Source organism: Eschscholzia californica, unplaced genomic scaffold (assembly GCF_041429995.1).
Source record: "Eschscholzia californica isolate CP2 unplaced genomic scaffold, dmEscCali1.0.p SCAF_5, whole genome shotgun sequence".
NCBI classification, from domain to species: Eukaryota; Viridiplantae; Streptophyta; class Magnoliopsida; order Ranunculales; family Papaveraceae; genus Eschscholzia; species Eschscholzia californica.
The window spans coordinates 5,641,617-5,693,759 of record NW_028238472.1 but is presented as its reverse complement, the minus strand read 5'-3'; the positions used below and the strand labels follow the sequence as shown (position 1 = coordinate 5,693,759).

The window sequence follows — 52,143 nt, the reverse complement described above, 5'->3', positions numbered from 1 at the left end:
CGCAGAGCAACATTATGTATAATTTATTATAAATCAGATTTCGTTTCCTTAACATAAATTATTCACAAAATTGTTATGCATTATGATTGATTTATAATACATTATATATACTTTATTTCAATGTACAATTAATTTATCGTTCTTCATTATAATTTATGCTAAATTTATTTGTATTGAAATTATTTTCACATGTTATCACAGATGAATTCCCAGACAGAATCAACAAATCAAATTAAGCAAATCAAATTGAAATCAGATGGTTGGGACAAGATATTTACAGAAGTAGGACAGCTCTTTCCCGGTGGTGCCAAAGCATTTCGTTATGCTCTTAGGCAATATAGTATTAACACAGGACATGATTTCAAATTCTTGAAAAATGATACAAAGCGTGTTACTGCTGTGTGTCCTGTGGAAGATTGCAAATGGAGAGTGCATGGTTCGGCACCATTAAAATGCGAATCGATGTTCATTTTGAAAGATCTGGAAATGAAACACGACTGTGCTGATTTCATTAAGAAGATCAAAAAACCCAAAATCAACAGTTCTTTTGTTGGTAAACTTATTCTTGATGATGTAACGAGAAGTCCAGATCGTTCCACTAAAAGTTTGAAGAATGATTTCTTGAAAAACTACGGCGTTCAACTTCCATATTACTACACTTATGAGGGGAAGAAATTTGCAATGAACGAAGCATTTGGCCAGGAAGGAGATTCATATGCAAAACTTAAATGGTATGCTGATGCCTTTTCCCGGACTAATCCAAACAGCATAGTCCAATTAGAAATCGACGAAGTTAGTCGTCGATTTCAAAGAATTTTTATAGCACCACATGCTTGTATGGCTGGCTTCAAATATTGTAGACCTGTTATATACGTTGATGGAACCTTTTGCAAGACTCGTTTCAACGGTTGCATTTTAGCTGCTGTTGCCAAGGATGGAAACAATGGTTGGTCCCCAAACTTTGTTCAATTTATAATAATGTATGTCTGCAGTTTGTATACTTTAATGTCATTATTCATAATTTTAATATTCCCTCCATAATTCAGAACAAAATTTATAAAACCAATATACATTACTTATACTGTAGGTATATTTTTTGTAATTTTGATTACAGTATTTAGGATTTATCTAACATATTTTGTTCATTGCAGGTCTGTTTCCCTTTGCTTATGCTGTTGTTGATGCAGAGAACGATATTAATTGGGAATGGTTTTTAGGTCATTTACGCAATGCTGTGGATATGGAGAAGACTTATACTTTTATTTCAGACCGTCACAACGATATTATCAACGGTGTTAAGAAAATTTTCCCTACAGCCAACCATTCTTTTTGTGTTTGGCATCTCAGGAACAACCTCAATTTAAGACTCGCTAATGGAGCTCGAAAATCTAAGTTCTTTCAATCTTTGATATTCAAGGCAGCCAGAGCTATTCCCGAGACTGAGTATAACAACACCATTAACCAGATGATACAGATGGGTGGTTCCAAAGTTGCTGCATTTTTTCAATCCTTAGACCCTGCATCATGGGCAGATTCGTTCTTTCCCGGTCCAAGGTTTGATCAATATAACTTTTCAAAAAGAATGGTTTGCTGCAAATCACAAATTTTTCTTATTAAAGTTGTCATACTTGAGGGTTTTGAAATCATACCGTATCTGACATTATGCATAATGTCAGTTACAACATCTAATTTTTACATTACATTGCTGTGTAATGTAAACACTTTATTCCATTCTTTAGATCATGATATAACTATATTGTGTTGTTTTTTGTTCAAACAGGTACACAGCAATAACTTCTCAACTATCGGAGTCCTTTAATAATCAAATCAGATATGCTCGAGTACTACCAATTACAGCAATGTTGGATGCAATACGTACCCATATAATGAACAAGATGAACGTAGCACGTGATTTGTCCAAGAAGTGGACAACGTTCTTGTGTCCAACCATCACTGATCTTTTGAAATCTAAACATGATAGTGCAGCTACTTGGAATTATGCACAGGCTGCACCACTCATATTTGAGGTTTATTCTGATCCATCACATTGTGTTGATCTTCTAAATCTTACTTGTACATGTAGAAGGTGGCAGGTAGATTGGGTTCCTTGTGAGCACGCTATGTTGTGCATAAAAACTTTGGCTGACGATCAACAAGATTGTTTCTATGATCCTATATGGACAACCGAGTCTTATGTTAAGACTTACCAAGAACATATAATGCCAATCCCAAATTATGATGAGCCTCATTCATTTGATGAAGAAACAAAAACACTTCCTCCGTTGATTCGTCGTAGACCGGGTAGGCCAAGAACAGTACGGATCGAGAGCTCAGGGAACAATCCCAGGAAATTGAGGATATGTGGTAGGTGTAAGCAACCTTCCTACCACAATCGCTCCACATGTAGGGTTAATATTTGATGTTATTTTTGAATCAAAACAGTACAAACAATGTATCCCGGTTCTTATTAATGACAGACAAATTGGAAAACTTTCATTTTTTATGATAAATGTGTAATTTTGATTCCAACTGTCTGCAAAATTTACTTTACAGTATTCATAATTTATTAGAGAGTGGTCCTGATTTACCATACACACTATAATTTTGTTATTAAATTATAATGGTTTATGATACATGATGAATTCTTCCGATGTAATCATACTGGATTTTTATCAGTACACTATATAAATTGATTTATCGTTATTATCTCTAACATAAATTACTATAATTTAAATAGCAAACAAAACATTTATAAAATATAACCATAGAGAGAATCTGACATTAATTTGTTTTTGTGTTCAAATACTGTTTGATATTACCTTTGATAAAAAATTCTAGACCTTCCAAAACAATTAAAAACTACTTAGTTATAAATTCTTTCTCCACTGATCTTTCGTTTCATTCAGAAGCTCGTACGTAACTTGCGCCCTCTTCCGTTGTGCTAATTCTGTCCAATCATCACTAAGAAATTCTTGTTGTACTCTCCATTTGAAATGTTTCATGAATAACATCTCCATATGTAGCATTATAAAGGGACCACAATCCGCACTGTACATAATTGGAAAATTAATGAAAAATTGTCCACCATGAAGTATGTATCATTGTTATTCTAGCTGTGTAATAGTAATATGTAAAAAAATATAACAAGGTTGTTACTTACTTCTCTCCTTGTTGATGATCATACGGCGTCTTCAATTCCTTACATTTCTTTTTAAATTCAGGACTAACATATTGTATTTCATGAAGCACATCAAGTATCTCCTGCGCATACTTCTTAGCATTTTCTTCGCATACTTTACGTAGTTTGGTGTCGAAGAACAACGAGTCGTAGTGTGTCCATGTTTGATCATAATAATCAAAAACAAGCAACGTCCAATGGATACCCCTGCTAACATCTGTAATCATAGCATGACACATGGGTGCAACTAAATACGACAGCAGCCCTCTATCAACCTCATTTAAAATCCGATCTTTGAATAATGCGTTTATGTTTGCTTTGGTTGCCTTGCATTTTATCATTGTCTGTACAAAGTCCATTAAAGAGTTAGGATAAATTTTGCATTATATCATATAAAGTTTAAAGTAACCATTAAACATTATGATATATTTTATGTAAATCTTACATAATTTACAGTCTATAATCTAATATTTATGGTCTGAACCAGGGCCGTGTTTTTGAAGGATATGGTGCCTGAAGTCTGAAGGAATGGTATCCTTCCGAAGGAGTGTCCTTCGACCAAGGATGCAATGCGTGCAATTTGGCTATTAGGATCTTAATGACCTTATTCGGAAGATCATTAGTCCGGTCCAATTAGGGGTCGTAATGCTTAGCTAGAAGCCAACTACGATCGTCGAATCAAGAGTTGATTCGCGGCTAACATAGACCGGATCCTACAAGGGTTACACAACAGAATAATGATTTGAACGGAGAGAATTGACTAGATGGATAATGGCAAATAAGTGGATTGGATCCGTTATTGGTAAGTCCAGAAAGATTCGGAGAAGTCCGAAAGGGATAAACATGTCCGGGCCCAAAAGGGAGGCCCGGAGTGGCTTTAGGGAAGCCGGCCATGTGATGGCCGGCCAAGGCAATAGGGCCGGCCATGTGATGGCCGGCTAGGCCCTAAGTGGGCCGGCCAAGGAAGCCCATAAAGGGCTATGTTGGCCGGCCACACTAAAGTGACCCAATGGAGGGTATTTTGGGTGTTGCCTGTTAATTAGGTTTATGGAATTCTAGTTTGAGTCTAATACCTCTTCTAGGGAATTCTATATATACCTAATTATACAACCTAAAGGAAGAGATTGAATTCTCAACAACTGAGAGGGTTAACTGAAAGAGTTTCAGAATATACATCTCAGAGAGAGAGAGAGAAAAGGAGTTTTCTCAAGTATCTAGTCAAGAAGAAGGAGTTCTTCATCTCAACCTTCAAGAAGGTCCTAGCTGACTGAAAGGAGGGAGTTCAAGTCATTATTCGGTGTCTCAAGTAGAGGAGCTACACTTGGAGCTCTTATCTTCCGAATACTGATCGGAATTTAGTTCGTGGGAAAGCGATTAAGAGGTAATCTTCTTTCCAATCTAGTTCATTGGTATGTTCATGTATAGATCCTGGATTAGTGTTAAACATATGATGTTTGAGATTCCGCTACCAACACTAATAGACAATTAGGTGTATGAGATACACTAGGTTATTCCCCTACAGTTTTGCCCAGTGCGGGCGGGGCGCCCGCACTGGGCCCCCCAATCAATGGGGCCCACGGATTTCAAAGTCTGTATAAACTTCTGAGTTCTGACGGAATGACGTAGGTAGGGTGATAGGAAAATCTACCGGTAGGATTAAAAGAGATGTTTCTCTCTCTTACTTTTTAGAAATACAAATTGAAGGTAGTGATGTTGGGGCCCACGAATTTAATTCTTGTTGTACTAATCTCTGACCAATTACAAACTTGAAAAGACAAAAGGTAATTTCAAAATTTATTTCTCTCTCTCACCTTTAGAAGTACCTATTAAATATAGATGTAGAGATTTGTTTCTTTTTTAGTTTAATGGGGAGATTTGTTTCTTTTTTTAATTTAAAGAGCACTGTAGAGACCTTTATCAAAATCCTCCTTCTTTTATGTTTTTTTTTTTTTGTGCAGATTCCTTCTTTTATGTTAGGCGTTTTTTTATGTTTCCATACTATTTTAAATTTATTGTGTTTCTAAATTCTTGTAACTTAAATCCCTAATTTATTCTTCCTATATTTGAAAAAAAATATTAAGTTTATACTACTATATAACAATAGCTATTGTTCATCTTGAAATTCAATAGTCTTCTCCAATCTACAAATTCCTACATAGCCATTACAAAAGAGAAGAAACAACATCATTAGAATTTTAGTTCGGTGAATTTGAATTTGGGTGTGGCTTTAGATTTCTTTTTCTCTTTTTCAATTTAATGGCACCAAAAAAATACAAATCTGGTAATTTGAAGAGGCAGGAGAAGAAAAAAGAAGAAAAATTTATTCAATCACAAAGAGGAGCTCTCGATAAATTCATTATTAAAGAACAACCAATTCCGACTGAAGAGTTAGTAGTTGAGAGAAATAATGAACCATCAACTGAAGTCCGTGTGGAGAACGAAAGTAATGATGATTATGATATGGTTCATGGGGAGAGTTCTGAAAATACCATTGTTCACGAAGAAAGTGATGGTGATATCCCAATTGAAGAGTTAGTAACTGAGAACAATAATGAAGAATCAACTGAAATCCGTGCAGAAAACGAAAGTAATGATGATCATGATACAGTTCATGGGGGGATTGCTGAAAATGTGGTTGATTGTGGTATTCCTAATAATGATTTCAATGACTTCGTTGATGAACCAACTACTGAAATTCCAGATAATATCTATGATCCAAGAATTTGGGATACTCTTGATGGAAAATTAAGAGATCTTTTGGCTGAAAAAGGTCCAATTAGAGACCTATCAATAAAAAAGGGTCCCAAAGATAAGGCAAATAGACGATTTTCGTCAGAATTTTACACTAGACAATTATCCAATGGAGAGAAACATGATAGAGTTTGGCTTGTGTACTCAAAAGATATTGATAGAGTGTTTTGCTTTTGCTGCAAATTGTTTAAGAAAAAACTATCAAAAAACCAGTTAGCAAATGATGGTTATGGAGACTGGAGACATCTTACTGAGAGGCTTAGAGAACATGAAGTTAGCAGTGACCATGTAGCTAATATGGCCACTTGGATTGGATTGCAGCTTCGATTTCAAAAGAATCGTACTATTGATCAAGTTGTACAAGTTTTCATTCAGAAAGAAAAAGAACATTGGAGACTACTGTTGCAAAGGTTGATTTCAATAGTAAAATACCTTTCAAAGTTTAATCTTGCATTTCGTGGAACCAACCACAAAATTGGTCAAGAGAACAATGGAAATTTTGTGGGACTTGTTGAGATGTTGGCAGAACATGATCCATTGATGAAAGAACATCTCCGTCGAATTCAAAACAGTGAGATTCGATATCATTATCTTAGTAATGTTATTCAAAATGAGTTGATACAACTATTATCTTCTAAAGTTAGAGATGCGATCCTTAAAAAGGTTAGAGAAGCTAAGTATTTTTCTGTTTTACTTGATTGCACTCCTGATAGCAATCACCAAGAACAAATGACTTTGATTTTGAGGTGTGTTGATATGTCTGCTAGCCCAGTCAAAATAGAAGAATATTTTGTGCAATTTTTAATTGTTAATGATACATCTGGATCTAGACTCTTTCAAGAATTACAATCAGCGTTAAAGAGTTTTGATCTTGAGATTGATGATGTACGAGGTCAAGGATATGACAACGGATCGAATATGAAAGGGTGCAAACAAGGAGTACAAAAAAGACTTTTAGATATAAATCCGCGAGCATTCTACACTGCATGCGGTTGTCATAGTCTGAACTTAACTTTGTGTGATATAGCTAGTTGTCATGGTAAAGCTAAAGATTTATTTGGAGTAGTGCAACGAATTTATTCTTTGTTCGCAAATTCCACAAAACGTTGGCAGATTTTAAAAGATAATCTGAAAGGATTTACGCTGAAATCATTGTCGACTACACGGTGGGAGAGCCGTGTTGATAGTATTAAAGCGATTATAACGCAACCTCTACAAATAAGAGAAGCTTTATTTCAACTGGCAGAGAGTGACAATGAACTAAAAATAAAAAGTGAAGCAAGATCAATAGCAAGATTTGAACTTGGTAATTTCGAATTTTTACTAAGTCTTACTATTTGGTACAAGATATTAGTGGCAGTTAACAAGGTTAGCAAACGTTTGCAGACAAAGGACATACACATTGATGTTGCTATAGAATTGATAAACGGTTTGATTGTTTATTTAAAGATGCATAGAGAAACTGGATTTCAAGAGGCCATGGTTGAAGCTAAGAGAATGGCTACTGAACTGCAAATTGACCCGGTTTTTTCCGAGAAGCGTGAAATTCGTCGAAAAAGACAATTTGATGAGACTGGTGATGGCTCATCACAATTGGTTTCACGATCAGGTGAGGAAAATTTTAGAGTTCATTATTTTATTTTATTAATAGATCAAGCTATTGGTTCATTGGAGAAGAGATTTGAGCAATATCAAGAATATGAGAATAATTTTGGATTTTTGATGAGACCAAAAAATTATCCAGGTATAATGTAGATGACTTAAAAGCTTGTTGTCATAATCTTTCAAGTAGGTTGAAGAAAGGGGACCATTCTGATGTGGAAGCAGATGATTTATTTGTGGAACTAAAACTCTTACAAGCAATTTTGCCAGTAGAAATTACAAAAGCCAATGAGGTATTAGATTTTTTGAAGAAGATGAATTGTTTTCCAGCTAGTACCATTGCTTATAGAATATTATTAACTTTACCAGTTACAGTTGCATCAGCAGAAAGGAGTTTCTCAAAGTTAAAGCTTTTAAAATCATACTTGAGATCAAGCATGTTGCAAGACAGACTAAATGGATTAGCCTTGCTTAGCATTGAAAGTGGGTTCTTAGACAAAATTGATTACGAAGGTTTAATCGATGATTTCGCTTCAAAAAATGCAAGGAGAAAAGTTTTCAAGTTAAAACAAATACTTTCAAAAATACATTGTTACTTGATAAATAAATAATTGATTATCTCTTTATGGTTAAATTATTTTGAATTTGTTTGTTACTTTCAAATATATTATTTTACATTTGATATGTAAGGGGCCCAAAAAAAATTTTTGCACTGGGCCTCCGAATTCTCAGCCACGGCCCTGGTCTGAACATAAACGTATACATAAATCTGCACTTATATGTTTACTGTTTCAGTGCAGCAATGATGTTGTTGGTTAAATCATGAATACTTTATCACACATTATACCTCTCAGAATAGATACTCACCTATAATTTTTGTTAAATTATGCATCCTTTATATAGTATTATGCAATAATATATTATAAATTATCTGAACACTTACCCATAACTCTGCTCCAAGAATGAACACTTGTCCTGCTCCAACCATTACTTCAGAAAATTAATGTTTTGCCCACCAATTTATAATCTGAGCATCTGTCTCGCAATTCATCATTAGTAGGTCCAACTGTCTCCCTCTGATCTCACTCATGATTTGATTTGTCCAAACAAGTGTTCTGCATGAGTGTTATTGTTAGTCAATATAGAAATATTTCCTGAAACTCATAAATATGATATTTGATAAAGCTCACAAAATGTCAGTTACAAACACAATACTAATACTTCAACAACATAAACATTGTTCACAAAATATAACATATCATAATATCTATTAAGCCAATTACGTGTTTTTTCCTTCTTTGCTAAACTCTTCCAGCAGCCCCTTTTCATCATCTTTAACTTGTTTCCATACTTTGCTCTTCTTCCAGTTGCACAGTTTCTCGTCCTCATCTAATGCTGGTTTCTTCCCCTTAGTATCTTCCACAGTTTCGACATTCACAACCTCCTTTTTCGACATTGCAGCATGCTTCTTAGTAACCTTACCTTCCATTAATTTTGGATCTGCCTTTTCAGTATGCTTTCTTGTCCTAGGGGCTTCCTTCACCCTCTTGATAAGAGAATTTTGCTTAGGTGTTTTAACAGCCTCACCTTGTTTCGATCCTACTCCTTTTGATGCTTTAGACTTTGTCCTTGGCCTCTTTACTGACTTTGGTGAAGGCTCTACAAAATCATCATCTTCATCATTTTGTACATCTTTTCCTTTGTAAGATTTTGCAATTTCTGCTATACCAGCAAAGTCACTTGGCTCATTATCATCAATACCAAGGTCAAATGTTGGTGTGCTACTATAAATTCTGTCTTCCACCGCTTGATACTTGACTATTGCCGTGCATGGTACATTTTCATCAACTTCTGTACAAAATAAAAACATAATTTCAGATAAATTATGCATATTTATATAACTGAAAAGAAACAAATTAAATAAATAATTCATACTGTATGTTAAAGTACCCATAATTTACAATATAGTGGGAATGACAGTTGTAAATTATGCATACTTTATGTAATGTAACACCAAAATTGCTAGTAAATTCAAAAGTGAAATTGTCTCACCAAAGTTGTGGCCACCATCATTGTTATTCTCACTATCCTGTTGATTATCACCATCATCAACAACATCTTGCTCAACATCTTTATCTTCTTCTTTTTCACTATTTTCATACCCACCTTCCATTCCATCTTCTTTACCTACCTCTTTATCTTCCACATTACTTTCAAGACCAAAATTACTTTCATCATTTTCCGCATTACCTTGATCTTCAGATTCATCCACATTAACTTTTTCCTTCAACTTCAGTTGATCCTTCAACTGAGCTATTTCTTTTCTCAACATCTCTATTTCAACATCTTTAGACTTCATTCCACTCTTTAGAGATTCAATCATCTCTAACATATCAATTTTCTGATCATAGGTTAATTCAATATCAACATTTTCAGTAAATTTGAGCAAACCATGCTCTTCTTCATTATCTTCTTCTTCAACACTAACAATTACCTGCATTTTAACATTAATCATCATCCCAAAATTTCATGGCAATATCAGTAAAGTACTTAAAATTTTCTGTAAAGAAAGTATATTTCATGATTAATTCCGAATCAGATAGTATTCATTTAGCAGTGTTGAGTATAAATTATTTATACTTTATGCCAAATTACAGATTATTGTTATAGAAATTATACCTGATCTTCTTCAAGTCCGGCAATATCGCTCTCCATTCCATTACTAAAAGCATCAACTGACCACCTCAAGAACCTTGGATATTTTTTTGCATTCAAAGGATTCTTAGGATAAAGTGATGTGTGCATGCATATCCAGAACTATAAAACAAAATGTAAAATATCCACGTTACAAAACTATCATAAACATACTTTTATGTAAAGTATAATTTTTCTAAATAAATTAAAACAGAGAACATGTAAAGTATGCATACTTACAGGTAAAAGTAACAGACAACCAGATGCTTTGGTTGGTTCTTCAGCATGTTTGTCGATGGTTTCCATCATGTAAGAGTGTATGGCTCTTGGCCATGACACCCTATTGATAGCCCTTCTCGACATTATGTTCTTATAAATGCTTGGAAGAACAGTGAAACCAGCCAAAGTTGCAAACAGGAAGTTGGCTGCTAACAACATGATTAAAAGACTCACAAATTCGATTGCTGGTTCATGGTTTCTAATGCATCTCTGTAGTGCCATTGCAACATAAGCACTTGAAATCCCCTTGTTTTTGTTACTTGACTTTTTTATAGGTTCTTCAAAATATTTCATTAGAAAGGAACACTTGAAGGGATCTTGTTCATGAAATTTTGGGAAAGCATCGTATTCTGCACCCTCCATTGGCATACCAAGCAATAGGGATACATCTTCTGGTTTAAACTCTAACTCAACCCCACCAATAACGAATTTCTTGGTCGATTTTTTGTATCGACATAGAATATCTAGAATTGCACTTATTGGACGAGTATTATAGTTTTCCCTAAGGATGAAACCCTCTGCCATGGAATCAAAAAGCTTGGAGAAAGGTGTATTGCCAATCTCTTCCTTCATCTCTTCCGTCATGTACTAACGGTGGCTTGTAATCAATTCGATTGGTTTACTCAAGCTGTATCTGAAAGGATTGACAGTCTTCCCCTCTGGTATTATCTTCTTTTCACCCACTATGTCAACAGTACGGCAATTGTTCTCTTTTTCCTTCCCTTTCTTTGTATTTGAGCTTGCTCCAACCTTTTACAGAAATTTGTTACATTTACATGTAAAATTAACAATCTTTCAGTAAATTACATATACTTTACAATAAATTAGCATACTGGATTGAAATTATTAAAACTTTCTCATAAATCATACCTCTTTGACAGAAAGTGTTTTATTTTTCGTCTTTTTAACAGCTTCACCTTCTAAATTGGATGAGATTTCTTTGTTTTTGAATTTCTTTGCAGGAACTACTTCTTCCTCTGCTGCTTTCCTTTTTAATGGACTTCTTCTGAGAGGTGTAGAATCCTTGGTAGCTTTAGGTGTCACTTTTGTCTTCGGTGCCATTGAATTATCCTGCAACCGAAATTAAAATGTTTCATGATTATGGAACCCCAGAATATCAATTTACAGTAAATTTCAATGATTATGGAACCCTAGAATATCATTTTACAGTAAATTTCATGAAATTTATACATGATAAAATGAAGATTAGTAACATCATGAAAGCAAACAACTTGAAATCAAACCAAAAACCCTTAAAAACTCACCAAAATTGGGCAAAACACATAACTAACCCTAGGCCCCAAAAATCAAATAATCAAAAAATTAATGGCAGATTTGAAAACGATTCTTCATTATGACATAACAGTATGTGTAATTTATAACACTCATCACAGATTTTAAGTTGTATTACTAAGCTTACAACTTCAAAAATAGGATCAGAACGTAAAAAAACCCTAACAATCGAACCAAAAATCTTACCATAACGATGCAACTAACTTCTTTATGATGAAAATCTAACATGCAAAACCGGATTTATAATGGTTTTCACCTGACAGTAACGATGGTTCAAAAAACAAAAATCGGAACTAAACGACGATGGATTTCATCAATACCTTTTCGCCTGAACCGGAAATCTCAACCGAAATGTTTAAAGATTAAGAAGGTTGATGAAACAGCAAGCTTCTTGGATTTCGATGATGGCGATTCAGTGGTTGATTTAGGGTTTTTCACCGTTTCGTTTTAGGTAAAAACCCTGATTTACCTAAAATGTTAAAAGAAGAGAGAGAAAGTTGGGTAGGTAAAAACGAAAATCCCTATTAATAACCCATAAATTACGGATTCTTTCCGTTACAAAATCGCGTGGTTTTGGCAACAATAAGATTTCCGTCTTTACCTGATTAGGGGACACAAAAGTAAATCCTATAGGATTTATAAGGTCTTTTTGTCCATAGAGTAAAAGGACTAAATATCCATGTTTCACCAAGATTGGACCCTAAACCTTTTTTGATTTTTTTTTTGGTCTATATCCCCACGGACCCTAAATTTAATGAACAACATAAGTTTTAGCTTACAAGCGCAAAAGAAAATGTACATTCGTTTACGTTAGTTAGTTCATTGACCACATGTGTATCTCTCCACAGGAGAAACCAAAGTTCGGATCTTACTATTTCTAAATAAAAATTTATCTGTGAGTATTTCCTATATTTGCGATTGTATTCTTGTAGCCATGGTCGTGCGGTGCCCAGTGCGGGCAGGGCGCCTGCACTGGGCACTTAATGATGCACATCTTCGTTACTATACTTATTGATGCAATATCCACACCAGAACAAGAAGAAATTCCCAAATTGCCACGAAGAGGTGGCAAGGGGTACAAAAACAAAAGATAAAGAACACGATGGCTTAATAAGGAAACATGACCCGGTCACTAGAGGTAGGGAAGAAACCCCAATCATATGTCTGGAGCAGGAGTGAGTTGAGTTTTGTGATTTAGAGTATCTCCAATGCAAAACTCAAAAAAATCTCAATTCGTCCTATTTGTCAAGTTCCAATTGAGATTCTCACTCCTATGTGTCGAAAATAGAGATCCTCAATTCTTGTATGTCTCCAATGCAACACTCTAAACTCTTTTATTTTGCTTACGTGTCATGGTTATTTTTGTAACAAAATAATTAGTTATTTTGGAAATATACGAAGACTTGATTTCTGTTGGTTGAAATTTAAATATTGATGAGTTGGACAATTAGAGATATCTCAAGAGGACACTCTGAAAATAGAGTGTCCTCTTGAGATATCTCTATTCCACTCTCGACACATCATCTTTGAGATCTTAGTTGAGTTTTGCATTGGAGATGATTTTTTAAGAAAAACTCAGAAAATCCTATGTGGCACTCCGAGTTTCTAAGATTGAGTTTTGCATTGGAGATGCTCTTAGTGAGGAAACTTCTTAGTTTTAAACTCTTTTACGCTGTTTTGTTTTTTGTCTTTAATGTCAACAATTCAAGTATGTAATCGATCTAAATCCTCTCTACAAAGATCAGTTGCGCGCCAGAAAATACTTTCAGGGGGTCTAAAAATTACTATGTCCAAAATGTACAACCATACAAACTTGAACAAATAATAAAAGTTTATTGATAAAAGTATTTGCTACCAATAATTAATGCTAAGAGATTCAAAGCCTCAATATTTTAAATTGGTTTCTTACCTTTGTAATTCATACATTCATAATAGATCACTACGAGTTTCCAATGGTTGGAAATTGTTCATAATTATCTCATTATCGATCTCCTTAGTATATCACTTTCGTTGCTCGGAGTATATACCGTGACCTCATCCCAACACCACGATCCATTGAGCCACCAACAACGATTGATTAGAAAGGCAGAGCAAATTTAGTTATTCTATTTTAATGTTATTATTTTTTTAATTAAATATTATATATTCGTTTATAAAAGTTGAGGGGGGGTTATAAACCCCCTAGTCCCAACTTAGATCCACCACTGACAAAGATATGATAGATCATCAGTTTGGATGTGAATTGAATTCTCAAATATTTGTTAGAGCTTTCGTGAGAACATTAATTAGGTGGTATTTGTGTCTCTGATTTTTATCGATTGAATCAAATCTATGTCAAAACCAACAATTCAGATGAGTCATATACACTAAGAGAAAAATAATCAGCAAGAAGTTTGACCTGGGGAAATCGGAACTTGACTCAGAGTTTAAGTCTCACTCCGAGAAAAACAAATACTTCACTAACTATTATCCCCATTAGTTGTTGAACCATTCCATCGGTCACTCGGATTATTACTATTGTGTCCAACTTCTTTTCTATGATGCTTGATTGATTCGTGAACGAACAAGTTATAATGAATGATGTATGAGAGATTACCGTGATGGATTGAGAGACAAAAGATCTGACAATAAACAAGAGTCCAAGATACTTGAAGATACTTGAAGATACTCGAGAGACAAAAGATCTGACGATCAAAAGATAGGCACCCGATACAGATAGGCACCGACTTTTCTTCAAATAGAGAAAAGGCGACGACGACAACAACAACAACACCTACTACAAACAAGAAACAACAACAACAAAATACAAATACACGAACAACCTCACAATGATTTCTCCATATCAATAACAAGTCAAGCTCTACAAATTTTTAGCAAACTCATGAATTTTTCACTAGCAAAAGTCGTTCGTTTAAGGGGGAATGTTAGAATAGTTATGTTGTCCCACACAGTGCAATAGTAAAAACTTGTCTCTTGCAAAAATCTTATAAAGATCTTATGTAATGGCTAGGGATATCAAGTCAATTTAATACAATTCTCTTTCTTTCATAACCCTTCATCCACCCCCTTCGTTTTTGTGCATCAAATGTTCCTTCGTAGTAACCCCGCCATAGTCCCAAGAGGAATTATCGTCTTCTGTTTGAAGTGGAGTGCCATATTTGCTCTGCACAAAAGCCTCTCCGGTTCTTCTATCATCAAGATATCAGAAATTCTGGAAGCCCTTCCTTCAGATTTCATTCAGCCTAAGGTTCTCTACTTTAAGATCACGTATCTGTAAATGCACGTAATTTTCGACAAGAAAGTAAAAATATACTATATTGATAAACATATAGTGATTTCCCCAAACTCATGGATAAGATGAGAACTTGTTTTACCTTTACATTATTTATATACCTTTTGATTAGATGTACAACCAACTGGTTGAGTTGTTGACACTTGGTAAAAATATTGATCTGATTGACTCATGAAAATCGTTGTCATGCAAAAAGATAATTTAATTAAAAGAGATTATAAAAAGAATAAGAATGAGATCAAGAACTGACCTGGGGGTGGAGTATATATAGTGGCAAAAGAAATTGAAGAAAACTCGATGCAGTATCGGATTCATTTGATGCAAGCCGGGAACACCTCTCACCAACCGATCATAAGATAATCTTAACACAGTGTGAAGTGATACCGACCTGCACCAAGCGAACTCGATACGACAACAATCATATGAATCACCCTTCCCAGTGGTTTCTCAATGGTTGAGAATATGATATTCAAAACCTAAACGTAAACCCTATTCACCTCTCCACACAAGAGAAATACTAAGGAAGGAAAAAGAGGATGAGGAGTGAGTATGTTGATGTCTGTGAAGTTATATATAGAGGTGACAGGGAGAGAAAAGGGGTACAGACTTTTTTGTGGAGTATGTGATAAGTTAAAAATAGAAAGAAGTTGTCCTATTCTTGTAGGATATATATATTAAGTTGTTAATACTTTCTAATTACATAACAAAAAATCCAATCTTTCAGATGTGTGAAATCTCTAATATTTCTTAGTGATAAATATATTACAACACATATTGTAATATCTGTAGTAAATCAAGGAAAAGAAATCTGCATATGAGTAGTAGATTATTTACATTAACATTGAAAGTGATAAAATAAAAACAATATTGCAAACTGAGTTAGAAGCCGAAAGAACTAATTATTTAACTTAAACCTAGTACATACTATATAACACAACGATACCTTTATATATATATATATATATATATATATATATATATATATATATATACTGAAGGCTCTTCTTCGAGTTTATTCCAGAATTATTTAGTGATTTATAATTGATCGACTTTTGCCACATTGAATTTAGATTTTATTTTCGTTTATTCAATTTGTAATTTAGAAATATTTCACCAACATGCTCCTTGTGCCGGAAGTTAGTATTAATCATAATGTAGATCATGTAATAGACTTTTATTTATTTCTTTAGTACGACAAAATTTTCGTAAAATTTACACTGCTATCTAAATTGAGATCTTTTTACGTAGAACGTGTTTTAATTACATGCAGAAATTTCCCCTCCACATATCTCATTTAAGAAAAGGAAAACATCAAAACCAAATACAACACGTATTATGGATAGTAGATTATTTATATTAATATTGAAAGTGATAAAATAAAAATAATATTGCAAACTGAGTTCGAAGCTGAAAGTGTTATAATATTTAACCTTATACATGCATATAACCATATACAAATACCATTGAATATGACATGTATAATCTAAACTACACATACCTCCACAAGATTGAAAGAGATTAAACTTAATCACGGAAGCGTACCTTGATCCATAGCTAAAAGATGGTTGGGTAGGGTTGATCTTCCACTTGGTTCTTCTTCTCCTTAGAATCTCTCTTGTGATGAAGGGATTTCACACTTAACAAAAAATGTTGAGATTAGGGAAGAAGCCCAAATGGGGACCATAACCCCTATTTATAGACTTTTATTTCTAATTTGGCCCCTCATCAAATTAGAAATCACTTAATGGCCTCTACACGTTTATTCCATGACACTTTGATACCTACTAGTCAAGTCAATCCATATTAGACCACTTTACGACTTGACAATTTACTGAGATAGCCATACACATGTCTATGCATATGTGAGCCCACATATATTGGAATTTCTTCCAACAATCTCCCACTTGGGCCACATATGCTATCTAGAAATGTGTACATCCTTATGAGCTCAAAATGTGCTATCAAATATTAGGTATCCCAAACAATCTGGTCCATCAGTTGTGCTAGTATGGGATTAAAGGGACTTTCGTAACATTCAATCGTCACTAAATATATCAGTAGTCACACATACCAACATAACCAAATGACATAGATCAATCATGGACGCGTAGCATGGAAATTACATGCAATGTGATCTTACCATGTCTATTTCCAACTGGTCCTACCGAAACTTTATTGAGATCGACCTTAACATAATATCACAGAGTGTAAAATAATTGAATACCTTATTTCTGCAGAAAATATCCAAAACATAGAGCAATGTCTAAATGACACCAAACCATATGTGTACAAACTCCACTAAACCTTATTATCATATAGTGATATAACACCAATGAGAACAATGTTCTCATTAAACACCTTCGGTGTTCATCCCTCAGTTAGCGGATCCGCAATAATGGAGTTTGTCTTAATATGCTCTATAAGAAACCCACTCATGTTCTTTTATTCACAACCGAGAACTTTATATTTTAGTTCTCATCGTTGTTAATATGAAACAGATGCAAAATAATTGTCACAACATGACTTCAATGGTATTTTAATACCCTTAGAATGACATTTTTAGTGACAAAATACTGCAATCCTAATCCAAAATTGGATGTCTTAAAACTGCTACAAGTTTTATTACATGATCCAAAAGAAGCTATGAGTGTTTAATTAACACTCTTCCTAACATAGCTCTTTCAGTAAATAGACGAATGTAGCCTTATACTGATTTTGTAATTATTTGCATCCACTATAGTCGGAATCAAATGCTTTATGATCTCCCAGAGGATCCGACTTCTTTTATGTGTGAATATAATCTTTATTTCTCTGTTAGTATCTGAAAACCCTTTTGGCTGCTTTCCAGTGATCCATTCCAGGATTACTTACATATTTGCCTAACGTAACGACAATGAATGCCAAATATGGACGTCTACATACTTGAGCATACATCAGACTCCCAATTGCTGAAGCATAAGGAATCTGTTGCATTTCTTTAATTTCCAGGTTGGTTTGAGGGCACTGGTTTAGACTAAACTTGTCTCCTTTAGCGACCGGGGTGTCTCCTGGTTTACATTCTTGCATACCATATGTTTTAAGAACTTTTTCAATATAGCTCTTCTGTGATAATCCAAGAATACCTCGTGCGCGATCGCGGTGTATCTGGATTCCTAATACAAATGAAGCTTCGCCAAGATCTTTCATATCAAATTTCTTTGATAGAAATTTCTTAGTTTCATGCAACATTTCCTTATCATTGGTAGCAAGTAGTATGTCGTCGACATATAAAACCAGGAATACAAAGCTACTCCCACTGAACTTGTGATACACACAATCCTCAACAATATTTGTCTCAAAACCAAATGAGACTACAACTTGTTGAAATTTGTAGTACCACTGACGGGAAGCCAGCTTGAGCCCATGGATGGATTTCTTTAATTTGCAAACCATATATATTGTTTCATCAATGTCTCCATTGAGAAACGCCGTTTTGACATCCATTTGATGTAGCTCAAGATCAAAATGTGCTGCAAGTGCCATAATTATCCTAAAAGATTCTTTCAAAGAAACCGAAGAGAAAGTCTCTTTATAATCTACGCCTTCCTTTTGAGTGAAGCCTTTAGCCACAAGACGAGTCTTATATCTCTCCACATTACCTTTCGAATCCCTTTTGATTTTAAAAATCCATTTGCAACCAATGGGTTTCTTACCTTCAGGTAATGGGACAAGATCCCAAACTTGATTGTCTTGCATTGATTTGTATTCTTCATTCATGGCGTTGATCCATTTTTCAGAGTTAGAATCCTGGATGGCTTGACGAAAGTTGATTGGATCATCTTCTGTCAATCCACCAGTGTCCTCATGTTCTTAGAGATATACTACGTAATCATCCGAAATAGCACTTCTCCTCTCTCTGTTGGATCTCCTTAATGGCACTTCCTCTTGAGGTTGTTGAGTTTGTCCTTCAGGAACAACTTCCTGAACTGGAGTGGGGAGTTGTTCAACATTGTCTTCTGAGGGTTCCAAACCTCCTTCTTCGACAATCGTACACAGGAAATTAGTACATTGTCAGAAGTAGTAGTAGGAATCATAACTGATTCCTCCTCAAAGACAATGTCCCTAACCTTATTTCTCCCCCCAAACTCAACATCCTCAAAAAAATACTGCAGTTCCCGTCTCCAAAATAGACTTTCTTGTGGGATCATAAAATTTGTAGCCCCTAGATCGCTCCGAGTATCAAATAAAGTAGCTGCTTATTGTTTTGGAGTCCAACTTCTTTTCATTCGGCCTATAAAGCCTTGCCTCAGATGGACATCCCCAAATATGTAAATGCTTTAGACTTGGCTTTCGCCCAGTCCAAAGTTCATAAGGTGTATTAGCAACTGCTTTAGATGGTACTCTATTAAGGATGTAAGCTGTTGTCTTTAAGGATGTATAGCTTATCATAAGCACTTAGGGAACCAGTACCACACTTATTTGAATTTAAAGAAAGACTAAACTGATTGTTTCCAAATGAACAATGATAACCAAATTTGTCCAAAACAGAAACTGAAACCAAATTTCGTCTGAATGACGGTACAACAAAAGTGTCTTTCAAATCCAAATGAAAAACCAGTTCCTAATAATATCCTGAAATGACCCGTTGCCTCGACCTCTACCGCCTGCCTGTCTCCCACATAGATGTATCTTTCACCATCAATTGGCTTTCGATAGCTCAGACAACCCTGCATAGAAACACTAATGTGAGTAGATGCACCTGAATCTAACCACCACGTGTTTCTAGGTACTGAAGATAAATTAACTTCAGAACAGACCAAAGTAAAGAACATACCCTTCTTGGCACGCCAAGTAGCATACTCGGTACATTCTTTCTTCATATGCCCAGGTTTTCCACAAAAGAAACAACCATTTTCTTCCTTAGGTTTCTTTTGTTCTGGACCCTTAGGAGCTTCATTATCCTTATTCCTTTTCTTGCCCTTACCTTTTGAGGTACTGGCCAAATGAGCACTTTCAGAGTTCTCATGCTTCACTCTTTCCTCTTCTTGCACACAATTTGAAATGAGCTCATTAAGAGTCCACTTCTCCTTCTGGCAGTTGTAACTGACCTTAAATTGACCAAATTGTGCAGGAAGATAATTCATTACCAAATGCACGAGTAAGTCCTCAGACAGCTCGAGCTTCAGTGCCTTAAGTTTGGAAGCAATATGAGACATCTTCATGATGTACTCCCTTATGTTTCCCTTGCCTTTATACCTCATAGAAGTCAGGTTCGCCAAAAGCGTTCCTGTTTCTGCCTTATCGTTCTTTTCATACCTTTTTTCGATTTCGGCAAGGAAATCAATGGCCTTATTCACCTCAGCAGAGATTGCGCCTCGAAAAGCTTCTGGAATGCCGCGCTTAATGATCATGAGACTCATGCGATTGGAGCGATCCCACCTCTCATAGTGTCTCCTTTCATCAGGAGAACTATCATCCGTAAGAGGGGTGGGTTGCTCCACCCTAAGTGCAAGATCCAGATCCATGCAGCCCAGAACGATCAGTACGCTCTCTTTCCAGTCCTTAAAGTTATTCCCATTGAGAATGGGAATGTAATTAGCATTCATTGGTATATTTGCAGCGACTACACAGAGAATAGACATAATAAATTTACATGTTCACATCATAACTAAAGTGAGATTTAAAATTTAAACAATAACTAGATACATAGCAGAATACCGAGCACAACATTAGCATCAAGTCTTTGGACAGTAATACTAATTTGTAAGTGGTATCTCTATTGCAGTAATCAAATATAGACGATAAATCCTGTCAAACAATAAGTCTATCTTTGGACCAACTCATTATTCACATGGACACCTTACAATCATCTCACATTTATCACCGCAGGTGTATATGTAGTTCGGCCAAATATTAAACTACCTTTGGGTCGACTTAATACGCGCATGAATTTACATACACACGACCTGCTCTAACATTGTCATTGAACTAATCTACATAAAAGAGGTCACTTTGGCGACATTTTACTTCAATTAGTTCTATCAAGTGTCGGATATTAGTTGAGGGATGTATCAGTTATTAGTTGTTTAAATTTTACAAAATAAATGTTCAAAAAAGAACCTTTAATTTGGTCTGTAATTGACCCAGTCAGATCTGTCTGACTCAATAAGTCAGACCGGTCTAACACACTAAATGATCTGTCTGACTGAGATCAATCAAACATGTCCGACTCAACCGAGTCAGACCATTCAGAACTGTTTGACTCAGTCAAGTCAGATCTGTCTGACTCAGACCGGTCTAACACACTGACATGACACCTAACTCGGCCCGAGTCAGATCTGAGTCAGATCTGTCTGACTCGGCCCGAGTCAGATCTGAGTCAGATCTGTCTGACTACAAATACCATTGAATATGACATGTATAATCTAAACTACACATACCTCCACAAGATTCAAAGAGATTAAACTTAATCACGGAAGCGTACCTTGATCCATAGCTAAAAGATGGTTGGGTAGGGTTGATCTTCCACTTGGTTCTTCTTCTCCTTAGAATCTCTCTTGTGATGAAGGGATTTCACACTTAACCAAAAATGTTGAGATTAGGGAAGAAGCCCAAATGGGGACCATAACCCCTATTTATAGACTTTTATTTCTAATTTGGCCCCTCATCAAATTAGAAATCACTTAATGGTCTCTACACGTTTATTCCATGACACTTTGATACCTACTAGTCAAGTCAATCCATATTAGACCACTTTACGACTTGACAATTTACTGAGATAGCCATACACATGTCTATGCATATGTGAGCCCACATATATTGGAATTTCTTCCAACAGAAAGAACTAATTATTTAACTTAAACCTAGTACATACTATATAACACAAGTTACACAACGATAGTTTTCTTTTATATACATACTGATCTGTTTTTATATAATAGATAATGAAGGCTCTTCTCCGAGTTTATACTAGAAACATTTAGTGATTTATAATTGATCGACTTTTGCCACATTGAATTTAGATATTATTTGGTTTATACAATTTGTAATTTAGAGATATTTCATTAACAAGCTCCTTGTGCCGGCAGTTAGTGTTAATCATAATATACGTCATGTAATAGACTTTTATTTATTTCTTTAGTACGTGCGACAAAATTTTCATAAAATTTACATTGCTATCTAAATTGAGATCTTTTTACGTAGAAAGTGTTTTAATTACATGCGGAAGTTTCCCCTCCACATATCTCATTTAACAAAAGGAAAACATGAAAACAAAACCAAATACAACTCATATTATGTTGCAAATAAAAAGGAAAAGAGAATTAATTAAAGACCCACAAACATAATATACATCACCTAATCATAGAAACATGAATAAGATTTGTCAATTAATTGTTGCCGATAACAAAAAAATTTAATGCATAACATAAGTTTTAGCTTACAAGCGCAAAAGAAAATGTACATTGGTTTACGTTGGTTAGTTCATTGATCACATGTATATCTCTCCACAGGAGAAACCAAGGTTCGGATCTTACTATTTCTGAAAAAAAACTTATCTGTGAGTATTTCCTATTTTGGGATTGTATTCTTGTAGCTATCTCTAGAGTTAACTTTTGTTTGATGATTAATACGTTACGTCAGGGGCATTTAATGGCCATGATGAAGAACAACCAAAATGTGCATAAATTCCTTTTGTTCTTGTTTGATATAAATTTCTTTTGTGCTTGTTTGATAAATTTGATTATGTAAAGGATAGATGGATAATAGAATTAGAACTATGAACCACCTGCTATCAGTGGCGGACCCAGAAAGTTCTCTTTGTGGGGGCACACTTGATTATACTAAATAATAAAAAAAACAAATGTGTATGACCTTTTATCTTAATTTTTTTTCACAAATCCATATGCTATAAAGAATTAAGGAATGAGTGGAAGAGAGATAAGAATGAATTTAAAAAGAATATTGTAAGAAACTATATATAAAATTAAAAGATGAAGAGGACATATGAGTTATATGTGGATACAAATAACGTTACTAGAGGTTGAATGTTTACTACGAAATGTAGAAATCAAACTTGAATTTACAAAAGAATATCAAAAAAAGAAAATCGGAGTTAAAAAGAAAATTTAAAGTGTCAAATGATAAACACAAGAAAAAGTAGGAGCAAAAACAAATGAGCAATTTTAAAAGGATTGCTCAAATTGTTATTGGCGCCCCCATTTCTTCATACTCGGCGCCTTTAAAATCACTCAAAGAATTAAACAAAAAAAACAAGGAGCTGGTGGGGCTCGAACCCATGACCTACCTCATGCTAATCTCATCATGCCTCCAATGAGCCAAACGCTCATTATTGATTCTGAGGTGCTATTATATATATATATTAAGAATAACATTCGGATAACTCGGAACTATAAGACTTTTTCGCTCGGGGCCGTGGGGGCACGTGACCCCATAGGCCCCAACGTGGGTCCGCCCCTGCCTGCTATTTAGGTTGGTTTGGAAAGCAAACGTCTATAATGACATCTAAATTATCAAAAAATCAGAATGAGGCTAATATTGCTCCCTATTCTACCATGAAATACTGTAAAGTGGGATGTTAGTTCCACCTCTACTATGACATATAGTAAAGTTTGTTGAAACCGGATCTGTTTTTGGCAAATTTGGGCAACCAAACATTGTCCGAATCAGGATCAAGACGGCCCATTAGATTTGTCTCGTCGAACTCTTGAATTTAGACATAAATTTTGTCAAAATCTGATTTTAGATGAATGAGTACTTATCATTGATTTCTTGGTGAATATGTAAGGATAACTACAGCGTCTATTTATTATTAGTATCGTATGGGAAAAATAAGGAAAACTCTACATCCTTACTTTTCTACATACTAATTATAGATTTCTTGAAACTATAAGGTGCTTAGCCACCCACTCCCACACGCGTGGCTTGGACGTCTAGGGCGCATTGACGCTTTAAAGGCGCCCGCCCGCACTTTGCACTTTAATGAGCGATTAGAGCCATTGGTTTGTAAGAGCAGATATTTGGTCAGACGATTGAGATGTAATCAATGATCCGGGGGATCCGATGGGCAAGATGTTGAGCACCTTCTATGATAGATTTGTTGGGATCTAAGGGTAGGTGTTAGAGGCGTTGGATCTAGATAGATCCTTTGAGATCTGATGGTCGAAATTACATTCAAAACCCAACAGTCAAGTATGACTGTTGGAAACATCTATTCGTCTAAATGTGGAACTATTCGCAAAGGGTGTTAAAGGTTTTATACTTATGTAACATTATATATAAACAGAGAGTTTGTAGTTGAAAAAGATTTTACCGCGGTCTTTGATGGGTGTGAGGGGCCGAAATCGCGGGTCAGGAAGTCAAGAGGATGGGGTCGTTGACTTGTTCATATTTTTATAGGCACTGACGATGTCTTTGGGCTTAACCTGTGACAAGAGACAAAAACACACGTAACCATGAGGTCTTTGGGGGACACTGGGTTGGGATCGTGGAGGAGAATGGTCGGAGTATGGCACGGCTCATAGAGTGACTGAAGCTCGATATTTAAGGATAGACTGACTTGCTTGGAGAGAGAGTGTGTGAAATTACTCGTGGATGACAGTCCTGGTGAGGTTTGCTTCGTTCAGGGGTATGTACCGTAAATAAATTGGGAAGCTTTAGGGTCTGACCTTGTATCTCTTGAATGTAGATAATCACGTGGGTGATGTGGAGATCTCCAAGGGTCTGACCTTGTTAGAAAATCACATGGGTGATGTGTAAGAGCCCTGACCTATAAGAGAGACAAAGTGAGCAAACCCTTGTTGATAAAGTGGTTGAACCGTTGACTACACGTGGTTGTCAAGAGAGAGAAAATAGCTTGCTTCCTCAGGGTCATGTACTTGAGAGGATCTTATACTTGATAAGGTCTCGTGCTCTCTATGAACAGTACTTGCTAAGGTCATGTACCTGAATCATAGTACTTGAATGAGAGAGCGGAAGAAGGATTATGTGAGGGAGCGACACTCTATCAAAGAGCAAGACTCTATGAGAGAGAAAGTAAGTTGTATTTGGTGTGTTTAGACGATAACCAGATGATCTGTACCATCCTTGGTTCAGTCATTTTATAGTGTCTTGAATCGAATGTTACTCGGTGATGAGTTTCCTCTTTAATGTAGTAACGCATAGAGCTATCACCATTAATACAGATAATGTAACCTCCTAACGGATATATATGGGATATTATAACGTCTTGACAACGGATATAAGAAGGAGGGAGGTTTGCTGAGGAGGTGAGGGCAGACCTCTTTATCCAGGGTTGGATGTGTTTGCATATTTTAACGTTGTTTCGAGGTATTCGAAGAAGAATGGGTCGGACCCATTAGTCATTAACTCATGGGCTGGGTCACCGTGTGAGTCCTTTAATCGTGGATTTCTGGGACGCTCCTGGTGACGTATTTTGGCCCGCCCATACAATGGGCTTATGAATATTCAACTACCCGATGACGTTTGAGGTAATGTTTGATAATAGAGACTATGCTACTCGAAGGTGCTTAGCCAAATAAAAAAAATGGATTGAAATAAAGTAGGTAAAAAGTCTAATTTTTTTGAATATTTATGTTTGTCTCTACAAGTATACAAATGTATCGCTATTGTGTTGATTGTTTTGTGAATATGTAGACATGTGTAAGAATATGTTTGTTTTGTACACAATACAAACTAAATTGCGTGAACTTAAACCGTAAAATATATAGAGTTATTTACGTATAGTTTATGAAGATCGTGGGATCTTCGTCTTCTCGATTCGTATGTACCTTATTATAATGAGATACATGAGTAATTAATGCAACGAAACGAGACAAGAGAATCTGACGATCAACCGAAGTACAAGATAGTTGAAGATATTTTTGAAGGTATTCCAAGTATATGAAGATCTAGAAGAGTCAGTTTCACGTTTTTAGGAAATCTCTTATTTATCTTTAAATAAATATTATATACTTTCTTAATTTAGCTTGGAAACTTACGAAACTCAAAAACCCTACTTCACTCTATAAAAATGAGTTGTGTCCTACTGGTTTATTCATTCGGTTGTGTCTGACCAATGTAACGAATCAAAAAAACAATTGTAGTGACTATTGATATATCGATTATTGCCCATAGATGTAAGTCGAGAGTGTAGAGGAGATCTTCGACTAAACCACGTTAAATTATCGTGTCGACTATTATAATTGGTGATCAATATATGGACGACTAATTTTCTTATATGGACGACTATTTTATATGGACAACTAAAAAAATTACTAATTTTATATGGACAATCATTTTAAGGGGACAACACTCTATTATTTTTCACTCTTGTCCTCTAAGAATTAGAGATTTTAATTGAAGTCTTCTCTCTTTTGTTCCATAAACCCTAGACTTTGTTCTTCTTCATCACCTACAAATTTGCAGAGAGAAACTATGGAGAGACATTATTTTCTTGGATCAAAATTTACTTGTCTTTTATTCCAAATAAAAAAAAAACCCTAAAAATCATATTTTTGGATCAAACAACAAGCAAATCCATGAAAGACGAACAGAAACTGCTTCTGTTTGTTTCGAATTCACCAACAAAGAGTAGCAATCACTGCTACTGTTTCGTGGCTTTTCTCTAAACAGTAGCAGTGATATGCAGTTGTTTCGGGGATTTGCTTCATGTTGAATCTCTCATGACCTTCTGGCTTCCACTTCAAATTTACATGGAACTCCCTTACCAGCATAACATCTTCACTCCACGACATCTTCTTCATCAAACTAGTCATATTGTTATAGAATTGATGGTAGTCTAGAGAGAGAAAAAGAGATGAGTGATGGTTGTTTGTGGAAGAGTAGAAATTAAGCTAGGTTTCATATAATAACATGAACTGAATATATATCTCCTTTAGAAATGGTGGTAGTTTATTAGAGAGAGATAGATGGATAATGGTTGTTCATGGAAGAATAAGAAATCAAGCTAGGGTTCATAACTTCATATAATAACATGAACTGAATATATCCTTTAGATTTGCTGGTAGTCGAGAGAGAGAGAGAGAGATGGGTAATGGTTGTTTATGGAAGAATAAGAAATTAAGTTAGGGTGAATTCTTCAAAAAAAAAAAACATGAACTGAATATATCCTAGGTTGAAGAAATTAGGTTTTTTAATTTTAATTATTGTGTGTTGTTAATGGTCCACAAATTAGTAAGTGTTAATATTTAGTGTCCGGTGGAGTTGTCCCCTTATTAAATCAACGTCAACTAAGTCAAACATAATTGACTCGCATCGGACCCAAAAATTGTTGTCCATATACAAAAACTGGTTATTGCATAACCGCAAATTTAGCATGTTCCATACTGATAATTAATGATCACAAGAAATACTTCGCTACCAACTCACATCTGAAGCAAAGAAGAAGATGAAAAACAAGTTCCTCGGTGACAATTGAGGAAGAATTACTTTCATTTCAACATTTTTTAAACACAAAATCCCCTACAATCCCCTTTTTCCTTAAAGGGCACTCTCCCGCACTCCCCGAGAACTGGTTAACTGTCTAGTTTTGCTGGAGAAAGGAGAATAGCAGAGAAAACAATGATAAATTAAAAAGAAGTTTTATAGGGAATACCCTAACATATTAAAGGTACTCTTACCTTTTTACTCAAAATTTAGTCAAAGCTGACGAAGTATGGCTAGAGACAATGCCCAAATTTGAAGGTGTTTATCGCCTACCTCTTCCCTTTCTCTTCTTCCGCAACTAGTCCGCAGCCGAAGTTCGACCGGAAACAGGAGCGGAACCAGGATTTAATACTAGAGAGGGCAAGCCTAAAGACTATAAATTAAAAGAAACATTACATGAGTGTACCCAAGTAAAACCAAGTTCTTCTCTAACCATTAGTCACTTAATAGCCCTTAGTCGTTGAAACAAAAATGGACCCAACGCAGACACATAACTCCTCCCCTAGAGCTACAGCAAATAGTTGTCTATACTAGTACCTTAAATAGTATATGTGGAGATCAGGCCGGGCAACTGCCCTGCCTGGTCTCCACATAGTTCCCGCCCCTGACCGGAAACTCTACTAGACAACCTTAACTATTATCTTTTTCGTCCTTGTTCCTCATCTTCTTCTATTTTCTCTTATCTTTTCTCCATCTTTGGTCTCTCTCCACCTTCCTGTGGTCTTCCCCCTTCTTCCTCTTTTCTCTCTCTACTCTCCTGCATTTTAGAGAAAGCAGAGAGAGAGAGTATCTTTTCTCTCTCTACTTTTCTCTCTCTACTGTCCTGCATTTTAGAGAAAGCAGAGAGAGAGAGAGACAGAAAATATGAGAAGAGAATAAGGAGTGGAGGAGAAGAAAAAGGGAAACTTTTTTTTAAAAATTTCAGCCGGAAAAATTTGTGACGGTCACCGTCGGAATTTTTAAGGGATCCCCTGATGGTCATTGACAGATCCCCTGATGGTCATTGACAGTCGACAACTAGGGATGGGATTTTAACCCGAGAGCCCGCTACACATTATGGGCAAAGGCGGCCATACCCGAGACGGGCATTACCCTCCAAGCCTGACGAACTTAGTGGGAGGGGTTGGGTGAAAAGACTTATCTGAGCCCGCCCCACCCACACGAAGCCTGCATTCTAACGCCCGGCGCCCATAATAATTGGTCTATTACTTCAGTAGCTGAGATTAAATAAGCCCACTATGAGTTATTTTCCACAACTCAAGAAGGCCCACTGTTGAAGTAGTTGGTTTTATAACTCCAACTTCATACAGATTTCCTCTTTCTTTTCAAATTGGTATTGTATTCTCAAAGACACAAGTTCAAGATAACTTAAGTTACATGGTACCGCATCACTCATAAGTTACATGGTACCGCATCACTCATTTACAAATGAGACCGAAAGTTTTCATATAAGGACGGGAGGTTAGATTGAAAGCTTTTTGTACAAGGACTAAATGGCAATGCACTTGAGCTAAATGGTGCACTTAAGGGTGTCTAATATTTATACCCTATTGAGATTGAAAGCTTTTATATAAGGACTAAACGGCAATGCACTTGAGCCAAATGGTGCACTTAAGGGTGTCTAATATTTATACCCTATTGCCAATGAGTAACCGATTCACCCAAACTCTGAGTGCCCGATTTGCCCGACTACCCTAATAACCAAACTCCTAACTTGAGCTACCCGCCCTGGGCACCCGTACCCACTCCTGCCCACAACTACCTAATGGCAGTCAATTATGATGTTAGGTCAAACATTCACCAAGACATTGCCTCCTATAAACACATTCCCTTTAACTATTTTAAGGATTGCCTTTTTAGCAAACTTGCCTTTAGCAACTCTAACTTTAACAACTCTGGATTTCACCTATAAAATCTCCATAAGTTCCAACCAGAAGAAAAATTATTTTATCCTAGCTGACCTAAAATTCAAGTCATACTACCTGACAAGTCAAATAAACCTGAGAGCAAAACCATCATCGGTACATACATCAAGTTTTCTTTCTGCATTTCAAATCAACATCGATACACACTTGAGAACACTCATCCATTGGGTGTCTAAGCAAGACCAAGCAGGTAAATGGTTCGAGTAGCGAGCCTTAGAGCAAAGGGTGCAAATAGATGAGCAATTTTTGGCAGGGTTGGGTAGGTTAGAGTCCCAAGTATGAACCAGTTGAAACTTAACAAAGCCACTGCATCTGATGCTGGTTTATTCTTAACAGTGGAGAAGAACTGAACTACACTTTTTAAAGACATCCCTACTACACTGAAAAGAGCAACCACTAGAGGCATGCATGGATCTTCTGCCTTCCATATGATCATCCCTACCAAAAGTGATAGTGTTGAGCTAAAAAGACTCTGTGAAAGAGCTACCTCTCTTCTTCGATCTATCGCCTCATCTACTACCATTAGCCCTCCAGTTTTAGAGGGGGGTGCTATGAAAGAGTCACCGCTTTTCGTTCCCGTTTTGAATATCTCATCCATTCCGATTGGTCCACTTCTGTTCCCACCCTCCCCTTCGTTTTTGTGCATCAAATGTTCCTTCGTAGTAACACTGCCATAATCGTCTTCTATTAGAAGAGGAGTGCCATATTTGCTCTCCATAAAAGCCTCACCGGTTCTTCTATCATCATGATATCTGAAATCCTGGAAGCTCTTCCCTTGGATTTCATTCAGCCTAAGGTTCTCTTCTTTAAGATCACGTATCTGTAAATGGACGTAATTTTCGACAACAAAGTAAAAAAAAAGTACTCTATTATCGATGAGCATATAGTGATTTTCGCGATCTCATGAAAAAGATGAGTATTTGCTTTACCTCATGCTCAAGTAGTTCGATTCTGGATATGGCCTTATCATGCTCTTCTTCAATCTCTGATAGTATAGAGTCCATAATTCTACGATCTTGGATAGCCACACGTAGTCGTTCTTCGAGTTTTTTCTTATCCCACGCCAGATTCTCGAACTCAATTTGCATCTCAAGAAGTTGAACTTCTAGCTACATTTGTTTGAAAAGAATCGGTGAATGCATCAATTAGAAGTAGTATAATCATCTAATGAAGATGACAAAAGAGTAATAGATAAGTGAGGAAGCGCGGATTCTAACCAGCCTTTCCCTATGTATTGCATTGAGAATTCGCATCGGGAGAGAAACTATGGCAACTGTCCAGATCATAACCCTCGAACAAATTTCAACATGAAAATTCACCCATGTAGATGCGACAAGCCAAGCGGTTCTCACACCAAACATAAACAGTAGTTTGAGAAGAGACAGAGGCTTCATTCCAAAGATTATTAGGTTTGTTATAAGCTCAAGAATCAAACCCATGATACCAAACACGCTGAATACTATCCAATAACCGTTGCACGCTTCATACTTAAGATTATTAGATTTCTTATAGGCCAACCACGGAACATTTGTAAACTGAAGATTAATAAAAACTAAATTAGGAAAATCTTCACATTTAACACAATTATTCATTAAGAATTCGCAAGTACGTTTGAACAGATTAATATCGAAAACTAATTCGTCAACCCATCATATGCAATGAAAGTGCTCTCTTTAAGAATTCACTATTCAGTCTAAACTCAATTATGGCAATAATATAGTCTTATTGGTATTAGTCCAATAATTACCTCATTCGAGTTTCCTAAACTAGTTACAAAAAAACATAATATAACAAGCAAAATCACCACTGTTTCATTTTGCACAATGTGCACATTTTGAGAAATATCTATTCTCCTCAAGGAAAAACTTCTTCACCGATTGAAGGAGATCGGACTCGAACTAATGGACAATTAGTGGAGAGTGTTAAGGTTGTGGCCATCCAATTCAAAACCAATTGGAAACGAGTGGACAAGAACTACACATTATATTCTTGGTTACTAGATCACCCTTATCCCATGCAAGACTATTCTCACATACTGAGACACCCTTTTCAAGTTTGCGTGTTTTTCTTTTTAGTTTTCGGACGACTTAGAGAACGTGGGCCTAATTCAGATACCATGTTATGTTTTCGGCCATCCAACTCAAAACCAAAACTTCAACAAATCAGTGGGCAAGATATCTTAAAAATGGATCCTCTTTTAGAACTACCCACATTTTTCGAATCTCTCTAATTTCATTCATTTTAGTATTATGGATTTTAGTTCTTCATCCTTTGGAGATATGTAAGGACAAGTGCCTCATGTAAGGGAAGAGCATATTATATGGTAGAATGTGGTTGACTTTCATAAGTATCATGATTTCTTTTTCTTGCATTTTGGGATCAAACTAACTAAGGAAAAAACCTAACTAGTATAGGACCAAAAAAAGATTTCAAATGAACAAATTTTCTAAAAGAAAGGAAAACCAAAATATGGAAATTACAGAGCTAGCTAGCTTAATTTGGGTTACCAATCTCAAAAAATTTGTTCAACTAAAATCAAATTCTTGAAAGAAGATGATAAAACTAATAAAAACAACATTAAAATGGTATTTTGTCATGAGGGTACAAGTAGTGAAAAGTAGGGATACATGCAGAGGAAAAAGGGAAAGGAAAAACTAAAAGGGTAGAGATTTAGAAGATTTTACCCACCCGCCGGTGTTCTTCTCAGCAGTTGTTTTCAGGATGGAGTGAGAAAGTAGTAGTAGAATTGAGAGAGAGAGAGAGAGAGAGAGAAGACTTGTCATGCGAGATGAAGAGAGGAAAGGGCTAACTAGTTGTGGCAGCGACACGTGAATAGGCATGCGGCGACACGTCAATGGGCATGGATACTGACACGTGAAATAGGATGAAATTGAAATTTTGAAACTTCAAACTTATCACTTCGCGATACCGTAGTTGGAAAGGGCCGCGACTTTGAGGAATTCAAAATAGTCTCAAGGGAATACACATTTGGTCAATCAAAATTGACTTACAAGACATCTTTACTTTTGGCCCAAAAATATATCTGATTGTACTTTACCCGTTCTTCTTAACATCACTTTTACCGTTCTACCCCACGACCACCCTCACCATTTTTTCTCCCCTATTTCTCTCTCCCTTTACTGAAAAAGATGGTCATCAAATGATAATTCCAACACCAACCCACACACAAGCTGCTACATTAAGTAATTCAGGAAGACCAATTGGATCGAAAATATAAACCTAAACCACCAATTGTAACCAGGAGGGAGGCAGGGAGCGATTCAACCATGCAACCATTGATCCTTGAAATTTCATCTGGTAGTGATATAATAGAAATGGTTACTAAATTCTATCTTAAGCATCATCTTGGCTTATCAATACTTGGTGAGTCTGGTTTTGTTTCTTATGTAACACTTTGTTACCCTAATTCTCTCCACCTCCATTTTTGGTTCATTTACATGTCCTCAATTACCTACGTCTTCTTCTCCTGCTTCATCAGGTTATAATCGCATATGTCCTTTACTTACTGTAACATTTGGAGGATGCAGAGGTCATGTTCTTGGTGGAATTGTTGTTGGTCCATTTGTAGTTGTTGATTGAATTGTTTTGAAGATGACGAACATGGTAACAGATCTGTCGCCTTCAATGAAGATGAAGGGGAAAGACCCTTCTTCTCCCACTCAAAGAAGACGAAGGGGTTGTTCCTTCGCCATCTTCTTCAGCTTGAAAATCTGAGTACAAGAAGAGAAACCCCAACAGATTTGAGATATGTTAGGGTTTTTAGAGAGAGAAAGAGAGGGGCGGGAAGAGAAAGATAGAGACAGAGGAAGAAAGGAGAAGTAGAAGGGGAGAGATGATGAGGTAGAAAAAATGGTGGTGGTGGCGATCCGTGGTCAAAGTTGTGGTGGTGGTGGGTTGGAAGCTGTAGAGTGGAGGTGAGAAGATGAAGATTATAGACTAAAATGTAATGAAGTTTATTTTTGGGTTAAAAAGCAAATAAGTCAATCAAGTCTATTTTGATTGACCAAAGTCTTTATTCCCTGAAGATTTTTCTTTATTCCCCAAATAAACCACCTTGGAAAGGTGCGCATGGGCGTTTGGCCACCAACGTAAACTGATTGTAAACAGTAGCTTATCGGATCGAATATAGGTATATCTATATCCGAATCCGTATCTGATAATTATCTGACGGATATTATAAATCAATATCTGAATCTGATAATATTAACGGATATCGAATAATATCTGATATTCGAAACTTTAACAAAATTTTAAATTTTTCCGTTGACAAACTTAACCAGCACTCTCAAGTCTAAAAAATGTAGCTGCCGCATAAATTCTAGTTTCCGATGTAAAAGACAGGAGACCGTGAAAACAAGTTGCGGCTATGTGGCATCCAAAATTGTGGATGCCCAATAAAATTGCTGGTGGTGTCCAATTTCAATAGAAAGTCTCTTAAAATTTGATTGTAAAAGAGCACCTACAACAATTAAGTTGTGCGTCTTTAGTCCTTTCTGACTAGGAAATAACTATTGTGGGTATAGTTGTAGGGGAGGATCGGTGTGAACTACTCCTATGGATAATAATAACAATAACAGTAATACGACTAAAAGATCAATGGAACCGACAGCTACATGACTATATCTTCTGAAATAGTAAGGAAGGTGGACTTTCTAAAATCGAGATGGATTTAGTCTGCCTGTGTCACCATTTAAATATATTATCTTGAGCTCAGAGAAAAAAAAAGGCTTATCCGATAAAATAGCACAAGAATATAGTCTGCCTAATAGGTCCGACATTTCATATCCATCAAACAAGGTCGTAACTCGGTAAGTGTATTAGACCTTAGGTACATGTTTTGGTTAGTTTTAGGTTCGTTGTGAAGGTACTTCTAGCCAAATTAGAGATGGATATACAATTTTAGTTTATCATTACCGTACAGGGTAAAACATGATAATTTTGTAAAATCTTTCTAACAGTTTTTTTAGCAAAAGTGTTCTATGCCTAGACGGATGCCCTCTCTGATATACAACAGTTCTCTCATGAGGGGGTTGTGGGCGAGTTGCCTATGAGGTAAATCGACGGATAATCAGTGGGTTTACTCTTTTGTGAGAGGTCCGTAGGTACTAAGTACACAGTTTTTTATTTTAATGGCCTTTCTTCTCCATTCACAATACTTAAATTCATGGTGTGTTTGGATAATCCAAGTAATATTTTTTGGCTTGTTTGGCAACTAAGAATCTTATGGTTTATTATTATTTGAGTATTTTTAAACGTCTTTAGAAAAAATATGAATTTTGAAAAGAATAATGATTTTGAAAAAAATAATGACTTTGTAGAAGGAAATATTTTTTTTATTGATTTTAAGTTTGACATTTAGGTTCATTAATCCAAAATCCTAATAAATCCTAGGGGGTAGGGTGGAATTTTGGTCCAATACAAATTTTGGAATTAGGAATCCTTAGGATTCAAGAGTCCTAGGATTCTTGGGTAGCCAAACAGACCAGGATTCATGATTCCTATCAAATTCCAGGAAATCTTGCAACCAAACACACCACCACATTTTAGTTGTGGTAATCTCAAAACCTAGAATATAAATGAAATTTTATCATTTATTTGGGCTTTCAGTTATATTTATTAGACTAATTTGTACACAAGCAATTTCTAAGTAAAATGAGAAAAAAAAATAGACAACCTCAATGAGGAGAGATTTTAATTGTCCAAGAATAAACAATTTGAGTTGAATTGATTCACTTAGATCTTGAAGTGCAACCACTGTTAATGCTGCTCCCATTGTAAGGAAAGAACTGGAGTTCACATGATAAATGACTCCAAAACTTAACAGACCCTAAAACTCCCACTCTCCATCTAGTCCTAGCACCACCTTTAAGATTGAAACTTATTTTGTTCTGCTTCAACGAGGCATCGACATCTTCCATAGCGTCTTGTTCTAACGGAATAGACATAGACGGAACAACATACCCAAGTTCCACTGAGTCATTCTTCGCTACATCAAATGTGTCGGCCCTCAATCGGGCTATCTGTAGTCCATGAAAATTGAGGTAGAAGTTTATGTCGGAGAAGGTAGTGTGAGCCTTTGCATTGTCGTTTTCGGCCTTGATATTGAGAGAAATCTGGAGGTTGAGTTGCCCAGTCTGGTCGTAGTTAAAGTTGTCGAGATGAGCGTAGGTAACACTTATATAAGGGACTCTAGGTCTGATGATCATGTACCCAGTGAACACGACAAGGCCCGTTATTATCACTGCAATTGCTAAGATGGTGCAGATAATGGCAGCACACCAGACGAAGGGATGGGTCCGCCGTTCTGGGCCGAGGATTAGCCGTGGCATTGGTGAGTAATAATGGTTTGGAGATTGCTGAAGATAACATCCGGCCTGCTGGCAATAGCTTTGGGTTCTTAATTTTATGTTTTGGGTTGGGAAGAGAAAGAAGTCTTCCATGAGGTTGTATATGGTTAAGAAGGGGTCAAAGTATCTTCTTTGCTTTGAGTGAAAGGTTGATTTTTTCTCTTTATTTGTCTACCTTTACCATTTTTAGGAAAAGCAAATACCAAACTTGAACTTCTTAAAACCAAACCTGTTTTCATTCACTTTTTTGTTAGATAGTTCCATTTCAGATTATGTCCTAGGTTTTTGTTGCCTCTCCTTTACTCTCCTTGTTGAGGAGGAAAGGTAGTATGCTCTTAATTGGAAAAGGAAAAGTTGTTTAAGCTTGAGTAAATATTCAACTATAGAGTATAGATGTTAGAAGAAAAGTTTTAAGATTTAAGTGACTTTTATTTAACTATTACATGGTTTAGGAAGAACTGTAGGAAAAGATGCATAAAAGTTAGGGTTATTTCTCAAATGGCCCCCTACTTTATGACCGGCTTCCCGCATAGTCTCTTACTTTATCGAAAATACCCAAATGGTTACTTTTTCCGTTATCGTCACATGTCCGTTAAATTTTTTTCCCTCCCCCAAAACTACCCTTCCGCGTTGTCATCTCTCTCTCCTCCATCTCATCACCTTTCTCTGCCAAGTCATCCCTCTCGCCACCTCATCATCTTCTCCGATAAGACCGTCAGTCGACCAAAATTTCCAGCGACCTTCAAGACTAAAGCAAATATACACAAAACGGGTCAGGCATGAAAGCAGTTTCGTTGGATCGCAAACTGGATTGAATATCGACCAATATTCAAGACACTTTCACCAATACTCTTACGGAAAGCTTATACAAAGGTCCAAATTTTATGATTGCAAAATCTCATGCTAATCTTTATATTTAATCTAATTTAATTTTTCAGATTTAAGCTAAATTTTAATTGGTTGGCCCCCTCGTCTCCTTTTTTCTATCTTTTTTTAATGAACATTCAGTCTTTTGTTACCAACTTTCTTTTTCTCTTTCTCTATGTAGGGAGTCCAGTACAGTGATTAATAAAATAATTGTAATATATATAACACTAATTTATATGGATCGAATTTTTTAAAAGTGATGATGTGTCGAATGATTAGGGCTCGATTGTGGTTGAAGAGAGGAGATGTTTAGAGATCGAGCATCCACGCATGCATCAATGTTAGACCATTTAGTTGTTAAATATTAAATCAAGTATCTATATCTTAATGTCATGTATATATAGTTAAAGAGAGCATTAACAAAATTAGACAATGTTAATGTTGATCATAATGAATATGATTCCATTAAAAAGATTATACTATTGACTTACAAGCTATTCTTTCACTTCTCTTTTTTTGCTTTTATTTTCCTCAAAAAGATTGACTATGAAGCTTTTTACAAATTTCACTCTCATGTCTTATCATGAGTTTATGAGGAATTTTGGGATTGAGACAACTAGTATCATCTTTGTCAAGGAGATTGGACGTTTGAATAGTTTCTTTATGATTAATAGATTCCCATGTTCTTTATAATAAAATCAAAAGAACAAAGAAGATAATAGTTAGAATTTTTTGGAACTCTATGGTTGGTGGAGATCAGATAAGAAACTGACAAAGCAATATATATATTAATTAACTATCCTAGTATAATTCAAAACAAACATGAAAGAGATTCTTATAAACTTATATTGGTACACTAATAACATCAAAAACAAAATACAAAAGTAAAGTCCTTTCAAATATCGTGGTAACATGTATTGTTTTCTGCAGCTTTATATTGAGCAACGGTTTATCTTCAGTTTTGAAGTTGTTGGTCTTTTCTGAAAACGATGTTGACCATTCCAAAAAAAGAAGCAAAAAAAAAAAAAAAAGAACCGAAAGAACAAGTACAATACTACATGGCATCCATATGGAAAGTTATCATGTCGTACACTTCTTGTTCAATACGGAAAATTAACTAGACATCCTATGACATATTTTATTTCCTTACCTGATTATCAGTTCCTTCATCAAAACACTCCTCCGCCCAATCGATCAACCCATATATATACATACATATGTGTAGCACTAGATGAAGAGGGATATCTAATAATCGATCCCACCAGTGCAAGTGATACGAACGGTCGTTGTTAATATTCATTAAGCAGAAGGAGGTTCTTCGTGGCCAACTCCTGGGCTGTGACCAGGGGATGTGGGTCGGAAGGCATCCTCCATTTTATTGTGGCGGTAAATCGGTAAGTACTGTTTAGTGACTGGAGGTGGTGGCATGCTAATGGTCATTGAAACAGTTGTAGTAGTTGTCGTTTTCGGTATCGTAGACGGTGCAATTTTTCGAGCAGATGCTGAGTGATATTGATGCTGCAAAATAAGTAATAGAACTATGACAAGTTTTATGTGGGATGCTGATGAAGCCATTGGAGCTAAAGATATGATTCAGAGAAGTAGCTAGCTAGAGGTAAGGAAGAACAACAAAACTACTAGTTCAAGTAGTTCTGAAAAAACTTTCAGTTCTAAAACAGATACTAGTGGTGTAAGCTAGTAGTGAGTCTTAGGGTGGGTATTTAAGAGGGTTTAATAGGGTTTTTATGGCCCTACACAGCAACATTAAATATTTTGTTATTAAACATGGCAAAGCTTTTCTATTATATATTCATAAAAGAAAAGAGCAGTGGGGAGAGAGAAGAGATTGGAATAATTACTAGATTTAGTAAGGAGAGTTTGCTTTGTTTCATTTTAGTTCATTCAAAAAGGGTAGTCAAGCTTTTGAACTTTTTGAGTTGCTTCATCTAACCTAATTAGCTCCTTGGCTCTTGGGTAATTTAGTTTCTACCTAACATCTCATCACTAATCTTAGTAGTTCCCCAATGATAGAATTATTTTAATTGCCCTTAATGTATAAGTGTAATGTATTTTCATTTCATGTTATAAGCTACTTAGTGATCGATATATGTATATTTTTTTGAAGTAATTAGATTAAAGTCATGGTCTCTCGGGACGCAATGCTATCACCAATTAAAACTTACTTCAGAACTGGTGATTGAAACCAATCGTTCCCCAACTTTTGCATGTTTATTTACGTCTCATATTCTCCTACTATATTTTCAGAACTTTTGCATGTTTATTTACGTCTCATATTCTCCTACTATATTTTTCAGACATCCAAATGCCGCTATTATACTATTATGTTTGAACGTGTTTATATATATAATCCGTTTGAGTCCAATAATCTTGCGTTTAGAAAAAAGGAAACGGGAGAAAAACAATAGGAAAAAAAGCAACAAGAAGTTAAAGATGCATGAATAAACACTATGTATGGGTAGTGGTTGATAGGGAGCTAGCTCCATGCAGTAGATATAAGAAGTGTTAGAAGCTTTTTGAGTGTTTGATGTTATAGGATTGTCAATCCAGCTGCATAAGTAAATCAACAACAATATTAGTATAAGAATGAACAAAACCCATGTGAACCCTGGTGGGACATTACCATTTTACATGTCAGCTAAGGTGAAGGGCACTCAAAAGCAGGATATATATGTACAAGACAGACCACAAGTAGTAATAAAGAAGTAGAGAGCATATATGCATGTGTATGTGTGCACCATTGAAATATGGGCTCATTGACCACATAAATGGAAATAGTGAAGTTCCCTCCCATTCATTGGTGTCGGACTCAAAATAATCCCAGCTAGGGTTTTGATTCTCACACCCTCGTATTTCGTAACGACCTCCTGAAGACGATCAATTAATCAAAATAACCCTCTAGAAATGACCAACTTTCAAAATGATATTGTATACGAGTATTTCTTTATTTTTGTTTGTCATCGTCCTATCTCTCTACTCTTGTCTCTCTACTCCTGATGGGTTTATACCATCTTTGATCTTCTTTTTTTTCTTTTCAAGACACTTCATTTTAGAAGCGATTATATTTCTTCTTCAAAACCAACAAAAAAAGTAATAGACATGAAATTTGAGAAAAGAATGAAAGGAAATACAGAAAGGAGCGAAGGGAAGAGGAAGACGAGAGAGAGCACAAAGATGATGACGATGATAGTGGTTGAGGTGACCTGCAAGTAGTGGTGGTAGGAGAAGGGGTGTAGAAGAACTTTTTTTTAAGTTTGTTAATGTAAAAAAAGTTATTTCACAACTGATAATCAGAAACTATTTTAGTGAATTGGTTACCCTCGGAGCTCTATAATACAAAACTCGTAAAAAAAATCTTACTCTCCTACGTGTCGATTTCTAATTGAGATTCTCTTTCTTAGATGACACTATTGAGATTTTCTTTCCTAGATGGCACGATTGAGATCCTTAATTCAAAAGAATTCACAATTGTACCGAAGAATTCATTCTGACAAGCACTCTCTGTTTGGATTTTGACAGTGTCTCGACAACCTTTAAACAAAATCTCAAATGTTGAATTTGTTTTTGAGATATTTTGGAATTAAATTTTGTCACATCATCTTAAGATTCAAAATGATTTTTTCATTAGAAATTTTTTTTTCCTAAAAATTAAAAGTTGTAAGTGACTCTTAAATTTTTTACAATTTGAGTCAAGCATGGGAGATGCAGTTGGACTGTTGGAGGACCAAAATAAAATTAATTCAAAAGTTAAAACGGCTTATTAGCCTTTCTGCACTTTATTGTCTTTGAGCGCCACCTTTTGTCATGCTAACATTAAAATATTCTCTCCCCTTTTAATTTGGATATTCTTCCCATTCTCACCGATCTTTGCCTTTCAACAAAAAAAAAAACAACCTTATGCTTACGCACATTCCTGCTATTGATGAAGTTTATGAGGCAGCAAAGAGTCTTAGGGCTGATGCAGCTTCGGGTCCTGATGGTTATCTTCCGTTTTTCTTTCAAAATAATTGGGACACTATTAGCCCTAATATTATGCATATGGTTACTCATTTTTGTACTTCTCATGATATGCCTTTAGATATTAATCATACTCACATTTTTTTTTACTTCCAAAAACAAAGAATCCTCAAACGCCGGCGGATTACCGGCCTATTAGTTTGCTTAATACCACTTATAAAATCATATCCCGGATTCTGGCTGATAGGTTTAAACGTACGTTAGATCCCATTATTAATCCTTATCAATCCGCTTTTATTCCGGGTAGACATATAGTAGATAATGTAGTTATGGTCCAAGAACTTATTCACTCATATAATCATACCCACGGTACAACCTCTTTTTTTGGACTGAAACTGGACATGTCCAAAGCGTTCGACCGAGTCGAGTGGTCGTTCCTGATAGACATTATGCATCGACTTGGATATTCTACGGTTTGGTGCAATCTGATTTTTCAATGCCTTTCTACTGTATCATCTTCGGTCCTTATTAATGGTCGACCAACAAATAATTTTATTCCTTCTAGAGGTATTAGACAGGGAGATCCTCTTTCTCCTTTTCCTTTTCTACTTTGCATGGAAGCTCTTACTAGACTTATCACCTTAAGACAGAATGAAGGGACCTACATAGGATGTCAGATTCCCCACTCCCCTTTGCATATCACTCAATTGCTTTTTGCGGATGATTGCGTTCTTTTTGGTAAAAATGACCTCACTGTTATTGACACTTTAAAATCTATCTTGCATGATTTTGGCTTAGTTTCGGGGCAAAAAATAAACTATGAAAAGTCTAGTATATTTTTTAGTGCTAACACTCCAAATAAGTTCAAAAAGGTAATTAGGGGTTCTTTGCATGTTAAATTACTTGACCCTCAAGATAAATACTTAGGCACACAACTTTTCATGAACTCTAGAAAGATTGATACCTTTAAATCTATCTTAGATAGAATTCAAATTAAGCTATCTTCCTGGAAGAATAGCCTCTTGTCTCCAGCCGCAAAAACTATAGTGGTGAATACTATAGTGGCTGCAGTCCCTAAATACCAAATGCAATGTTTTAAGGTTCCTGAAACTATTTGTACTAAAATTGAACAAGCCCAACGAGCACTTTGGTGGGGAAAAAATCGTTGCCACACTATTGCTTGGCATAACATTATGAAACCAAAATCTCAGGGAGGTTTAGGTATTCATAAAATAGAAAATGACAATATAGCGATGCTAGCTAAACTAGCTTGGACTTTATCGTCTAATCCTACTAAACCTTGGTGTCATTTCCTCAAAAATAAATATTTTCCGACACAAGCTTGCCCCGGTACTACTAAGTCTTCTAATTCTTGGTTTTGGAAGTCACTTCATAATATGTTTAAGATTATTAACACTTATACTATCTGGGAGGTCCATACGGGTATAGATATAGATATGGACACAAAATTGGATTCCCGACACCGTTTTTCCAGTTCCTAATACTTATGGATCGACTTTAACTACTGTTTCTCAATTAATTCGAAATAATACTTGGCATGTACCCACTCTTCGAAATACTTTTGAGCCTCATTTAGTCAATCACATTACTTCTATTAAATTAAACCACAACTTAAAAGATACTAGAAGATGGAGTTTAACGAAAAACGGGGAATTTACGGTATCCTCTTTATATAAGATTCTTACCATATCTAGCCCAATCCCTCAAGTAGACTCTACCTTTTGGAAACATCTTTAGCACATTGAGGCTCTGCCGCGTGTCATTCTTTTTATTTGGAAATGTTGTGTTCAAGCGCTACCTCTTAATGCTCGCATGTGTTATATTATTAAATGCTCCAATCTTTGCCCTTTATGTCATAAAGATATTGAAACAGATTTACATCTTTTTTTACACTGTGATTATGCTAGAAACATTTGGTTTTATTTCGGCATCATAACTGATAAAATTAACGTTGTTAGTCTGAAACAATGGATTGCATCTTGGTTTTCTAGCATGCATTCTTCAGTCCAAGTAAATACTACTCTTTTCTCTGCAATATTATGGCATATATGGAAGCACAGGTGTACATACGTGTTTGAAGGTACTTTTGCCTCGCCTCAAACCACAATTAGCAATATACAACAAACCATTTACTTGACAGGTCTTTATCTTTTCCCTACTAAAGAACTTCCATCAAGACACTTCATACCTTCACACAATCTATGGCAACCACCACCACCAGATTATGTTAAAATCAATGTGGATATTTCTTATATCAAAGTGGGGCAGCCTGCGGCTATAGGATTAGTGATTCATGATCAATATGCTAACTTTTTTTATTGCCAAAACAAAATCAATCCTATGCAGATCCAGTGAAGAAGGAGAGTACCGAGCACTCTTGCTTGCCCTAGAATGGGCACTTCAGCTCCAGCTCTCAAAGGTTATTATCGAAGCCTATTCCAAGGACGTGATTGAACAGTCAACTCATATCATAACTCATGCAGCTGGATGACGCGAGCTTCCATTTTTGAGATGTTGGAGCTGAAAAATATGTTTGTACAGGTTAAGTTTGTTTGGATAGCTAGAAACTCAAATAGGGTGGTTGATGTTTTAGCTCGCACAGCCCGAGCAAATGAACTTTATGCTACTTGGAGGTCTGTTCCAAGTTTTTTGAGTTCTTTTTATAAGAACAATACTTTTGTAAACCCTCCAGTTTAAATCAATGAAATTCTAGCTTCCTATAAAAAAAAACAAAAAAAAAAACAATCTTTTTCTCCTCCCCTGTGCCTCTTAGCTAGGGAAATCCATTACTATTGTACACATCATCACCAGAGGCGGATCCATGGGGGTGCGAGGGGGTGCGGCCGCACCACAAAGACGGCCTTGGCGCAGTGGAAAAAGTGTGAGATGTGGTGCGGCTATGACCGTGAGGTGGTGAGTTCGATTCCCTCAACAAGCACTTGAAGTATTATTTTTGTTATACATGTGTCTATACGACTATACCTATATAACCAATCGTCTATATAGATAACATCAATTAGAGTTTGGCCCCAGTGGTCGAGTACTGAGTTGTGGGTGAGTGGGAGCTCGTGTTTTTAGGTTCTAATCCCAGTTAGAGCAATTTGAAGTATTTTAACTGTGTTATATTGAAATTATTCAATTAAACTATGCTAACCTATAAATTTCAATTTATCTACCCTAACTCCTATAATTTTTGCATTCCAACACCGGAACTGACTCCGACATTGGTTAGTTTAGGGGTGTACACGAACCGAGCTTTTAACGAGCTGCTCGAGCTTGGCTCGATTATTGCTCGTGCTCGACTCGGTGATTAACAAATACGAACTTAACACGAGTCCAAAATCATACTCGGTTATGTAAACGAGCCGAGCTTGATTATTCTTTAGTGTATCGCGAGCCACTCGTGAACAACTCGTTTAACATACTATTATAATAGTGTAGTACATAATTACGTATTAGTATTGAAACTTGTACAGGAAATATCAATCATTAGATGATTATTAGAATATGAATCATTAATAATTATTATTGTATATGAGAAATGATCATTGAAGTATTTTGATAATTTAGGAAGTTGTTTTAATTTGAAGTATTTTAATAGACGAGCTTAAAACAATGAGAGCTCGAGCTTTTTCAAACTTATATTAGTCGAGCTTGAACAAGCTCGAGCTCGAGCGAACAGTCAAATACACGAACGATGAATTTTGAGTCCATCTAGAGGTTTTGTCCTTTTCGGCAAAAGTAAGTTGATGCATCTTGATGAATATTATCCGTCAGATTTCAGTAGTCTTAACACTATGCTACTTAGTTGTCAGCTTGATAATTACATTTACGATATGTGACAAAATGATGATTTCTCAAATTAATATGGGATTGGACCTCTTGCTAGAACATTGGTGGAAACTTAGAGAGGTAAAACATATCATTTAGTTTATTTGCTTATCACTTCAGCACTAACTTTGTCGGTTCCAACAACCTCCTATGAAAGAGTTTTTTTAGCTATGAAACTAGTTAAAACCCGCATAAGAAACAAAATGAGTGATCCGTGGTTGAACGATACTTAGTAGTCTTTATTGAAAGAAAAAAATTTATTGAAATTGACAATGAATCGATTATGCGAACATTTCAAAATATGAACTCTCATAGAGGTCAATTGCGTTTGTAATCGTTGATGTATTGATATAATTAATGAATATAAATGTTTTGTTAATTAATCTGTTGCAAAAAAAAAAAATTAGGGTTAATTCCGTTTTGGCCCCCGATTTGTGACCAACTCGCCGTTTTGGCCCCAATAAGTGTCCGGCAGTTCGTTTTGGCCCCAATTTCCTATTTGGCCCCCACATTTTTTTATAAGCTTTCCCATACTGCCCTTATGGCAATTCTGTAATTTTATTATTTTTCTTTCTCTTTGTCCACCTCACCAAGCAATTTCCACGTCACATTTGTCCACATAAGAAAGTCGCCGGTCGGAGAAGGTCGCCGGCCACAGACTTTTCCGGCGACCTTTTTTTTTTATATATTCTTCTTCTTCCCCAACGTGCATCTCATTTCTCTCTTTATCTTCTCTTTCTCTCTTTTCTCCTCCATCTCTCTCTATCTTCTCTTTCTTTCTCTTCTCCTCCATCTCTCTTTATCTTCTCTTGCTCTATATTCTCCTTCCTGTAAAAAGTTTCTTTCCCTTTATCTCTTGAAAATCTCTCTCTCTCTCTCTCTCTCTGTAAAATCTCTCTAAAAAGGCAAAAGAGCTGAAGAAATTTGATCTATCTATGGAGATGAACTCACTAAAACCTCATGAGAGATAAAACCCATCTTTCCAAACCTCATCAAAAAGCCACGGGAATAACAGTAGCAGCAGTAATGGAGTATAACAACCATTAAGACCAAAAACCATTTCCAGATCTGAAACTAATGATACCCAATAACCTTTATTTTAGCTGATTCTTCATCTTTCAGAAAAGTAATTCAGATGCTCACATGATTATTTGGAACAGTTTAAGCATCAAAATCTAATTTTGACCCATCATCCAAAAACCCTATTTCTCCTGTCAAAATTGGTCCAAAATAACAAGGGTTTTTCTCTTAATCTCTCTCCATCATCCATAAATCCTATTACTCCAATAATTTTTCTTTTGATGATGTTAATCGTTTACTTGGATTCTCTCTCTCTAACTTCAAGATCATGCCTGTTTCATTCTCTCTCTCTAACTTCAATATCATGCGTTCAATAGAAAAAAAAAAATCTAGGTTTTAGTTACTAAATGTTGTCACATCAACAACCGATTAGATTAAATTAGAGCATCAAGACGATCCCTTGATGAAGCGGCTGCACCAACAATTGGGTAGATCGATTAGGGAATGAAGATGATCCTTGATTAAGCAGCGGCACGTCGGTCGGGAAACGAAGTCGATTAGGTACCATTGAACTCTCTATCTCTCTTTCTCTAGGATTAAAAGGAGAGGATTTTGTATGATTTAAAAATGGAGTAATTCTTGTTCAATTTAGTCGTAGATTTGGTAAATCTGTTTCATAAGTTGGTGGATTTTAAATCAGCAACTTGAGATGAGAGATGAAGAAAATCGAACTGAGATGTTTGAAAATGATGAAAAATCAAGATCTTGTTGGTTATGATGGAGCTGAACTTGATTCATATAGCAAAAAATCGAATCTTGCCGGAAATAGTTGTGTCGGTGCTGTTGTTGCTGTTGGAGTTAGTGGTGGTGGAAGTCGTCGTTGTAAATCATGGTACAAAGCCGAAGTCCTTACTCGACCGGAGCTCTTTATCTGGCAACATTTAGAGAGAGAGAGGGAGTTTTTAGAGAGAGAGAGAGAGGGGGAGTTTTGAGAGAGAGAGAGAGAGAGTGATTTTTAGAGAGAGAAACATAATTTTAAAGAAAGAAATAAACTTGTGAGATGAGGTGGAAATTGTGAGGTGAGGTGGGCAAAGAGAGAAAAAAGATGTTAAATTACAGAATTGCCATAAGGGTAGAATGGGAAAGCTTATAAAAAAATGTGGGGGCCAAACAGGAAATTGGGGCCAAAACGAACTGCCGGACACTTATTGGGGCCAAAACGGCTAGTTGGTCACAAATCGGGGGCCAAAACGGAATTAACCCAAAAAATTATTTAAGTACATAAATCCGCACTCCCTAAGTGAAAATTCTGGATCCTTCCCTGGCCGCACCCCCTGGATCCTATCCCGAAAAATAATAATAGTACTTGTAAATAATTTTTTTAATATGGTATATAGAAAGCTATATATTTATCTAATGATGTATGGACATAAAGAAGGACTTGGCGTAGTGGTTAGGGTGTAATTCAATTTTAGCTATGAGTGTGAGGTCGTGGGATCGAATCCCTCTATAAGTAATTCAAGTTTTTTATTTTTATAGATATATTTGTATTTTACTATATATCTAATCATGTGTACAAATAATAACAAGTAGAGTTGGACTTAGTGGTTCTAAAGTTGTGGCTTTAATTTGTGGATGGGTGGGAGCTTGAGTCCATGGATTTGTCTTTTCGACAAAATTAAGATGATGCGTCTTGCTCAATTTTATGAGTCAGATTTCATTAGACTTGACACATGCTACTTAGTTCTCAGCTTGATAATTACATTTACGGTACGAGAAAGAATGTCAAATTTAGATGGGATTGGAGCTCTTGTTAAATGCTTGTTTCAAAAGTATCGAGTTGCTCTGTTGTATGGCATGTTTGAATCCATCTAAAGGATTTTCCTTTTCGACAAAATTAAGTTGATGCGTCTTGCTTAATTTTATCCGTCAGATTTCATTAGACTTGACACTATGCTACTTAGTTCTCAGCTTGATAATTGCATTTACGGTACGAGAAAGAATGCCAAATTTAGATGGGATTGGAGCTCTTGTAAATGTTCATTTCAAAAGTACCGAGTTGCTCTGTTGTATGGCATGTTTGAGTCCATCTAGAGGATTTTCCTTTTCAACAAAATTAAGTTGATGCGTCTTGCTCAATTTTATCCGTCAGATTTCATACCGAGTTGCTCTGTTCTATGGCATGTTTGAGTCCATCTAGAGGATTTTCCTTTTCGACAAAATTGAGTTGATGCGTCTTGCTCCATTTTATCCGTCACATTCCATTAGTCTTGACACTATGCTTATCACTTTAGCACTAACTTTAGCTCCTGAGTCGATTATCAGAGGAGTGATCCGTGGTTGAATGATAGTTTAGTAGTTTTTATTGAAAAAGAAATTTTTAATAAAGTTGGCAATGAGTCGATTATCAGAACATTTCAAAACATGAACTCCCGTAGAGGTTAATGCGTTTGTAATTGTTGATGTATTAATATAATTAAGTATTTTGTTAATTACTTTGTGTGCAAAAAAAAAAATTAGGTATATAAATCCGCACCCCCTAAGTGAAAATACTAGATCCGTCCCTGATCATCACTAGCATGGGTACTAAGTTACCTCTCATTGGCTCGCTACCCTTTTTTTTTTTTTTTGTAAAGTAGCTACTCTCTTATGATAATTCCTCTTTCAACCTCTATTTCCAAGTTTTAGCATTTCTTCAAGTTCAAGAATAAGCAGCCAAATCTAATTCCTAGCAAATAGTGCATGAGAATAACACCTTTTTAACTTTTACCAAAGCTGGTTAAATAGATAAACAATGAGTAATATTCTAAACTTAACATAAAAAAATTAAGAATAAGTAATATTCTAATTCTTCCTTAGGAAAAGTTGCTAAACAAAATAAAGAGGTAGATGTTATTTTTATTTTGGCCAATTGAGTAACCAAAATCAGATGTCATGTTAGAGTTCACCCAATAATGCACATGGATTATGTTTGACTACTAGTTTGATTGATATATTACCACTAGTTTTCTTATGTTTACAGCCGCTATTGTTTCTGGTATGATTGTTATCAGAGACAGGATTCAGAATTTTCACTTAGGGGGAGCAGATTTATATATCTAATGTTTTTTTCAATTAACAAAATACTTATTGTATTCATTAAATATTAATACATCAACAATTACAAACGCATTAACCTCTACAAGAGTTCATGTTTTGAAATGTTTTGATAATCGACTCATTATCAATTTTACTAAAAATTTATTTTCAATAAAAGTTACTAAACTATCATTCAACCACGAATCACTCATCTTGTTTCTTAAACGTGTTTTAACTAGCTTCAAAAAAGTTCTTGCAATAGAGATGGTCGCAACCGACAAATTTAGTGCTAAAGTGGTAAGTAAATAAACTAGATAATATGTTTTATTTCTCTTAGTTTCCACCAATGTTCTAGCAAGAGCTCCAATCTCATCCGAATTTGGAAAATCATCATTCTTCCTGGTACCGTAAATGTAATTATCAAGCTAAGAAATAAGAAGCAGTGTTAAGACTAATGAAATCTGACGGATAAAATTCAGCAAAACGAATCAACTTTTGTCAAAAATGGCAAATTCTCTAGATGGACTCAAACATGTCATACAACAGAACAACTCGGCACTCTTCAAACGAATTCAAACATAAAATACTTAAAAATGAGTATAAATAGACAAATAAATCTATAGAAAAAATACATAAATTGCATATGGGGGGATTTGATCCCACGACCTCACACTCATAGCTAAAATGTAATTCACGCCCTAACCACGTGCTGTGCACGGGTATAGAACTTTATTCCAAAAGTTGCATTCCTACAGCGTGATTCTTAAGAATCAGGTTATTTTAGTTTGATGCTTGGTTTGACCAAGAATAGGAATTTGACTACTCATACATTCATAATTTGGTGTTCGGTTCATGTAGGAACATGAATGTAATTTTTTTTTTGTAAAAGACCTACTATCCTTTTACTAAACTACGTAAATTATACGTCAATTTGTTATTTTATTTTAATCAATATTATCTATTCAAATTTGTACACATAAAATAGTTCGTGATACACCAATTTAAGCAGTATTTAAAGATTTATTTAAAATAAATAAAAGTCTCTAAAAAATTCTTTTTAAACGTTATGAAATCTATTAGAACAAACAGAGAACGAGAGAGAAGGAAAACACTAGAGAGAGTTACGCTCGACCGAGAGGGAGAGGGAGCTGTTATGGTAGTGGTTAAAACCCTAAGTTTTTTTTAAGAAAAAATTTGTATTATTATGTGAAACGATTTTAATATTAGTCATTCCAATATTTTATTAAATATAATTTCTCCATAAATATTAAAACAAATCATTCCCGGGAATAGAAGTCATAAACCCACCCTCTACCTAGGTTTGCAGCTTTGGGAAATAAAGAAAATGGGGCATAAAAACTTAGTCAACCATGATTGACTTAGGGGGCATATTAATTATCTTGCCCAAAAATTTACTAACTTCTTTCATACCCCTTAATCTTCATCTTTCTCTCACCTCATCCCACAAATTCCGGCCAACAGAAATTTCGGCCACCATCTTCATCTCTCATCTCCTTTCTCTCTCTCTCTCTTCCTCTTTTTCTGTTTCTTTCTCTCTCTAAAGACTATCTTCTTCATGGGAAACCCTTCATTCCTTCCATTAATGAGAAACGAAGAGTTTCCCCTTGTCATGAGGAAGCAGGTATGCTGCCCTGTTCCAACCATAACGAAGGGGAAAGCCCCTTCGTCTCCCATTCATGGAGGACGAAAGCGAAAACCCCTTCGTCTTCCATTGCAGCAGATCTGCTACTCTGTTGCAGTCATGACGAAGGGGAAAACCCCTTCGTCCTCCCATTCAGGGAGGACGATGGGGCGTTGCCCTTTGTCTTCATTGCAGCAGGGCAACCGATATGTTGCCCTACTGCATCATGACGAAGGGAGAACCATTCATATTCCATTAATGGAAGAGATGAAGGGGGTTCCCCTTCATTATCTTCTTCAACTCTGATTTTTCTGAGTTGAACAAGATGGTCTTTGGAGAGAGAAAGAAAATGAAAAAGAGAGAGAGAGAGAGAGAGAGAGAGAGAGAAAGGAGGTGAGAGATGGTGACTGGAATCTTTAGTGGCCGGAATTTGTGTTGGTCGGAATTTGTGATGGGGTGAGAGAAGATGAAGATTAGGGGGAAAGAGACAAGTTAATAAATTTTTGGGCCAAAAAATTAATATGCCCCCTAAGTCAATCATGGTTGACTAATTCTTTATGCCCTGAAGAATTTTCTTTATTCCCCAAAGCTGCGACCTTACTCTTTTTAGGGGTAATTCCATTCCAAGGGGAATATTCCATCTACATTCTCGTGAACCAAACAATAATCAGGATTGTGATTCTTAGGAATCACATTCCATAGACACGTGATTCTCGCATGCCAAACACTGCCTTATAGTAAATGGAAATGATATGTATACAAAATGTTTCAACTGCAATCTGGATCGATCTTTTACTGATAGTGAGTCAGCAAGTTACAAATTAAGTCAAAACTTTTGCACACATCGCATTTCCTTTAGTTAATTGTTGAACTGATACTGATCCAAAAAGTTTTCTTTAAACAAAAAACAATACAAATATTAGAGTTTTTATTTTTCTTATAAAAATTTGATCGCTTACACTTTTAGTTAATTTTGAATTTTGACTAGATTCACCTTAAAAAATGCAACTGTTTGCAAGTCAATAAGACCCGATAATTTTTTTTTCCAGGTCAATAAAAGGATCTCATTTTCAAAGTTTGTGATAAGTCCAACAAAACATAAGACCTTCTCTGCCATGGTGAATTTGATAATTTTTTTATAGAGGAAAATGGTAGCTATTACTCTTTCTCTTTTGCCTTCCTTGCTTGCCAAGTCCAGTTTGGTTGTGTATTAATATTTCATATTTTTGTGTATACTAAAGAGTAGGGGGTGAGAAAATGGTCCAACTCTCAGTATTCGCTTGCAGCAGGGTGTGGTGGGAGGTGCGGGGAGGGCTCCCGCACAGGGCCACGACCACATGGGCCCCAAAATACTTTTTAATTTCCTGAAACTAATACAAGATTAGGATTACCCAATTGAGGCCCACGTCGGAAGTAACTAATGTGGAGGTGACTCAAACCCCTATGTACCTATTTTCCAAATTTTTGTTCCCTTTCTCCTTTTTTGGCATTAACTCTCTTATTACCTATTTTACAAAGTCCGAGAGCCCGATATCCGATCCGGAACGCCCGAGTCCGATGAGCTTGTGGACGCCCGAAGCCCGAAGGTGGGTACTGCCCGCTCGCCCACTAGAATTTAGTGGGCGGGCATGGGTGAGAAGGCCTGCCCGGCAGTCCACCCGAGCCCGAGCCACCCGATTAATACCCAGTTAAACCTACTTGTACAGCTACTTAGTGTGTGCTAAAGGTGGGATTAAAGGCCATTGGGTGAAGACTTTCCATCCCATTCTTTATCTCTTCACCGTCAGATTTGGATGGTCTTTCACCATGTAATGGAAGGTCTCTTACCATGTAATGGCATTAGAGATTATATAACCCCAACTCATGTTTTTCTCACACTAAGA

General features: G+C 35.9%; 4 protein-coding genes and 1 pseudogene across 5 annotated transcripts; 2 read left to right on the top strand and 3 right to left on the bottom strand.

The window, feature by feature from the left end:
- The first annotated feature begins 462 nt into the window (after positions 1 to 462).
- LOC147536546 (uncharacterized) lies at positions 463 to 2,420 on the top strand. Its single transcript, XM_086642680.1, has 3 exons — positions 463 to 946; positions 1,152 to 1,554; positions 1,781 to 2,420. The coding sequence occupies exons 1-3, from the start codon at positions 463 to 465 to the stop codon at positions 2,418 to 2,420; spliced, it is 1,527 nt and encodes a 508-aa protein (XP_086498806.1).
- A 3,014-nt stretch (positions 2,421 to 5,434) lies between these two features.
- Positions 5,435 to 8,142, top strand: LOC147536545 (uncharacterized; annotated as a pseudogene).
- An 11,317-nt stretch (positions 8,143 to 19,459) lies between these two features.
- LOC147536544 (uncharacterized) lies at positions 19,460 to 20,668 on the bottom strand. The gene has a single exon (XM_086642532.1). The coding sequence runs from the start codon at positions 20,591 to 20,593 to the stop codon at positions 19,565 to 19,567; it is 1,029 nt and encodes a 342-aa protein (XP_086498658.1). The 5' UTR covers positions 20,594 to 20,668; the 3' UTR covers positions 19,460 to 19,564.
- An 8,841-nt stretch (positions 20,669 to 29,509) lies between these two features.
- On the bottom strand, positions 29,510 to 32,408 carry LOC147536543 (coiled-coil protein). Of its 2 annotated transcripts, none has more exons than XM_086644466.1 (4): positions 32,147 to 32,408; positions 30,676 to 30,993; positions 30,388 to 30,567; positions 29,510 to 30,278 (listed from the first exon to the last, which is right to left on the bottom strand). In XM_086644466.1, exons 2-4 carry the CDS (start codon positions 30,895 to 30,897, stop codon positions 29,631 to 29,633), a joined length of 1,050 nt encoding a protein of 349 aa, XP_086500592.1. In that variant the 5' UTR covers positions 30,898 to 30,993; positions 32,147 to 32,408; the 3' UTR covers positions 29,510 to 29,630. The 2 variants fall into 2 exon arrangements, with proteins under 2 accessions (XP_086500592.1, XP_086500593.1); XM_086644467.1 differs by having other exon boundaries at positions 32,143 to 32,209.
- A 2,637-nt stretch (positions 32,409 to 35,045) lies between these two features.
- LOC147536542 (NDR1/HIN1-like protein 12) lies at positions 35,046 to 35,864 on the bottom strand. The gene has a single exon (XM_086644468.1). It carries the CDS (start codon positions 35,806 to 35,808, stop codon positions 35,209 to 35,211), a length of 600 nt encoding a protein of 199 aa, XP_086500594.1. The 5' UTR covers positions 35,809 to 35,864; the 3' UTR covers positions 35,046 to 35,208.
- Positions 35,865 to 52,143: the final 16,279 nt, after the last annotated feature.

Excerpts from the sequence above, each read along its gene's own strand:
- LOC147536543 (XM_086644466.1), bottom strand. The coding sequence starts at position 30,897 with ATGGGTTTGATTCTTGAGCTTATAACAAACCTAATAATCTTTGGAATG. Across the intron at positions 30,568-30,675 it reads CAATACATAGGGAAAGGCTG|CTAGAAGTTCAACTTCTTGA; the intron begins GTTAGAATCCGC and ends AAACAAATGTAG. Across the intron at positions 30,279-30,387 it reads TCGAACTACTTGAGCATGAG|ATACGTGATCTTAAAGAAGA; the intron begins GTAAAGCAAATA and ends GTCCATTTACAG.
- LOC147536542 (XM_086644468.1), bottom strand. The coding sequence starts at position 35,808 with ATGCCACGGCTAATCCTCGGCCCAGAACGGCGGACCCATCCCTTCGTC.
- LOC147536546 (XM_086642680.1), top strand. The coding sequence starts at position 463 with ATGTTCATTTTGAAAGATCTGGAAATGAAACACGACTGTGCTGATTTC. Across the intron at positions 947-1,151 it reads TGCCAAGGATGGAAACAATG|GTCTGTTTCCCTTTGCTTAT; the intron begins GTTGGTCCCCAA and ends TGTTCATTGCAG. Across the intron at positions 1,555-1,780 it reads TCGTTCTTTCCCGGTCCAAG|GTACACAGCAATAACTTCTC; the intron begins GTTTGATCAATA and ends TTGTTCAAACAG.
- LOC147536544 (XM_086642532.1), bottom strand. The coding sequence starts at position 20,593 with ATGGATCTGGATCTTGCACTTAGGGTGGAGCAACCCACCCCTCTTACG.